This window comes from Eulemur rufifrons, chromosome 21 (assembly GCF_041146395.1).
Source record: "Eulemur rufifrons isolate Redbay chromosome 21, OSU_ERuf_1, whole genome shotgun sequence".
Lineage (NCBI taxonomy): Eukaryota > Metazoa > Chordata > Mammalia > Primates > Lemuridae > Eulemur > Eulemur rufifrons.
The window spans coordinates 3,753,133-3,824,114 of NC_091003.1; the positions used below are offsets into that span (position 1 = coordinate 3,753,133).

The 70,982-nt window shown below is 52.1% G+C and overlaps 1 protein-coding gene and 1 long non-coding RNA gene across 6 annotated transcripts; one reads left to right on the forward strand and one right to left on the reverse strand.

Moving 5' to 3' along the window:
* Positions 1-9,861: 9,861 nt before the first annotated feature.
* Positions 9,862-57,396, reverse strand: AACS (acetoacetyl-CoA synthetase). Of its 5 annotated transcripts, XM_069497509.1 has the most exons (18): positions 57,200-57,396; positions 53,518-53,621; positions 52,419-52,539; positions 48,282-48,395; positions 44,965-45,062; positions 38,975-39,089; positions 38,680-38,761; positions 35,548-35,695; positions 29,839-29,919; positions 27,409-27,533; positions 24,820-24,884; positions 24,592-24,714; positions 21,333-21,446; positions 20,146-20,271; positions 16,217-16,286; positions 15,487-15,545; positions 14,405-14,607; positions 9,862-10,963 (listed from the first exon to the last, which is right to left on the reverse strand). In XM_069497509.1, exons 1-18 carry the CDS (start codon positions 57,330-57,332, stop codon positions 10,826-10,828), a joined length of 2,019 nt encoding a protein of 672 aa, XP_069353610.1. In that variant the 5' UTR covers positions 57,333-57,396; the 3' UTR covers positions 9,862-10,825. The 5 variants fall into 5 exon arrangements, with proteins under 5 accessions (XP_069353610.1, XP_069353611.1, XP_069353614.1 ...); XM_069497510.1 differs by lacking the exon at positions 24,592-24,714; XM_069497511.1 differs by lacking the exon at positions 14,405-14,607 and having other exon boundaries at positions 10,896-10,963.
* A 2,213-nt stretch (positions 57,397-59,609) lies between these two features.
* On the forward strand, positions 59,610-64,509 carry LOC138401771 (uncharacterized). The gene is made up of 3 exons (XR_011236549.1): positions 59,610-60,000; positions 60,435-60,561; positions 64,286-64,509. It is a non-coding gene; the product is annotated as an uncharacterized lncRNA (long non-coding RNA).
* Positions 64,510-70,982: the final 6,473 nt, after the last annotated feature.

The following is a 70,982-nucleotide window of genomic DNA, read 5'->3' on the forward strand; positions in this document are numbered from 1 at the left end:
TCATCTGTCGAGGAACACTGGGTTGCTTCCACATTTTTTACTATTGTGAACAGTGCTGCTGCGAACATTGTTCATGGATAAACACGTGTTTGTGTCCCTGTCCCTGCTTTCAGTTCTTTTGGGTATACACCAAGGAGCGTAACTGCCGGGTCTTGGGGTAATTCGACATTTAACGTTTTAAGGAACCGCCACACCATTTCCCCCAGCGGCCGCACACCTTACGTTCCCACCAGCAATGCACGAGGGTTCCAATCTCTCCACAGCCCAATTTTGGGGTACACATACATAAATTCAAGTAACCCCCACACGGATAAAGATATCTACCATTTCCTGCACCCTGAGGGTTCCCTCATGGGAACCGGCATTATTGAAAAGCTCCCCAGCAGCCAGGGTTAAGAACCACGTCCTAACCTTTTTGTGGTTCTTTCTCGGGCAAGGCTGGCCAACTCCCAACCTAAAAATAAACCTCGAGTCTGAAGATGGAATGTTAAAAATGACATTGTCACCTTGACAGAGTGGTTAATAACGCCACAGCGGGCAGGAGCCCATCGATCACAGGCCGCTGCCTCCTGTTTGGAGGGCTGAGGGGGACGCCAAGATGGAAGGGAGGAACGCAGCACGGGGCAAGCCAGGGTGACTGCCGAGCACGGAAATCCCAGCACAGGCCTCCCCAGGCCTCTCCCCAAACTGGGAACATGAAATCTGCCAGCCAGGCAGAAGGGCTGACCTCCCTGAATTCAATTTGCAAGGTCAGCCCTGCAAGAACCCAGGCCTAATAGAATTGTCGCATCTGTATCACGGCCATTTACAACGCACTCTTACTGGGTCTGAACACGAAAGCAATTACGCAGTGCATCCTGTGGCAAGAACCTGGGGTTCCTGTCAAGGGGGAGGGAGACACTGCAGAGTCATGTGGTTTCAAAAAAGAAAAAACAGAAAGAAAGAAAGAAAAGAAAGCAAGCCACAAAGACACATTCATTATGAAAATTTGAAAATTTCCACTTCCCTAGAAATCACATACGAAGACTTGAGAGTCGGAATCCTTTTGAAAGCTCCATTGTCTTAAGAGTATAAATAGCACCCCTTTAAAAAGCCACAATTTCAATCAAGCAGGAATAATGGGAAGTACCATTCACGGAACGTCGTCTTTTAAAATTTCATGACACATGAATTGATTCTCACTCCAAATCTAATTAGAGGCTCAAGCATATGAGAGAGTTTGTGACAACGTCAAAGTGACTTGGAAGCCGTACATGCAATTGATCTTTTTCAGTGGGGTATGGTTTTTCTTGTTTTAATCCATCTAGACATTCAGGAACTCCCTAAAGAAAGGAATACAGAAAGGGGCTTAACAGAGGGAGTCTCTCCATTCTTCTTGGGAGCTCTTTCCAATAGGCTCAACAAGAACATCAGGACCAGCATCTGGCACTAGCCCGTGTGACCTTGGGAAGTTCCTTGAACTTGGTGCCTTAGTCCCCATATTCAAAATGAGGATAATAATGACACCTGCCCCCTGGGGTTATGGTCTGGATCATGTCCCCAGAACAGTGCCTGGCACACGGTAAATGCTATAGCAACGTTACCTATTAGTGGTACTATTTGGCTAAGCCCCGAAGGGGCAACAGAACCCAGCCCAAGGCCCACACAACTGTGGCTCCAGCCCCCAGAGCCAGTGGTCCCAAGCCCTGTTTGTTGCAGAAGGACAGCCCAACAGACCCTCCAGTGGGAGCCAAAGCCCTCAGCCACCAGGACAGCCCAGACTGACCAAAACAACACACTTGTTGCCCTCAGCAATGGGCACCTGGTTCCGCCGTCAGTGCACAGAGGGGACCTGGCATTACTGAAACTGCAGGGACCACAGTCTGCTGGATGCAAGGTGGTGCTGGTCAGTTCCCTCCATCCCAGTCTGGCTGAGGCACGAGCCCTGACCTGCCTCCCTCCCCAAATGCCTTTCCTCAGTTGCCAGTCCCCACCAGTGGTCCTTAGGCCGCAGACTCCTATCCCAGGCCACTCAGGGTTTCCGTCCCACCTGGGGCCTCTGGTGGACCACAGAGGGGCACGTCTGGGTGAGCCAACCTCTCTGCACTCGGCTCCCATCCTGTAAAAACAGGGGTCATAAAAGCATCTTCTCTGTGGGACGGCCGTGAGGGCTAAATGAGTGGATGCTTTACGTGCTTGGAGCAGCCTAAATCCTCAACACGGCTTTGCTCAAGGAGCAGCTTCCACTATGCGCTCAGCCCACACTCGAGTTTGCAGAAACATGACTTTACTTTTCAATAACCAAAATTAACTTCTTTTATGAACTCCCACTCTCCTAGGGACGTGGAATGATTCTGACTTGGGTGGGGCTTCCTTCTCTCCCCAGGGCTGTGCCCAAATCTGGACAGGGATATGTCTTGCCAGGGCAGGGGGTGGAGGGAACATGTTCTCATCGTTACCTCCCCACTGAGGTGGCCTCATTGCTCTCTGGATCTAATCATTGATCCAGAAAGGCCCTTCTGACACAGCCTCAAAGGGCCGTCTTAGGTCGAATGAATCAATGCACGTGAAGCCTTAGAACAACGCCTGGCCCACGCTAGGTAGTCATTCCATGTTAGCCACTGTGACCTGGCGATCGGGGACCCACGGAATATGGCCAGCCCTGCCTGATCTTCCCTTTTTTCCCCAAAGAGAAGCGTGAAATCTCCCAGTTTCTAAATTGGCACTAGAACCAAATAATAAAACAGCACTTGTAGGAGCCAAGCAAGATCCATCTGTGATCTAGATTTGAACCCTTGGCCGTTGCTTTGAGACGTCTGTTCCTTCTTGCCAAGTTTGCAGTTCATGGTTAGTCCCATTTTATAGATGTGGGAGGTGAGGCCCTGACTGGTTATGAAACTTGCACAGTGTCACCCAGAGCCAGGACTTGAACCCAGACAGTCGGCTCCAGGGCCAGTCCTGTTACACCCGTGCCTCCCACCAATGGCCACCACTTTTAGAGCAGCCTCCTGCTGTCCCCAGCTTCCCCATGGCTCTGCCAACCTTCTTTGTTGACATCACCAGCTTGGTCCTATTTCAGAGGAGCCCTGTTCCAACTGCTACTGCTGCACGCCTGCCCCAAACTCAGTGCATGGACCGAAGGTAATGTTATTACACTACACAGATTCCATGGGTCAGGAATTCAGGCAGGGCTCCACTGGGTGATTGTTCTGTTCCATGTGGTGTCAACTGAGGTTCCTCAAGGATGCTCAGCTGGCAGACAGCCAAGCTGGAGGGTCAGAAGCGGCTCACTGACATGCCTGGAGTGCCTTGGCAAGGACGGCTGAAGCCTAGGCTCTGCTGGGACCACAGCACCTCCATGTGGTTTTTCCAGCACGGTGACCTAGAGGTAGTCAGACTTCTGAAATGGTGGGGGGGCTCCCCCACAGTGAGCTCCATGGTTTCCCAGCCCAGCCTGTAAGTCACCTCTGTCAGACTCTCTAGAACAAACCGGTCACCAGCCCACCCAGTTTAGAGGAGAAGGGGATATAGACATGGCCAAGAGAAGTGTCAAGAATGTTCCCACCATTTTTCTTTAACTGCCACAACCCCTAAGGTGACTCTCTGTGTAGAGGAAATGCTAGCTCCAAGGGTACTACAATTTTATAAGACGAATTTATCCCAGATGAAGTTGTTTCTCCCCAAAGGATGGTTTGCCTCCATTTCCATCCGACTGGCCCTCAAAACCCACTTCTTATGTTTGTGCAAATAAGTCTGATTTGTCTTCATTACCCGTGAACATTCAGACCCAGAAAAACAAATTTTTTCTTTGAAATTCTATTCGGAAACTCTGCCAGGCAAGATCCAGGCAATTCGTTAATTTCCCATCTCGCCTCAAACAGGCCTTCTCTTCCAGACTCTCATCCCTCCGCCTTCCTGCGGGGACCAGTGGCCAGAGGCCGCGAGAGCCACGCTGGGAAGGCAGCAGTGACCCAAGCTCAACATGCAGCGGCAGCCCGTCCTCCTGACCTGGAATTCCGCCACTTCACAAACACCCCCGCAGCTGTGCCGTGTGGGGCGTGTGCCCGTCTGGAACCCGTCCCCAACGCCTCCAGCATCAGCACCGCAATCTTCCCCAGAGGACCGACCACCCCCCCCCACCCACTTCCAGCCCACCTGGTTTAGGTTGAGCAGCTGCAGGGTGGGCCCATGATCCAGGTGTGACCAATCAGAACCTTCCTGTCTCCTGGTCTCCGTGATTGGTTCAGAGACGGGCACATGACATCGGCCAGGCCAAGGACACACCTCCCCAGGCCTTTTGTTGGAATTTAGGTAAAAAAGTCAAAGACGAAACCCTACATAGGAGAAAGAAGGGACAAGAGATTATAAAAGAATGGCAGATAATGTCTACTGAGCACCTGCTATGTGCCTGGCACTATTTATAGGCGACGTGGTTATTTCACGCTCGTCACACCCCTGGGAGATGCATAGTACTCTTAATTCGTACACCTACAGACCAGAAAAGGGGGCTCAGAGAGGTTAAGTGCCTTGTCCATGGTCACACAGCCAGAGGCAGAGCCATCACTCAGGCCCAGGCACTTGGCTCTAGAATCGGGTTGCCAGATTTAATACAACTACAGAACATCGAGTTAGGTGTGAATTTCGGATAAACAATGAGTACTTTTTGGGATAATTACATCCCACGCGGTATTTGGGACGTTCGTATACTGAAGAGCTAGTCATTGTTTTTCTAAAACCCAAATTGAACTGGGTGCGCTGTATTCTCTCTGGCGACCGGATTCCAGAGCCTGCGGTCTTAACCCACGCAGCCTCCTGCCCATACAGACGCCCTGAGAAGCCAAACCCCGGTCGCGGTGGCCCCCGGCCCGGACGCCGCTAGGCCAAAGGCCGGGGGGGAGGGAGGCCTGTCTCTCCCCGGCACTCGAAGCTCCAACAAGCGCTTCGCTGAAACTCTCCTCTGCAGTTGGGACCAAGGGCTGGGGCCACACAGAAGACACGGAAGAGGCAGATCCCCCCGTCAGGGACTCTCCCCTCTGGGGGTGCTGAGGAGAGCGCGGCCACCCGCGCTGGGGCCCGGGCCCGGGCAGGTGTTAGTTCTCTCTTGCTGCGTAATTACCACAGCTGAGAGCAACCTGAGAAGAAACAGAGGGCCTGAGCGCTGCCTCCCGCTTCTTAAAGGAAACCTCCGGCCCCTCCGGAGCCCACCTGTCCACCCTCAGTCCTGTTCCTCGCCCGGCGCGTTCGGTACTGGAAGGCGTCATATGACCCAGGCCTGGCCAATCAGCAGAGTCCTTCCTCTTGGCCTGTGATTGGCTCAGGTGTGGTCACATGACCCAAACAGTCCAATAAGCGCCAACGTGGGGACTCATGTTGGAACTATGGCGAGGGTGTGAGGGGCATCTTTCTCTGCCTGTTAGCACTGTGAGGACCTAAGCCTGGAGCTGCGAGTAGCCACCTTGCCATCAGGAGAAGAGAATCCTGAGCGCAGAGGAAGGCAGAGCTGGGATGGAAAGAGACAACACTGATGACGTCACGGAGCCCCTGGATCCAGCCACACCTGGAGCTAGCCTAGCACTGGCGTTTGCAAAACGGTGAGCTAATCATACCCTTTTTTGCTTGAGCCAGTTGGTGTTGGGGTTTTCTGTTACTTATAGCCAACAAAATACAGAGTCAGGACTGAAAGGAGGAGTGGATCCCAAAAGCATTTAGACCACGCCGCGCAGGTGAGCGGTGAGCAGGACTGGTGAGACACATGACTCCAGAGCCTGCAAAATGAAAACTGGGTCCACGCCAGGTGGGTCCATGTGACAACCACTCCCTTTCACCCTCCCCAAAACCCAACTTGCCTGTGATCTCTGTTTGAGCCAAGGAAAGAGAGGAGGAGGAGGAGGAGGAAACACAGGCAGGGAGCCCTGAGATGAAAAAGTTTGGAAATTGTTCCAGCACATAATGAATTGACTAACAACTGCTTCTCCCCTGGAAGTCATCTAATGAAATTATTAGACCGTCCACTTACCGCTGTGACGGCCAACGTGCTCTCCAGCACGATAAACCGTGACAACAGAGCCAGCGTCTCACTCATATTTTAAACATCTTCTTAACAGGCCTTTCCTTATTTGTTTACGACAGTCTTGAAAGTTTGGGGACAAAATGGCAGGAGGCTTCTAGAAATAGTTTGCATGAACATAAAAGGCAGGCGTGGCTTGGAGAGAAAGAATCGCAGCTCATCAAAGCCAGCTTAGGCTTCCTGGGTGTGATCAGGCAGCCTCCCGAGTGTCTTTGCTGAATGTTCAACACCTACTCGCTTGAATGACCAGAATCGTTCTCACGTTTTGTGCATGAAGGTGTTCAGGGTGCAGTGAGCGAAGAAGAGTGAGGAGGGAAAAAGGAAGTTGGAGAGCTGAGGTCAAGTCTCCCACCACCCAGCGCCCAATCCAGACCTGTCCCTGTCGCCCCAGCCGAGGCCAGTAGAAGGAACTGCCCTTGGCGTGACCCTGTAAATGGTCATCTGACCATGTCACTGAGGGACTCGAAATCCTCTCTGGCTTCCGAGATCCCTTTGAATACGGTCCACGCCTGGCACTGCGGCCCTGCCTGCCTCTCCACTCTCTGGCCCCTGTGTTCTTAAAATAGCCTTTTTGTTCCCCTAGGTCAGTTCCTTCCCTTCCTGGGACCTCTGCCTGCCTGGCTGTCCTGCAGTCTTCACATGGTGGTGTCACACCTCTCAGGCTGTGGCTTCAGGGTCACCGGCGCCCCCCCCCCACCACCTTGGCTAAAGAGCCTCGAGTCCCATCAGATATTATTGTTTCCTGTCGATTGTCTGTCTCCCTCCACGAGACATACCCCCTATGGCACAGGCAGCAGCCGGGTGCCCTCATCCCTGCAGGAGGAACCGCGACAGGCTCCAGATCGCCCACCCCTCCTCGTCAGAGCCAGCTCTGCCCACCGCCAGGGCTCCAGGAGGACACCCGCCTCCCGCCACGCGGCACTTCTCCCAGCCTCCTACACAGCTGAGTGCAGACGTGTGACAACATTGTGGCCAGTGGGACATGGGTTAGGGTTAGGCCACCCCCTCCGTGCCCCTTTCCCCGAGGGAACCAGGTGAGCCGGCATCACCCTGTGGACCTTCACCCCAGGGGATGGTGCAGCAACCAGATGGAAGCAGCCAGGCCCTTGGGTGACCTCGAGAAACGAAGCCACCCACACCCCGGTGTACCCACTTACCCTGGGGCTGTTACAGGAGAGAAAACATTCCTGAGTGAGCCAGATTTGGGGGTACCTGTCCCAGCAACCTAGCCTGCACCCCCATAAATCTGTGTGCAACTTTCCCTCTGAAGGCTTGAGGGTGGGATGTGGCTGGGGCCTCAAAGGGAATTGTGTTCCCCTGGAGACCCCCGCTCAGGCATTAGAAGACCCGAGCAGAGGGGACTCCTCCGTTCACCTACAGCCACAGTGACGAGGTCAGGAAGACGCCTTTCCCAAGGCTCGGTGGGCTTCAGGCCATCTGCTTGGGAAACAGGGGAGTGGGCCAACCTGGGCCCTGTCCTCGAGGGCTCAGATGGCAGCAGAGGGACAGGCGGGCAGGTACCTGCAGCTGGAGTTGATCGATTCAGCCCCAGGATCCCTGAGGAGGGTCCACCCAGGCAGGAGGGTGGGCCAGTCACCATGAAACGTGAAGGAGCCCTCCGGCCCCGGGAAGGTTCCTGGGGGTGGGAAGGAAGGCCCGGGTGAGGACGGCTGTGCAGAGGGCTGGCGGCTGTGGAGACAGAGAATCCCGCAGCCCCAGCCATGCCGCGTGGCAGATCCCGACACCTTCAGGAGCTGCTGACGGGACAGGCCTTGGGGGAGCTGGAGGCCAGCGAGAGGCGCGGTGCAGCCTGGGGCCACCTCAGGGAGGAAAAGGCAGCTGGCCAGCAGGTGGTGGGGTTTTGACAGTGACGCTCGGGCCAGAGAACGTCAAAGGCAGGCTGGGCACCGCATGCACCGAGCGCCTGTTGTTCCCGACCATCTGTCTCTCATTAGTGAAGTTGTCCGGCACGGCTTATTAATAAGGACGCGTGGGCTTAGTCAGCCTGGGCCGTCTTGCTGGAACTAAAGGGCACGCTGATTAAGCCATAATGACTCCTCGCGCACCGTCAACATGGGAGTCTCCAAGCACCGGCGGCAGGAAAGAGCCTTGCAGGTCCCAGGCCCGACGTGAACCCTGGCGGGGAGGCCCGCGGGCCGGCCACACGGGAGGACGAGCCCAGCCCAAGGGTCGTCCACAACCAGGTGCCCTCCTGCTCGGTTCTTCCGGCTCAGGGCTCACCCCTCCCCAGCAATCACTGTTCCCCTTCTTGCTCGGCGACAGGACCCTGACGGTGTTTGCAAGGTGAAGTCTGCAGAATCCCCGCCCCCAGAGATGCCACATCCTCATCCCAGAACCCTCGAGTATCAGGTTACACGGTACTGTGGTTCGGCTGTGGTTTCTCCCTGCCAAAACTCAGGGTGAGAGTTGGTCCCCAATGTGGTGTTGGGAGGCAGGGCCCAGTGGGAGGTGTCTGGGTCGTGGGGGCAGATCCCTCATGAATAGATTAACAGGCGCCCCCGCCCCGCCCCCGGGCTGGGAATGGATTCTTCCTGAGAGCGGCTGTTGAAGACTCTGGCGTCCTCTCTCGCAGCGTGACCGCCGCACATGCCAGCTCTCCCTCCACTTTCTGCCCTGAGTGGGAGCAGCCTGAGGCCCTCACGGGACGGAGCTGCCCAATTGTGAACTTTTCCGATGGGTGTCATGAGCCAGATAAACCTCTTTTCTTTATAAATTCCCCAGCCTTGAGCATTATTACAGCCAACAAAACCGACTCGGGCACACAGAAAGGGGGAGTTAAGGCCGATAAGTAGAAATCTTATAACAGGGAGGCCACGCCGGGTGACTCTAGTGGCAAAGACAGACTCGGATCCTCCCCTGGAGGGTCCAGAGGGAGCACAGCCCAGTGAGACCCACGCCAGGCTTCCGACTGCAGAACCATTATAAATGTGGGCTGTTTTAAGCCACTGTTTGTAATAATTTGTTACAGCACCCATAGGAAACAAATACAAAAAACCAATAAGTCCTTTCCAAAACACTCAGATCCCCAGACGCCCCTGCAGCAAGGGTGGCCGTGTGTCCCACGCAGGCCAGTGAGGCACAGATGTGAGCTGGTAGGTTTCCAGAAAAGTCACCGTCTTGCTGATAAAAAGGAACAGATCCTGGAGGTGCAGGCTTCTGCCTTTTACTCAGCCCTCTCCTCACCACCTCCTCCTTCCTGCCTGGAGGTGAGGTAGCTACCTACCAAGGACGGCAGGACGCAGGAGACGGGACCTGGGACAGCTGCATTGTGGAGTCACTGCCCGGCCCCAAAGAACAGCCTCCAACTTCCAGTGAGGTGAGGACCATAAGCCCTGGTGGGCCAAGCCTGCATTGTGTGTCCTGCGGCCAGACACAACCCCAGCGACACACGGCTCCTACCAAGAACGGAGCTGACGTCCAGAAACCCAGTGGGCTCTGGGCCCCAGGGGAGCCAAGGGTGCTGGTGTCACACGGAGCAGTGCACCCTGGCCAGTCAGTCACAAGGGACATGGCCAATGCCAGGGGCCCGGGAAATGCCCCCACGAATTTGGGCCACACAACTCCAAGACAGAGGCGTGGCTGGCACATCTGTACAGCCAGCCTCACGCACGCAGAGGCAGTCACCCTCCTCAGAGAACACACAAGCGCACTGCGTGTGCATCGATGGGTACAGAGAACACGCAAGCACACTGCGTGTGCATCGATGGGTACAGAGAACACGCAAGCACACTGCGTGTGCATCGATGGGTACAGAGAACACGCAAGCACACTGCGTGTGCATTGATGGGTGCACACATACACACGTTTATTTATTGCATAAAATTCCTCATAGCACTTCCCCCTGTATTTTTACAATCCAGAAGAAAAAGGATTCCAAAAGGTATTTCACTGTGCTCAGTTTAAAAAAATACAAAAATGAACATCAGGATTACTGATCCATGCTCAAGGTACGTACACGCTGCCACTCCTCCCGTGGTGAGTGCACGGCCCGGACACGCAGCCTGGGGCACAGGTGGACGCCCGCTGTGTCACGTGCCCACACACACCAGACACTTAACATTAAAAACATTTAAAAGCATTCGAAGTCCGTGCGATAAAGAGATCCTACTACAGAGTGAAAGCCACTCGCTCCTGCGAGGGAACCTTGCGCGGCTGGGAGGCATCTTTGGTTGGAGGAGTGTGACGGTTCGGTCCTCCCAGGAACCACATTCCGTCGGTGACACAGACAACGCGTGAGTGGTGGCCCGAGGGCCTAGCAGCCAGCTGGGAAAAGATGTGTCACGTCGTGCGGGGGTCCCTTGTAACAGCCAAAGCCCGGCAGTGGCCGGACGGCCCTGAGGGAGGCAGGTGAGCGGAGATCATCGCAGAGGGAAGAACAGATTCGCGCCTGACCAGGGTGAAATGGGACAACGGGAGCGCCAGGTGGAAGGCAAGGTCGCCGCTCAGGAGTGTCCATCACCAGAGCACCAGCCACCCTGTGCCCCTCCTGTGAGTGCAAAGACACACACACTCTCACTGCGGCACCACACGTGTGACCCAGCCACCTCCTCGTGGTCTCTGAAAGCCAGAATCCTGCTCCAGCGTGCGGAAGACCCAGGCATCCCCAGATTCAACCACAAAACAGAGAAACAATTCTTCCCCAAGCCTGCAGAGCTCGTGGTGCAAACGTCCCTACAAAACAGCTGTAGGTGCCTAAGTAATTTCTGGAACATAAAGAAATTACCGCGCACATGCATGTGCCACACGGCACGCTGGCCATCAGAAGTCCCGCAGCTCGGGGATGTCCAGGTACAGGTCCAGGGCCTCAGGGTTGGAGAAAGCCCCCCGGTGCTCCACGGCTCTCCCGGCAATGATCTGCTTCACAGCCACTTCCACCTTCTTGCCGTTAAGCGTGTACTGCGAGGGACGGGCAGAGAAAACAAACAGAAAAGAGCATTTAAACCTAGTGGGGAAACAGCCCTCGGCTCTGGGCACATCCAGCCCCAAAGGCCCGACCCAGCCCGGAGAGCTGAAGGCCACCCAGTCTCCACCCCAGGGTCCCCCCACCGAGCCGGCCTGAAAACATGCACCCAAGTTCCCAGACAGGCAGCTGTCCCCTCCGTGTTTGGGGGGAAAAGTCTGTTCTTCCGAAAGGCAATTTCAAGGCCCAGTACTTAAACCCAACTCTCATACTCTAGAACCTTCCCTTGCTGCCCCAGTGTGGTCTAGACAGTGGGGCTACTGCAGAGATGCCGTGACATCCACATGAGCAAATTAATTGTTCTAACGTTGGACATTTGATCAGGCCCCGCGAGAGCCCAGCTGTACACGTCATACCCAGGGTGGCCCTGGAGAACGCAGACACCCCACTGTCCCCGGCCCTGCATGCTCTGGATGGGAAAACAAGAGCCTCTTTCTCAGAATTTGGGATTCTGTCACCAGGACTCTGGACTCTGAAAACCCACAGCTCATTCCTAGATCCCAACAGGCGCCCCAAGAAAGGGAGTTTTCAGCAAAGACGTGACCTCCGCCACCACGTCTGGGGACTCTGGGGGAATTCCTTAACCTGAGTTTGTCTCCTCGAACGTCAGACGGGGGTGACAGCCCCTATCCTGGGGGCTGTGGGGACGAGAGTGAATGAGTTTAACACACACACGGCTTCAGGAACGCCTGCTATTAAATGCTATTATGGTTTTACTGTTATTTATGTTTATAATTTGATTGTATATATTTATTTTACATTGCTTTATTATAAAGACTGTCACCACTACTCCAGCAGACAGCTGGCCCCGAGGCCTACGTCCGACTTTTCTCCCCGGCCTCGCCTGCGGCAGGGTGCGCTACTATTCCTGGTCGTCAGACTCTGGCCGAGCATTCAAAGCTCCCTCTGAAATTCGTGGCACATGTGTTTCATCTTTAATCCTAAGGGGCCTTCAGCGGTGCTGGCGTGTTTATGGGCCAGGAAACTTCTAGAGCAGCGGAGCCCAGTAAGGCTGCAGCACCCGGAGCTCTCAAAGCGCTGGTGCTATTTTTCTTTTTTTAACCTGAGATGTAATTAAAATTCATTCACTTGAAAAATTCAGTCGACGTGTGAACTAATTAAGGATCTAAGTGCTGCGCGGCTTCTTCGGAGGGACTGCCTGTCACTTCAGTGTGGTGTCATCGGCCCTCTCTGTGAAATGCAAACGTCTCGCATGGTTTCTGTGCTGCTGAGCTTTACACAGGAGCTCGAGGGCAGCTCGTGGGAGCTAAGACCTACTTCCATCACCTGACAAAACACAAGGGGCATCTTTCAGTTGTTTTGGGGTTTTTTGCTTTTGTTTTTGTTTTTTGAGACAGGGTCTTGCTCTGTCACCCAGGCTACAGTGTAGTAGCATCATTGTAGCTCACTACAACCTCAAACTCCTGGGCGCAAGTGATCCTCCTGCCTCAGCCTCCTGAGTAGCTGGGACTACAGGCACGCACCATCGTGCCTGGCCAATTTTTCTATTTTTAGCTCTTGTTCAGGTTGGTCTCCAACTCCTGAGCCCAGGCTGCTCCCGGGGTGGTCAGGGGTGGCCCACTCCCCACAAATACCGCGTGGCTCATCAGAGCTGCAAAGGGCCCTCCTGCCTCAGCGAGGCCCTGGAACTTTGCCGATGGGACCTCAGTCATGCTGACCCTGAGGTGGGTCCACTTCCCAGCGAGGCAGGCTGGGCCTCTCGGTGTCACCCTCCCTGCGGAGGCCAGGCCAGACCCAACCCAGCTCTGCAACACCCGGGGTGACTCCTCCCCTAAGCGCTCCCCGGGGGTCTGAAGATACAAGGGCACTTGAGAATCCCAAGTAACCCTCAAAATGACCTCGCAGAGCAATCAGACTCGGGGGAAGGCAGAACTGGGGAGAGAAGAGCCCAGAACCCGGCTGGGCGCCCCGACAGTGAGCCAATGAGAGCAGGACGAGGACAGAAAGAAACATCGTCTGTTTCCTCTCTTTCCAATAAGCTTCTCCACTACCCTCGTGATCAGAACAGGTTGGGAATAACCATGTTGGCAGCAAAGGACACAGATTCTTTTTCAACAAAACAAAGCCAAGGGGACAAAGTCAAACTTAAATGTTCCAGATGCCGACAGTACTGATCCGCGGAAGGAAAACCTTGCACCCTCACGAGGAAACGACGTTAATGATCACCAATTCAAGAAGTGACCTTCTCACCCAGAGAGAGCCAAGGTCTGCACAGACAGTCGCCAGCCAAAGGGGGAGAGAGAGACGTGGCTGGGAAGCCCGCAAGCTGGGAGGCTCTTCCCGTGTGTGACCGACTTGAAGACAAGTGTATGAACATGAAGGAACAGGGACCAATACTGCAAACGTGGACAGGTGGCTGGAGGAGGGGGCAAGCAGGTGGCCCAAAGGGTGGGAAGAGGAAGGAAAGGCCAGAGGCGGCCGAGAGAGGACAGCTGTCCAGGGACAGGCAGGCTTTGCACACAGTGCCGCGCCATGACGGCTCTCCCCAGCCCCCACCCCTGGACAGGTTGTTTTGAAGATCCTGAAAGAACTTTTGGAAGCAAAGGGAGTGATCTAAGTATGCTCTGGCAGTTGCAAAGTCAACGGCATCACGTCTTTCCCCATTTTCCAAAAAGCGGCACTCCCTGGTAAATCCGGTCTCTGACTGCGCCCGAGCCCAGTTAGCATTTCTCCTGCCTTCTCCTTAACAGCCCTGCTGTAGGCTTCGAATACAGACAGCCGCGCGGCTGTATGTCCAGATTGTTGTGTGTGGACACGAGCACACAAACACACGCACGCGCGCGCGTGCGCAAGCACACACATGTGAGCACACACACAAACACGGCAGCTTCTCCCCTCGGCTCGCAGGAGCGCCGTTTTGTAAGCGATGCAAGTCAAGGCTGTGATCTGATCTGGGCGAGCCTCCCCCTCCACCTGGAAGCTAAACGGAGGACGACGGGGTCGGCTTCTGAAGACTGGCCTCTAAATAGATTCCAGTCTTGTCTCCACGGGCAGAACTGAAATTTAAAAGGCGAGAGCAAGAGCACCCAGCAGCTCTTTGAAAAGCTAAAATTAATTTTCTCATTAATGATTTTGAGAAGACGCTAAACCCGCACTGGGGAAAAGCCATGGACCTGCGGGGCTGGGCCTGCTGACCCCCCGCACGTCGGCGTTTAGCAGAAGTTGCTGCAAACGCAATCTCGGGAAGGGCAGGAAAAGACGGCAGGGGAAGGATGGCGTTGCTAGGCGACACGGACACGCGCTATATAAAGCGCCAGCAAGCTGCTCGGTGCCCTGGGCTCCCGGACGTGTGGGCTCTCGGGAGATGGCAGCGGTCTCATAGCCACCAGCCCAGAGTGGCAGGAGACAGGCCGTACCGGGATGTCCTTGGTCTCCAGGATGAGGCTGGGCACGTGCCGCGCAGACAGGCCCACGCGGATGGCGTCACAGATCCTCCTCACCAAGTCCGGCCGGAACGCCTGCCCCGGGGCCATCTTCAGGAAGAGGACCACCCTCTCCTCCCTGTCCTTGTTCTGCTGGGGGACACACAGGCTGTCCACCACCTCCTCGAAGGCTTCCACTGCGGAGACAGGAGAGGGTGACGTGGACTCAGACTGCCCCTCGGGGCGGGGTCCAGCCATCAGCCAGGGAGGACAGGAGACAGCGGTGCCTGTGTCCTTCCCAGCCCCCCAGGAAGAGCACCTTGGGGGGACGGTGGCCAAGGGAGCCGCTTCACAAGCGGAAGAAAGCCCTTCACGGCAGAGGCAGAGCTCTGGCTTTACCCAGACGGGTGAGGTCTTACAAGGGGGCCATGTGCGGGCCCTGCCTACTAATGAGAAATTAATTCAAAATGCAAAGCAAGCGAGTGCCCGAGGCAGGGACTCCCTGGAGGAGGAGCAGAGGCTGGAATCAGGCGGATCAGGATTTCTCCACCCTGGCTGCACTGATTACCCCGACACAGCTTTAGGGCTCAGACCCAAGCACTAACGTATGAGGCCACCTGACCTCGTGGCTGGGGCTGGGCCTGGGTCCCCGGTCCTGCAGTTTTGAAGGCCCACGGGTGACCCTACTGTGCAGTCATGAGACCTGTGGGCTATGATACCCATACTTGGTGTCCTCCACAGCGCTGTGTGACCTTCAGCAATCCTACACCCTCTCTGTGCTTCTGTTTCTTCACCCATAAAAAGTAGATACAATTTACCAACCTGACCGAGCTCACCGTGAGGATGAAATGCAATGGGGAAGGGGATGGGCCAAGTGACCTTAAAAATCCCACTCAGGTTCTACAAGCTGCAGCCAAGCGGCAGGTGTGCTCTAGAGAGGAAGGTTCATCCTCACACCGCAGGCAGAGTCATGCCAGAGGTGGGGTCTTTGGAACCCAGGCTGCTGGGCTGTGCGAGGACACACCCTCCCTCCCAGGTAACCGAGAGTGACTCGGGGAGAGAGGAGAAACGCTCACCGATGTTGTAGATTTCCGAGCTGCCGAACCGCACTCCGTTGGGGTTGAGCGTGCCGTCGCTGGAAAGAGAGATGAGGTCAGGAACATAGCAGCTCTCGGGTGAGGCAGGTGACAGGGGGTCCCCAGCGGAGAGCAGTCACCCCCTTTTGCACATGGCAGCCCCTGGGCCCAATCACTGAAGGCCACCCCGCTTTTCCTCCAAGTTTCAAGCTACACGTGGAGGGAGGCCACTCTGTGCAGAGACATCTCCCCTCACTGCCCTCCCCACCCGCACACGCGTCCCCCCTCCTGGGTACAGATACTGCTGCGCCTTTGCTGTGGCCCCTGAGACCCACCACTGTGGGCTCAGAGATGAGGATCAGGCCCGGCCCCAGCCCTCGGGAGGCCGGCACAGGGATACCCACTCCAAGAATGACACAAGAAGGGCCCAAGAAGGGGACAGCCCACGCCACAGACTGAGCGGATGACACTCCCTCAGAGGGGGTCTTCAGTTGGGGGACGTTGTGAGCAAAGGCCACAGGTGGGAGAGCACGGAGCCCCCAGGGGAGTGGGGAGGAGAAGGGAGGGCCCAGATGCCAGCAGAGGCTGCATGGTGGGGACACCCGATGCCGGGGGGGCAGGGCGCCCAGGAGCGGGCGTCAATTCTCACAGGCAGCGCCTCCTCTCCCCTCCCCAGATGCCCCCCGACGGGGGCTCCAGGCAAGAGAAGCCAACTCCACAGACCCCTCACCTGCGGCCAAGCATGGTGATGCCCCCCGTCTTGGGGTTGACCCTGCAGTAGTCGCCATGTGCCCAGACACCTGCAAGGAAGGCAGAGGTGCAGGTCACCCCAGGAGAAGGGGTCATGACAGGAGTCCTGGAAAGACGCCCAGGGCAGGTGTGACAGCAACAGGTTGGTCCACAGCCGTCGCCCAGGCCCAGAAACAGGTATGTGTGGGGCTGGGGGCAGAAGGGAACCAGGCAGTTCTGCCCCAAGGAGCACACCCTCCAGCGGGGACTGTGCCTGCCCAGCTCTGACACCCGCCGGCGTGGAGAAACACCCTCCTGTAGGTACCAGCAAGGGCCATGGGAACTCGAGGAGGCGAGACCAACCTCAGCCACGACACTGGAGGTCACCGGGAGCATCTGGAGGAGGCCACTCTGAGGGGACAGTGGAAAGAATGAGCTGGGAAAGCAAGCGTGGCGGGGCAGCAGGGGTGCTGGGTCTGCAGGGGCTGGCGCCAGACCTTGGAGTGGAACAAGGAGCACGGCCAGCAGGAGGCTACTGCACCGGTCCCAGTAACGCCGGCCACATGCACAGCCAACCCGCCTTCAGGTGAAACCAGGGACGTGGCAGGTGGGGGAAAAGGAAAGAACCAGAGTGAGGGTGACTCTGCCCCACCCTGAGCACTCCCTGCGTGGTCATCAGGCCACAAGAGCAGCCATGTGTACAGCTGGGACCTGGGCTGGCCACATGTAGAGGGAGATCTGCGTCCTGGGGTGTAGCAAAGCTAATCGGCCAAGGGGATCAGCCCCCAGCTTTGGACGTAATATCCACAGGGAGGTTCCTCTGCCACACCCCCAGCTCAGGCCTCAAACAGGAAGGAGAGGCCACGCCGTCTGAGGGCACCACCAAGGAGGCGTCCGCCTGCCAGCAGGTAAGCCAACCCCTAATCCCCCCAAAAACGGAGGGGACTGGCGCATGTCCTCAAAAGCACATCGTCACCGGCTCTGCCACGCCGTGGAAGTCATTTGTCTCAGCAGCAAAGAGTTCCTGCCACCCGGAAGGGAAGACACTGCACAAACCAGCTTCCATGTCTTCACTGCCGGGCGGCTTCCTCGAGAAGGCATCTCTTTCCTCCCAAGTCTCAAGACATTTCTCCTCCAGCACGTTCGACTTCGAGTGAGGCGCTAACCCAAACAGCCCATGACGCGCCGTGAGCCGCCACCCCTCTGGCAACGACCACGTGCTCCATCTAGTCACTCGTTCCTGCGACGCCACGAAGGAGACGCTGCTCCAAGCCCCGGCTGAGCCTTCTGCAGGGAGGGGAGGCCCCTGGGAGGCAGTGGAGGGGCGCGAAATCAGTCAAGCCACACACACTGGTCGAAAGAGACCTGTGGGCCGCCACGTCTTCCCTCCCTCCTCTCCAAGCTAAAGCATGAGACTGATTCTTTCTCATTGGACTTTGAAAAGAGTCACAGACACAAACAAGGGAAAAAAATCCATTCCTGGGCTTGCATACAACACACCAAGTCTCTGCAGAAGCACATCTGGGAGGCTACCATGGCAGTCCCGCCTGGCCTGGAATCCGGTCTCATTTTGGAACTTCAGTGCCAGGATCAACATACAGTCTGGTTTGTGTGGAGTCAGGTCTCCCCTAAACTTGGTGGAAATTTCTGGTTTCTCTGGGCCATCTGTCATACCGTGCCCTATTACCAAGGCCCTAGAAGTGCAGAGGAAAAGGAAGGTGCACATCTACCCTAAAGGAACTTTCTTTTGTGAAAACTTTTCCCGTGAAACCGTTCGATCCTTTGCAAAGCCAGGCCACACAGAGGAACCCACAAGTGGCTGCCAGCTTTGGTGCCAGATGACGTGTTGACAAAACAAAGCCACAAAAGCCACATCTTCCACTCTGCAACAGACCTAACAAGTTTAGATCATCACCCTGGTTCTTCACAGCAGTGGCTTCAGCTCCGAGCTCCCTGGAAGCTGAGGCAAAAGTAGAAATACAATAGGTGCAGGTGACCACGGATGACGACGGACCAGGTGTGGCTGGGATTTGTCGTCACAATGATCTAAATCTTCCTTAAGCCTGCTTTTAATTTTTTTTTTAAATATTTATAGGTTTTTAAAACTAATAAAAAGCCAGAAAGAAAACCAAAATGGCTCATAACTCTGCCACTCGTGTGACCCCTTATCCACACTCCTCGTTCATCGTTTATTCACAAAATCACACGTTTCTTTTAGAATTTTCACAAAAGGGGTACTGTGCCCCCCGATCTGAACTCTCATTTTTCACTTAATAATTTCCTGGCTATCCCTCCGTACCAGCACATGGCCTACTTACACTTTCACCTGGCATCGTTTTTTAAGCCAACGATGTCCTTGAATCCACTCCCTGTCGTGGGAAGGGGGGCTTTGCTTTTGCTGCTTGGTTTCATCGTGAATCCATTTCCTGTGCAGTCCAAGAATCCCTCGGTGCTGGCGCTTGAAGAAACAGTCTAAGGTCAACCTACGTTCACCTTGTCCCTGACCCATAGCTTCGGATCCATTATCCTATCTGCCTTTGCCATTCCATATTTGTTCATATCTCCTACCTACTCCCAGAAAACACTTGAGGAAGCCACCTGTAAAACCAACTTCATGACAGGATTATTTAAAGAGAATCCAAACTCTGCCTAGGGAGGTAAGAGGACTACTACAACAAAGCAATGATTTTAGCTCTGAGCTTCCTGACAGCCAAGACAAAAATGGAAATGCAAATGGTCACAAAGAATTTGTTTTCTCCAAGAAGGAATGTCAGAGTTTCAAGAAGAGAAAGATTTATTCTCAAATTACTCCTGAGAGAAATTTATCACATGAACCCTTATGCACGTGACAATAACGTTTTCAAAGAACAATGCTGCGGAAGATGAAGGACTGTCATTTCTTAGATGGATCCTGAAGTTGAGGTTCTAATCCTTTTGGTCTCCCTTCCGAAGACAGGATCCCCTGCCTTCTTCAGGGTCAGCTGCAGAGTATTTATTTCTCTACGTACACTCTCGCTTTTCTGCGTGAGTCTGTCTGGACAGCTGTGTGCTGGCGGGTGCCAAGGCGGGGCTTAAGTGCAGCAGGAATGCCAGGGAGGCTGAGCCGCACTGGGGAGGCGCTAGGCCAGGCAAAAAGGCTTTGACACTCGCCACACAAACAGGCAAGGCCGAGCAGAGAAACGGGAAGGATGGGTGGCAAATTCTACAGCCGACGGTCACTTGCCGCTCTCTGATTCTCCGCGCGTGGTTTATACAAAATTAAATTACCTTTCCAGAGACTGCAGAAAGCAAGTACTTAGTATAAATAACTCTGCAACAGAAGGCTTGCTAAATTATGAATTATATAGCAGCAACAACTCGAGGTTGCTTATGAAATAAGATAAGAGGAAGGCAGGAATCAGAGCTTTAAATAAAAGACTTCCCTGCTTTGGGGAGAGGCGCCCCTCAAAAGATGACAGGCGAGGGTGTCAGTCTGTGTGAGAATGACGTGTCTGGTTGTAAACTGTTCCACCGCAAGAATGCTCTTCCTCCGACATCTCCATAAGCACCAGGGAGACCCGAGCCAGACACCCCTTCCACACCCTTTCTCTGTGCACAGGCAGGGAGGGCCCTGAGTCAGCAAGTGGGGCCCCCGCCCACGGCACACGGTGGCTCCCGCCAGCTCCCGGCAGCAGGGGTCGGGCTGAGGGGCTCTGGGCACAGAGCAGGGCTGAGATTCAACTAAACGCAGATGAGGGTTTCATAGCACGGCTTCAAGCTGAAGATATTGATCAAAAATCGGTTATCATCCCACTGGCGCGATGAGCTATGAGCAGCTTCCCCAGGCTTTGCCGGGGTGAGATGGGGGTGCGGGGGGGACAGACAGAATTAGACACGAAGGCCCAGCCAAGGCAGAGGCCAGGCAGCTCTGCCTGCATCCCGCCAGCCCACCTGGGAATTTGGAGAAATACGCCTTCCTGTACTTGCTCCCGTTCTCGTCGTTCCAGAAGTGCGTGGGCTGACAGGGAATCGGCTTCGTACACACCAGCTCGCCGCTCTCCCCCCAGACTGCCTTTCCTGGTGGGAGAATAAAGTAAGCCCAGGACGCACCCCGGCCACACTCCCTGGCACTGCACACTCTCCCCGAAGCGATCGCTCCTTATGCGATGTTCCAGACACACACAAAGGGACACCCCCCACACAGCCTAAGATATATAGCATGCCCCCCAAATGGATTCTCCTCCCTATGTGCTCCCCAAAACCTCTCAGATGTAGCGATCCGTTATTCCCACTCGAGCATTAATGCTCTCGCTGCATCTGCACGCATCCCTGGCGCGGTCCACATCCTCACTCTGCGTGTCGCTAAACCCCACAAACGGTGCCACGTGGCAGGGTTCAGCATCTTGCTCGGTGCATCTGGCGTAACACCCGGGTGACGCGTTCAGGCCACCACGCGTCACTGTGGCCATTCATTTTCACTGCTTGGTCCCCCTCCATGGGTGATCACAGAGCTCACTCCCCCTGGGGACGGGCACTTGTATTGTCCCGATTCCGCTTTGGTTTACAAATCAAGGGGCTACGACATTCATGCCTATGACACCTTGTTCATAATATTCGTGAGTATTTCTCCCAGGAGTGGAACGCCTGGACCACAGGCACGCACGTGTCTTGGACTTGGCTCACTCTGCCCAACTGCTTCCTAACGAGGCTGTGCCGAGTCCTGCCTGCCCCTACGCTGGGGCAGCCCGATGTCTAGCCGCCAGGCACAGGTGACAGAGGGCAGGAGGGCATCCCTTCCAACCACCGGGCTCTCGGAAGCAGTGAGCCACCCGTGCACATCTGTCCAGCACCAAAGTTCGGGTTGAGGACAACCGCCACCCGCCCACCCGCCGCTCCTGAACACACAGCTCCACACCGAGCTCCTGCCCAACCCCGTCTTCTCGGTGGCTGAGGACAGGCAGCCCCGGGGGGTGAAAGCAAGCTGAGGGGGACAACACCTCACGCTACAAGTGACAGGAGCCACCCCCTCAGGCAGGGCTGTTTTAAAGAACTATCCCCCAGCAAAGTCACACATCCAAGCACTTCCAAGCCACGACTCGCACCCAGTCACAGAGAGGAAGAGTCAGCGAAGCCATCACCTTCCTCGCTCCATGCTTCCACCGCCATGCCCAGGTTCCGCGCCTGGATCTCCCCTTTGTACACGGGGACGGAAGAGTTCTGGCCCATGAAGCAGGACACGATGTCGGTGCCACCTGCAAGGGCAGAAGGAGAGTTAAAATTCAGACGACCAGGACAAGTGGCTTTTTCTTTTTTTATTAGTGAGCAACAAAGGAGAAAGCCCAAAGGACAAATACCTGCTACTCCCCCCAGACAAGCACAGACAAAACCCCAGACAGCAGGAGCTGTTTCCAGGCAGAAACGGAGGAGGTGATTTAGAAACTGGAACGAACCCCCCATGTGTGATGATTTATGCTTTGACCGCGTCCTCCTGCCAGAGGATGCTCTGAATAAATGACCTCCCATGGTCACACTGAAATTCAAGACTCGGGGCCACAGAACATGGAAGCGTCACCCTGTCATATCCGCCCTGCAGGCGCTGCCTGGGCGGAGGGTCACGTGGGAGGGCTGGTTCGCTGTGGGTTAGATTCGCTTAACGGTTGGAGAAGCAGAAGTCCTCCGGCTGCGAGGACCGTGGAGAGCGATGTCTCATGCCAGGGGCCGCGCTACATGGAAAACACCGCGGCTTCTGGAAGGGGCTCAAAATGGGGTCAGACTCCAAGGCCATCGATCGGGAGCAGCGTGAGGCCCTGACCCTGGACCCACCGCTGCGGACGGCCGGGCGCACCTGCAGGGAGGGCAGACTCTTGCCACACAGACATGTGCGTGGCAGGGCTGGGTGGGGCACAGGGCGCTGGGACGCTCCACCCGCAGGGCCAGTGGTCCCAGTGCAGGGAAGCAAGGAGGGTGCCCAGGAGGCAGCGGGGACACCCTCCCCTAACCTCAGTGCCCAGGGTCTGTGCTGGTCTTTACACCTGCTGTATACCAGGAAAACACACATTCGTAACTACAACGAGTTTCTTCCCTAATCAGCTCCGTGTATATGAACTGGGGGGAGGGGTGTTCAAGATGCCCCTAAAATGACTCAGCAGCGCCAAAGACCAGAAAATTTTTTCCGGCCTCCACTCTACAATGATGTTATTTCTTCCCTCAGGCAGAGAATCAAAACGTGATGTCTTTCCTGTCTTCTCTGGCACCTCATGTCACTGACTGATGTGTCCCATGAAAATGAATGAGTCAAGTTCATTTCTGCCACCATCAAGGTCTGACGGGCCTCCCTGGGCCGCGGAGGAGGCACGAGCGCTCCACTCCCGCCAAGACTTCAGGGATGCCAGGCGGGCAGGGCACTGCTTGTGCTGCTCCAGGGGCGGGACTGGGACAAACAGGACAGTGGCAGGAGACAGGCCCAGATCCTAACAGATGAGTCCTCCCCACCAGCCACAGCACCCTGGGAAGGTTCCAGAGGCCACGCTGTCCCCACCACAGCCCAGCCCAGGCAAGCAGGTGCTCTGCGGCACCAGAAGGATGCAAGGAGGGGCCGCAGGAAGCCTGGGTCCCATCTGGAAGTCTCGTGCTTCCAGGGGGACGTGCTAAGCCTCCAGCCAGCCCCAGGAGGGCGCCCAACCTGCAGACAGGAATGAGAGAGCAGAGGAGGGTCACCCTGCAGAAGCTTGCTGGGGTGGGGGTGGGCGGGTTCCTGAGAGCGCTCTAAAGACAGGAGCCCAGACACTGCCGTCCACACGAGGGCGGGACAAAGGCCGTGTTAGCCTGGAAAGGCCCCTAGAAACCACCAGGCATATCCATGCCTCATACTGGGGGGGAAACTGAGGCCTGGAAGGGAAAGGGTCGTGCCTGAGGCCACCCTTGGATGCTGCCGTGACCCCCACCAGAGGCCTGGGTTCCTGATGTCCTTCCTGGTGGCAGAGGAATTAGCGGCAGGGAGAAGGCTGGCAGGGCAGTCTCGGGCTTCAAGCAAATAGCACCTGAGAGATGTTTTAAGAGTTTTTTTAATCACAAGGAGAAAAATCAGAACTACAGATGTGAAAAACCCTACAGATGGGCTGCAATGGAATCAACGCTAAGTCTCAATGTTAGGGGAAGTGAGGTGTGTACCCTACGTCACATCTGCATGGAAACGGGGTGCTCTTGCCCCTCACATACACACACGCGAGAGGGCGGGTGGGGACTCAGCGCCCCACGTCCTTTGCAGACTCTGAATGCTTCTACCGTATGTGCAAATTATTTGCCAAAGCACAACTTTACATCAAGGAAAAAAAGATGATCACTTGTAATCTGTATACACCTGCATATACACATCTATCTATTCTTTTTTTCAATCTACAAAAATGACATCTTATGATTCTGTAATGTGATTTTTTTCACTCGTCATGATCATCTTTCAACATCAATAAATATATTTCCATCTAAACAAATACTTTTATCCTATCTCGTCTGATGGCTGCATAAATTAAAGATACACTATGAATTATTCAATTAATTCCCTGTTACTGGACACGCAGGTAATTTCTGTTTTTCACTCACATAAACAATGTTGCCATAATTGTCCTTATATCCGGGAATTCTCATTACATGCAGATTCTGCCTTTGCAAACTCACCCACTTGCTAAAATGTGTCTGTAACCTCAGAATCTACAGGGGGACTTTCAAGGTCATTGTCCTACGTGTGTAGAAGGTGAAAAGCCTGAGTCACTCCCGCGCTGAGGTCACACGGGCGACCCTCCGCCTCCCTTCTGTCCTCTCAGACACAGACGAGCAGGCAGCGCAGCAGCTCCACGCCGGGGCTTCGAATCACAGCGCCTGTCACAGCGCCCGTGAGCGGAGCAGCCCCAGGCAAGCCGCTCAACACTTGCAAACTTCGTTTTTCCTCTTGTGTGAGATAAAGAAAATTGAATCTACCAGGATGATAGTTTGGGGGATTTAAGGTCATAATCGACTGAGGTAGGCGTAGCTGGGTGTGTGTGTCTGTGTGTGTGTGTGTGTGTGTGTGTGTGTCTGTGTATCTGTGTGTCTGTGTGTGTGTGTCTGTGTGTCTGTGTGTCTGTGTGTGTGTGTCTGTGTGTGTGTGTGTGTCTGTGTGTGTGCGCACTTCCCCTGGGAGCAATGGTTCAGTTTTGCTAACTCCGTGCTCGCTGCGACTGTACAGAACATCACTACCTCGCATAACGAGAGTTGCCTGTGCGCACGGGCGCGCCCCGCTGACTGTGCCCGTGGGACAAAGGCAAGCACGCTGACTCGCTAGGTCAGCGGTGTGCACGCTCACGGGGCCAGCATGGCTCCGGGAGGCGGGACGGCTGGGAGGACGCGGAGCAGGAGCCATACCTGAGATGGAGCCCAGGAGGACGCTGCCCTTTATGCAGCTGTAGACGTACTCGTAGCTCTGGGCTTTCAGCGGGGAGCCCGTGGACAGGATGGTGCGGAGCGTCTGCAGACTGTGGGTCTCCACTGGGGGGCAGAATTGCCAGAAGAGTAAGTGTCACTTGCATGCAAGGAACAGTCATACGATGGATTTAATTTACAGGGAACAGGTGTTTTAAGAGGCGCACTCACCTGGCTTTATGTCTCTCTCTTCGAGCACGGACAGCCACTTGGCCCCCGTCCCGAGGATGGTGATGCTAAGGGTGGGGGTGGGAAAGAAAACACCAGAAAACTTCAATGCTCTCGCATATTCCACACACCAAAGCTTTCTGAAATTAGTGATGCATTTCTGACGAGTGTGCAAAAACCAAGACACGGCATTTTTCTGGATTGAACGAATACTTAATATTTGCCTGACAGTGAGTCCCAGCACCTGTGTGTGCTGCAAAGCACAACCTGCAGAGCGCCCCGGCCCCTTTAACACTTGGCTTTATTAATGAAACCATCGTCTGCCCGTGAACCCGCTCTCTTCCAGCTGCAGAGTATTTTACCTTGGGGGCTCAAAGGAGGCCACAAAATCAAGACCCCCTTAAATTCTAACCTCACACATCCATCTTCCAATGGAGGAAAGGACTACGGAATTCTTTGTCTGTTAAAAACTGGTGCCACACTTCAAATTCGCTACCGATCCCCTTTTCTTAAATGAGTTCACGTTTTTATGAAACTTAGAAAACCGCAGCTCTTCTCTTCTCGAACACTGGAACCCACAGTCCTCCGTGCCTGCGTTGGCACTCAGAGAGCGACACGTCGCGAGGAGGATAATCATCGTGTTTTCAAGGGGAGCTTATAGAAAGCGCTTTCTCCTCCCTGGGGCTGCTTCCCGCCAGGCAGCCTTCGCTCAGAAACTCCATCATCCAGACTAAAGAAGTTTCTCTCGGGGCCCACGGGAGGCTCTAAAATCAAGATTCTCCTGTGTCACTCTGGGCAGTAAAACTCATTCCCCGCCTGCTCCGGTGGAGAGACTCATTGCGGGAGGTAAGGCTGCCGTGCCGTGCGCCGTCTGACGCCACGAGGCAACGGCACACACGACATTCGGGGCAGGTGGGTTTCCCTCGGAGCTCTGGGGTGGGCGACTGTGGTCCTTCTACCTCCTGTGCCTTCATTCTCACTTCACCAGAAGCACCTGCGGCCACTGAAACCACCACCAATCCGTGGGCACCTCCGGGGCCACTGTCCCCTAGAGACGGCTGGTTCTACTGCAGGAGGGGCAGGGGGAACAGGCCCCTTCCCCCAGTCCCCCCACGATTATTTTACAGACTCAGAGTCTGATCGGCCACTTCAATGTCATCTCCGAGGATTAAAATATCGCCCCAACCAGAGACCTCGTGGCCCCCATGGTGACCGCCCACCCCAGACAGCAGTGACAGCCCCCAGGTACAGGTACAGAGCTCTCCGACCACCAACACCCCCAAACAACCCACAGGTTTTACCCGCCCCCAAAACGCTCGAAGGCTCTCTGTGGTTCCCAAGAGCGACTGAGCACAGGTGAGACTGTGAGCCCGGAGCTTGGCCGTGGTGTTCCCCGGGCCGGTGAGTCACAGCCCCGCCTGTCTGAAGAGACAAGTCCCCCATCCATCTCCGGCGCTTGCATAAGATGGTTTAAAAATGCAACATCACTCAGCTCACATAGCCATGGGAGCCCACATGCGGGCGTTCGTGCCGTGTCTTATTTTTAGCAAGTACTGTGGGGAGTCACAGCCCTAAACTGTGGGGACCCGGCGTCCCGGCCAGTGCCTGGAGCTCGGAGCGGAGCCAGATGTGGACCGGCCCCACCCACGGCGCCGCCAGGGGCACCCACGCGCCTGCCTGAGGCTTCCCCTGCTTCTGCCCTCGCCCCACGATTCACTCTCCACACGGGCACGACACTGACCTTTCAAGCCGGAACCAGAGCACGTCTCTCCCCAGATTCAAACTGTCGGGACGGCGATCTGTGTCACTCGGGGGAAACTCCACCCTCCAAGGTCCTGCCCCAGCCCCACATCCACCCTGCACACTCGGAGCACAGGGGCCCCTCCGGCGTTCCCAACACACCGATCCCAGTGCCACCTCCAGGCCTTGGCACCCGCCACTCTCTGGCTGGAACACATGTCCCCAGTCCTGACAACGCAGCCCCTGAACATTCAAGCCTCGGCTCAAATGCCAGGACCTCCTTGAGGACTCCCTGCACCCAGGTCTACAGAGCACTCGCCACGTCCCGAGGCCGTCCTCTCTGTCCCTCACCCTCCCCGTCCCAGGGCAGCTCGGCCCTCCAGGTGCTCTTATCACAAAAAATAACAATAATAAAGGTGTGAGGACAAGGACATGTTAATTTTCTTGACCACAGTAGTCACTTTGCTGTGTATATGTATAGCAAAACATCATGTCGAACACCTTAAATATATACAATTATTACTAACAAATAATTTTTTAAATTAAATTTTTTTAATAAAAATAAATTTTTAAAAGTAATGAGATCTTATCTCTTCTTCTGATGCCCCTATGATCTTTTGGAGCTCACTCCTGGGTCCAGGGGTGGCCCCGTCACCCCACAAGGAAGAATCCTGGTCCCTCCACAACAACTTCACCTCCGGCTTCTGGCACCTCCCTGCCCCCCCTCGCGGGTATGTCCCGAAGGGCGAAGCCTTCCCAAGGTGGCACCCGACATGGTGACAGCATGACAGTGTGATCCTGATGCCAGCTTGGCCCTGTCCCTTGTCCTGAGCGTGGCACCGAGGTACCTACCCTATCCTGTCGACCAGGTCCCAGAGCACGTTGGGCGTCGGGACCAGCGGGGAGCCGTCGTACAAGACCAGGGACGCGCCCGTGGCGAGAGCAGACACCATCCAGTTCCACATCATCCAGCCGACCTGCGGCAGACGGAAGGAGAGTGTAAGCAGTGCCGGGCCAGCTCCCCTGACTCCGCCCCTCGGCCTCTCGTGCCCCGGCAAGACCACCTAGAACCAAGCCAAAGTTTGGCACCAACTGCCCAGGTCAAGGGCCCCACCCTCTGGCCCAGCAACGATCGTGCAGACACATTCACACAGGTGCACGCAGACGAGTCAGAGAACATGCGCTGCAGCCTTGCCGGTGACGACGGGAGACTGAAACACCTGCTGACGCCGGAATGGTCACAGGCGGTGCACACACACGACTGAACACTACACACTAATTAGCTAACCCACATAAAACATCGTGTGTGTTAACACACGTGGCACCAGCTACACTCAGAAGTCAGCCACTAAAAACAAAGAGGTCTGGATGTCTCCAAGACGTACTGTTAGTGCAAGACAAGGACGGCAGAGCGTGTGCAGTGTGGCCCCATTAGTGTAAAGGAAAGGACACAGATGCACACACACACTAAGACCTAGAAAGGCACTGGTGTGTGCCACAGGCAGACGTATACGACGATGACTCGTGTGGCTGCCTCTGGGCCCTGGAAGACACCGACCGGTCACCACGTGTCCTGTGGCTGTTGCTGGCAATTTTTACCATATGCAAGTAGATTTAAATTTTTTTTAATGTGACTTGAAAATGTTGGTTTGATATGAATGTTTTTAAAAGCAAAGAAGGTGCAGACATGTTCCAGCAAGATTCTTGACCCTGGAGGACAAAAAGAGCACCCAACCCCACCACGCAAGCAAGCAGGACCCGGGGTGCACCCCCACCTGAGAAGACTGGAGCAGATGTCACTGGGGCATCCTGGACCCCCCACACCCCTGAGGTCAGAATCTCAGGAGGTGGGACGGGGTGGCCGTGTGAGGAAGCACTCCAAGTGGTCCCCATACGGCCCTGGGTAGGAGCCCCCAGACTAGAGCTCACAGGACAGACAGTAAAATCTAACGGGCAGGCAGAACACAGTGCCAAGTGAGCAGGTCACCTGTGGCATGAGTGCCAGAGTTTGGCCTGCGGAGGGAACCCACGCCTCCCCCTTGCCAAGCTCAGCCGAGGGCTGTCCCCGACCTGAATGGGCTCCAGGGATCCAAACCCGATACCCCTCGGAGACCCACCCGCACCTCCCTCCCCATGAGCACCACGCACAAAGGCAGGGGGCACAGGGAGTGCAGGAAAAGGTCACAGTTTAGTTGAGCTGCTTTCTGAACGGGCGGTGATGTCCCTGCTGAATTTCTTTTATTAAGGAATTATTCCTCAGAGAAGAAGCCCCAAGCAGCACAGCATTCCTGGCCGCCTCACTGTCCACCGAAGCTGTCAGGTCAGTAAAGGACACAGCACAGGCCTGGCCCAGGCTGGGGGACACTTGAGACAACTGCCACCACTTGCTCCGTGGACAGATCTACCCACCCAGTCCTTTGTGGGCAGGATGCTTCCGTAAAAGTGAAATAAATGCCTTTGAGAAAATTGCTCCAAATTTTTGAGTTCTTCCCATTGTGTATTTCTTCTCACTACAAAACCCTGTCACTTTAAACTGCCGCGTCGCAGGGAGGATGCTGAGTCCTGCACCACTGGAGCTGCGGGGGCTTGCTGCAGTTCAGTCAGGACACTGCACTCCTGGGCTCCGTGCCCCGAGGTGTCTGGGAAAGGACACAGCCTGCAGGGACCCCCGGGTGGTGGACCGGCAGGCGTTGTTGGTGGGGGGTGGGGGTGGGGGACAGCAGTGAGAGCAAATCCCTCTAGCCGAAAGAAACTCAAATCATTTGGCTCAAGCCCCTTAATCCACAGCTGGGCACAGAGTGTGGAGTTGCCTGCCCACAGTCACACACCAAGAGCCACCCAGGGTCCCCCTCCTGTGTCTGTGTGCAGTAACGGGGGGCCTGTCGCACGGGGCACTGCCGGGGCCCCAGCCATCAACCTCACAGGTCGGAAACATGCCCCCAGCACTCTGCTTCCTTTAAAACTTGGCACGAAAGCGTCATCTAGGAAGTGTAGTTAGATTGTTCCAGAACCTCTTGATATTTGCAGTCTGAGAAAAAGCCAATTTTGAGTTCTCCTTTGGGGTAAAACACACTTCCTTTAACTTGTCGTAAACGTTCATCTCTCAGCGTTCAACAAGGATGGGAGTCCCCCCAGCCCTTGAACTCAAGTTCTGGTTTAACAACGCGTGACAGGGAGGTGCGGTGGGGCAGGGAGCACGTCCTGTCCTGCCCCATGGTCCCGGCAATGCCTGACAGTGGGAGGGACCCGTCCCGACACCTGCACCTGCAGGACACCCCTTACCGTGGTGTAGTACAGGAGCACGTCGCTGCTGGACATGTCGCCGTGAAGCAGGTGCTCCTTCAGGTGCTGGATGAGGGTGCCCTGGGGGAGGAGAGACACGGGTGAAGCGGCGACTCTCGTGAGACGCGCTCGTACGAAGGCACAGACGCCCCTCAGACTCTCTGCCGGGAGGAAGCCTGAGCACACCTCCTTTTTCTTTCCCAGAGGCAGCGGAATGTGGAGCCCCCGCCTTGGTGAGTGACCCTCCCGAGCCGCTCTGCCGCCTGACGCCTGAGTACGGCTCACGGCGTGGAGAGAGAGACCCTGGAGTGCTCCCACGGGCCTCGAGCTCTCGATGCCCAAGCCAGTGAGGGCACCACAGAGACCCACCAACTTCACGCAGAAGAGGGGGAACCTTTGCTGACAGGAGAGTCAAAATTAAAGAGCAAAGGAAGGGGACTCAGCACAAACAGCAGAGTGAGACTGTCGCCGGGCCTCACGCCCACCTGCAAGGCTCGATCGGAGCTCAGCGACGCCTCCACTCGGGGGTAGCACGAGTGTCCCTGCCAGCTAAGACGCCTAATCAGACCCCTCCCTCCATCCCACCCCTACACTGTTACTTTCCAATTTTAGTGTTTACTGGGCGATACATTTGCACGGTCCAAATCTCCAAAGCTGCAGAACCCAACCCTGGGCCGTGGCCCGGTACCCGTCCCAAGCCTGTTAGGAACCGGGCCAAGCATCGCTGCCTGAGCTCTGCCCCCCAACAGCCCCCGAGTCCATGGAAAAATTGTCTTCCATGAAGCTTAGGAACCAGCCACACAGTGTTTATAACGCTCCCCATCGCTCGCATCACCGCCTGAGCTCCACTCCCTGGGTCCGTGGAAAAATCAGCTTCCATGAAACTGGTCCCTGGTGCCAAAGCAGTTGGGGACACTGCTCTGAGCATACACTGTGAAAGCCTTCCTCTCTTCCCACCCTGCAGCCAGCTCTCCCCAGAGGCAGCCAAGTGTCAGAAGTGTCCTGTGTGTATTTCCAGGTATAACCCTTGTCTATACCAGCATAAATGTATTTACGTCTTTTTTTTTTTTTGACACACGGTCCTGCACTTTGCCTTTTCCACCTAATACACCTTAGAGCCTTTATCGGTGCACAGAGAACTCCCTTGTGGGGTTTTGTTTTGTTTTGTTTACAGCACTATAGTCTTCCACTGCCCTGAACCCACTGGTTCCAAGCAACTCTGTGTTTGCCCAGCGGCTGGAGGACAGACATTGCTCATCGCTGAGCACAGTCCAGAGAGCAGAGCCAGTGGCCCCCGCACCGGCCACTTCACACTCTCAGCCTCAGTGTTCTCATCTTTAGAATGGATCTCACACAAGACCCTTAGGACAGGCAGGGACACTGCCCCTCCAGTGCATGGAAGGGGAAAGCTAGCCTGTGGCCCCATCACTGCCCTCAGCCTGGGCCACAGGTGTGAACCCCTGGCTGTTGAGAACCCCCGGGGCTGGAGCAAGGACCATGTATTAAAAATGAGGCTTGGCTGGATGCGGTGGCTCAGGGCTGTGACCCCAGCACCTTGGGAGGCCCAGGTGGGAGCTCGGGAGTTCCAGGCTGCAGCGAGCTACGATCGGGCCCCTGCACTCCAGCCTGGGTGACAGAGTGACACTCTGTCTCTAAAAACAAAAGCTACCAGCCTTTACAACCCTCCACGCACCCAAAGGAAAAGCCTGGGAGGGACAGGACATTCCTGTGGGTCCCCATTGTGAGGGTGACAGCCTCGTCCAGCCCGGGCACTCACAGGCTTCCACGGAAAGTTCCGTAACACACTGTTCTCACGCAGAGCAGGTGGGCAATAGCTTGGGGATGACCAACTTTTCAGGAACTCTTTCTACGAACAAAATCTATACACAACGAATCCGTTTAAAGGACAAGGAACTCTTGATGTGAACCTGTGGCAAACCCCTCTCCCTTTTTTATTTTCCCACTTAAAATCAGTATTTAATCTAAATCTGCACCTTCGCCCATATGGTCCGCCGTACGCACGGCAGATCTGTGAGCCCACGTCGTGCATTTGTTCCTTATCCTCATTTTCTCAGATGGCACCGAACAAGCCAGGCTTTGCTTCTCTCTCAAGAATTTCTCCGCAGGAATCTGAACAATGCAGGAATCTGAACAATTCGCATGGACAGTTTTCCCCTTATTTCTTACATATTCATGGCCAAGTCTGAACGCCTCCCCTGAGGGTTAGGAAGCTTAAACAGCATGGTTTCCTGGGTCTCAAGCAAGAGAGTAATTTAATTGAAAAGAAGGGACAGGGAAGCTGTTTCCTGAGACCCTTCATAGACTTAAAAAACACAAACCAACAAACCAGTGACACAACCACCCCCTCCCCCACCGCCCTAGTAAACCTAAGTAGCCCGACCGCTGTGGCCTGACTCACCTTGCTGTTTTTAAGTTTTATTGTCAAGATAACTCTTGAGAACAAGCAAGATGCTTAGTCACTTCTCTGGAGATGCAAGAGCCCAGTTGAGATAGAATAAATATAATTTTTCCTGATTTTTCCACACTCTAAATATACCAGGCACGATCATTTTATGAGCAAACTATATTATATCTAATACATTTTTATGTTCCTCTCCTTAAAAAATGACATTCGCTATGCAGAAAGCACTAAAAATAAAAGTACAGTTATACATTTCAATTTCTCCTAAAATGTCTTGTTTGGCCACATACACCCCCCTCCCTGTCTGCAAGGCTCCTAAAAACGCTCAGCTCTGTGGCCCGTTAACAGACCTGCAGCCAGGTGACCAGGGCCATCGCTCCACAGGGAAAACCGGATCCCAATACCACCTTGGACGTTGAACACACCCCAGGCTTGATTTAATAAAATGGGATGACATCTGAACAGCGAGGACAAAACACTGCCTACTAAAAGACACCTTAGAAAGAAAGCCTTTGGCCCCCACCCCCACCCCGTTCTCCCTCCCTCCCTCCCTGTGGATTCTGGAGAACCACCCAGGGTGCCCCAGCAGGCGCCTGGGCCCACAGCTCTATCTCACGCCTGACCTTCAGTGACTCCAAACCCCGGTAATAACGGAGCCGCGCTAACGCCTTCCCATGTTCTGATGGAAGTCCTCTGTGAAAAGCAGTCTAAAGCTTTAAAATGATTCCAATGTAAATGTTTCCTTTTTTGTAGAAGGGATTCAAACGGCTTCTAGGTACAGAGAACATCTGTAAAAGCTAAATGAGCTAGAATAAGAGAAATTGTATATTTCCTCTCCAAATACCACCACCTTATCGGGCAAAAGCTAGCAAGCTGTTTGAGAACACGAGGTTCCTCCCCTGGGATAATTCTCTTCTCCCCAGCTGGGGGAGAAAAGGCAGCAATTACAAGGTTGGACGAAGATACTGCAGATTTTTCTCCTCCTTCTAGGCCAAGCCAACTGAGGGAAAAACTGGACAATTAGGTACGGAGAGGGCTGGAGAGCTGGCCGGGCAGGAAGCCCAGAGGCATGTGAGGAGAGCCACAGCCAGGAGGAAGGATTCTCTCCCACCCTGAAGGGGTCTGACTCCAAGGTAAGGATTTAACCTGAGTCAGAAAGATGCCCTCTCATCAAGTTCAGGAGCAGAGGAGGATTAGAAGAAATAAGATGTGACCTAGTGGAACCACAAAAATGAAATCGACTGACACGGGGCACCCTCCGATACGATGTGCTGAGAAGGACACAGTATCACTTCTGTGGGGTTCCCACCTACACTGCATAATCTGGATCTAATTAGGAGGAAACACCGGACAAACCCAACAAAAGCCATTCTGCAAAACCAGGAACCTGGACGCTTCAAAAACATCAGTATCTTGAAAGACAAAGAAAGGCCGAACTGCTCTGGATGGAAAGAGGTTAAAGAAGCCGGGTGCGGGGGCTCATGCCTGTAATCCTAACACTTCAGGAGGCCAAGGCGGAAGGATTGCCTGAGGCTGGGAGTTCCAGACCAGCCTGAGCAAGAGCAAGACCTCATCTCCACAAAAAATAGAAAAATTAGCTGGGCGTGTGGCGCATGCCTGTAGTCCCAGCTACTCGGGAGGCTGAGGCAGGAGGATGGCTTGAGCCCAGGAGTTGGAGGTTGCAGTGAGCTGTGATAGCCCAGGTGACAGATTGAGACCTTGTCTCAAAAAAAAAGAGAGGGAGAAATTAAAGAGACGTAACAACTGATGCGATACAGCGTGAACTGCTAGGACGTTGTTGGAAAACTGGAAACGTTTGCATATTAGATGACAGTATTGCAACAACATCCACTTCCCTGAATTTGATGAGTGTGCTACACTTCTGTAAGAGAATGTTCTTCTTCCTGGGAGATACATCGTGAAATATTAAGGGGTAGAAGATCATTATGGCTGCAATTTACTCTCAACTGGTTTAGCAAAAAGCAAAACAATAATGTGTCTGTATACACAGAGAGAAATAAAGCAAAAGAGGCCTTTAGGAAATGTTAAAAATGGACGTTGAAGATGTTAAAAACAGAATGTTGACAACAGATGAATATAGCTGAAAGATACAATGGAGTTTATCGTACTATTCTTGCAACTTTTCTATAGGTTCTGTAGGTAGTTTATTCTTTCAAAAATAAAAGGTTAAAAGTCACTGCTCTATATTATAAAATCTGCTTAGTAGTAATATATTATTTCAGGTGCTTTAACAAAGTCAGACCTTGGATGAAATAAGAAAAATAAAAAGCAAGTGTTATGGGCTCAATTGTGTCCCCCCAAAATTCATGTGTTGAAACCCTAATCCCCATTATCTCGGAATGTGACTATATTTGAATGCAGGACCTGTAAAAGGGTGAATAAGCCAAAATGAGGCCATGAGGAAGGGCCCCATCCGGTCAGACTGGCGTCCTTCTAAGAGAAGGAAGCTCGGACATATACAGACACCAGCGCTGTCCCAGGAAAGACCGTGGGAGGACACAGCAAGCAGGCGGCTGTCCACAAGCCTAGGAGAGAGGCCTCAGGATAAACCAACTCTGCCAATATCTTGACCTTGACCTTCAGCCTGCAGAACTGAAAAAATAAACGACTGCTGTTTAAGCCATGCAGTCTGTGGTATTGCTATGGCCGCAGCCCTGACAGACTAACAGCGCAGGGAGCTCTTCCTCATGCGGTCGGACGTAAGTTTTGCGACGCCCCCAGCACGTGCGCACGTCTGCACTCACCATGTAACGACAGGTCCGGGAAACAACACTCACACCTCTTACGACTGACGCACTGATACCTCTATTCGCAGCTATTCTCACTCATCCTTTTTATTTTTCTTCCTTTACTTTGTTTTCGGTTTCATTTTGTTGTCATTTCTATGATTCATTCTTTTTAAAACGCAGGCAGGCCATCCACTGAGTTCAGAATCCCCTAAGGGTAATGACCTGCAGGGTGGAAGCTGCTGGCTCAGCCGGTGCGTCCCTGCCCTGGTGACACGGTGTGCTACGCAGGTGGCCTCCACACCTGTCATGGGGGTGGCAGGTACCACCACAGTCCCCACAACAGCAGCTCTCCACCAACCCGGACCCAGTTCTAGATGTCCACACGGCACCCCATTTGGGGAGAGAGGCTGCATGCTGGCATCTCCAGGCACGGAGTGTCGCTGGACGACTCGGACGCCCCATCACCAGCCGCAAGCCCCCTCAGAGCAAACAGACGACAGCGACGCGAGGCCCGGCGGAGCCTCCAGGGAGACCTACCCCAGCAGAATGCACCATGCACTTGGGCGCACCCGTGGTGCCCGACGAGAACATGATGAACAGGGGGTGGCTGAAGGGCAGCTGCTCGAACTCCAGCTGTGGGGTGTGGTCGCCAGAGCCGCCGGCAAGGAAGTCATCCAGGAACACGCTGCGGGCAGGAACACAAGGGGAACCAGCAGTGAACCTTCCAGAATGCTGGACTAGAGGTGGCCCGCACACTCCCCCCAAGTCCTACCAACAATGAAAGCCTGGATGTCCAGGGAACCCTGGCACGATCTGGAAGCTTTCTGGGAGGGAGGTAGGAAGTCAAATCTCAGGGATTCAAGCTAACTGATGGAAAACACATTGCATGAGTGAAGATTTCAAATTGCTTTATTTGGGCAAACGCTGGAAGAAGGCTTTGGAAATGGCGTTGGGTCTTCTGAGCCCACTCCCTTCATTCGCTGTTCATCACCTGATCAGCAAAGCCTTGTTTCCAACCATGGCCCAAAGGGGAGCGCTGGGCGAGGGGGTCTGAATTAGGATGCTCCCCTCCTGGATCAAGGAGCCCTTCCTACACATATGGGGCCACTGTCCCAAAGCCACGGCTCAATCACAGAGAACTGCTAGGCAAATATCTGTGTTACCACTAATTCACTATATCCTGAGGTTTACAATAGCAAGACACAAATATTTGCCCAAGAACAAATAAAATCAATCCCAGTTATTGGCTGTCACCTAAGAAATCTGCCCCGCCTCGCCCCAAAGCTGACATAAAGCACCAACAACCTGCCCCGGGGCAACGCAAACAGGAGGTTTGTTCTGAGCTAGAAACAGCAGCAGAAGCTGCAAAGCCGTCTTGCTGTTTTGAGATCAGCAGAAACACCAATCCTCAAACACTGGCCCCACACCGTTTTCTGACAAATGCAACTTTCTCTTTTTCAAGGAAGGAGGTGGGATCAGTTAAACTGAGCCTGCAGCGATCTGCTGAGAGTAATTACCCTGAAACAGACATGCACACACTGAAAGGAAGAATTTTGAAGGCCTCCTGAAAAGTGAGGAACTCTCCTGGGGGAGAGACAGGGGTTTAAAAACACATCCAGAAGAATCCAACCCTGGGCGGTAAACAAAGAGCGTCATATTCACCGTGGGTTCCACGGCCACCGAAAGCCCCGCCCCCACCGCCACTGCGCATCCCGCTTGCATAAAGTGCCAGAGAAAAATCTTTCCTTTCAAATGATCTGTCAGTCACAGTAAATCACGATTACTTTTGTTGCTCTTTGAAAAACGAAAAGCCCAAAGGGTGGCTCCCGCCCCACCCCCCCAGGTCCTCTGCGACGCCACATCTGCATTTTCGGTTTATCTGTGGCCTCCAGCAATGGAAAGATGAACTGTGGCGGGATCTGGTTGCAGTGGCTTAACGAGGGGCACTTCTGCATGGCACGAAGCTAAATGAAGTGGCTGATGCTATTCCACGGGATGCCCCCGTTTCGTGTCACTTACTGATGAACACAGAGAAGCAAAAGCCGGCCACCACGGGGGTGGCAGAACCCAACTGGTTTCCCTCCTGGCCTCTGTCAATAAAAGCCGGGCCGCTAAATCCAAGGTTGCACGACACAGACCAGCGCTCTGTCACCTGGTGGCAGCAGGATTCCCACAGATCACAGGGACGAGCACCTGGGCCTGCCCGCGAAGGCTCCGCACGTCCCGCCTCGGACACTCCAGGGGACAGAGCCCACCGCAGCCTCACCAGCACAGACACTACTGCTGGGAGCTGCCTGCGTGCCCTCTGCTCAACACCAGCTCCTGTAACCCTCACAGCCAGCTGTGCGGAAGGTACCATGCCCCCCTTGATAGGTGGAGAAGCCACGGCACAGAGAGGCTAACCACTTGCACAGGGTCACACAGCTGAGATCTGAGCCCAAGAAGTCTGGCTTCCGAGACTGAGGCCCTGGCCAAACCAACACTTTGCTTGCGGTACCCTTTGTCCCCTGGAATCCTAGCACACGCAGCTGTCCCCAGACCCTGATCATTCCTCAAGGCCACCTTAGAGGCCACCTCCTCAGGCCCAACAGAGAGGCCACCAGGTCCTGTCCTCAACTGCTGGGCACTTCCCTTCCCTCCCACTCAGTGGTAACGGCTCACCCTCCCTGCAGGCGGGTCTCACCTCTCCAACCACCCTGCATGCCCTGGAGGCCAGGACCTATGCCTGGTGCCTCTCGGTGCCCCCAGAGAGCACCCTGATGCGTGGTGGTTAGAATAAGCCACACGTCAGCTACCGTGGGCCTGAATAAAAAGGCCTCTCCAATCTCCTCCCGTCCTCTGCCTCTGCTGTCCACGTGGGCCCGAGGATGCCCTCCGTGTCCCTACAGCCCCTTCTCACCAGCCTCCATGGGCCACTCATGAGGCTCTTCTCAGCGGCCCAGACCCGACACTCAAGGGAAAGCGTTCCTGCCAGGGTAAACACCCGATCCCGAATCCTCTCCCCACAACTGTTTCAGGAAAGATTAACGGAGAATAACGCCAAGAACTTTGGGGACAGATTCAACTTTGACCAAACCATAAGCCATTTCCTTAATTTCTATTCAAAATTGAGATGTTCACAATTCTATTTGGTACTCAAGCCATGTGCCTTATCAGTTTACAGATGTCGGAAAAGCAAAGGAAGGTGTCTTTCGCAAGGGGGAACACACACAGGTTCTAAAAGGGGAAAATACATATGTGTGTACCTGCATGCACATATAAATATATACACATGCACATACATGTGTATTGTGTGTGCACATGTGTATGCACTTGCACCCATGTATGCGCATGCACATACACACGAGTGTCAATGCTGAACTGTGTGGCCAGTGCAGAGAGGACTGGCCCCATCCAAGCTCTCCATGTCAAAGGGACACGAGACAAAAGGAGTGAGGACTCCTGGGACCCCTTCTGTTCCCCCTCCTTGTTCCCTGTGTGGCCTTGGGACATTCTCTCTGGGGCCTCAGGTGCTCCACCTGCAAAACGATCATTGTAACTAAAACCAACTCCACTCCTAAAATGCTACGACCGACTCCAAGTGGAAAGACCCACAGAGGCCCACTTCCCGGCGGGATTTCGGGTGGCTTCCCCACAGACCTGCGCATTCGAGTGTGGCTGGCTCCTTACCTGTTTGGAATCTTGGAAATGTCAATCTTCTCTCTGCAGGTGACATAAGGAATCACCACCACCTTTCTCAAGTCTGGCAATCCTGGAAGGGAGGTAGGGCAGGAGAAAGCCCAAGGTCGCAGGGCAAAGATACTTACTGGCTGATTTTTTTTTTTTTTTTTTTTTTTTACCAAAACATAACAGGATCTAGGATGGGGACTGCACTGGGTTTTTGTAGCTTGCAGCAGCCAAGGGCACAAGCACACAGACACACACACACACACACACACAGCCCAAAGCTGTAAGGGCCACACACCTTTAACCACCTGCTGCAGCTTCTCCATGTGGCTGTGCTCTTTGCCATTATAGATGACGGCCTCCACCGAGAAGATAAGCTTTGGCTGAATTTGAGAAAACCGGTCCAGGACACCCTGAAAGTGGAAGGAAAATGTCATCATTGATCATCCAAAAAGCAAAAGCCTTCAGCAGCCAATGGGACCACCACGTACGAGCCACAGTCCTGTGTCCCCAGCACCTGTGGCCAATAAAGAAAGTCAATCAAAGCATGACCTGCATCTGATAAATCACCACCACGCCAAGGAGGGTGTCACTACTGAGAAACACCAAAAGGATTTACAGACATACAGTGAAATGGGAAGATGACAGGGTGCGTACTTGCAATACCAAAACGATTCCCCACTTTAGAGAAAGAGCGTTTTAACATGGCTGCTCTAACATGTACAACACAAGATTCACATTTCAAAAATGCAACTAGAGCACTACAAAGTGGTCCCATTATTTTGTTGTTTTTTGGTTTTTTGGTTGTTGTTTGTTTGTTTGTTTGTTTGAGATAGTCTCAGAATGCTGTGGCGTCAGCCTAGCTCACAGCAACCTCAAACTCCCAGGCTCAAGCGATCCTCCTGCCTCAGCCTCCCGAGTAGCTGGGACTATGGGTACTCACCACCATGCCCAGCTAATTTTTCTATTTTTAGTAGAGATGGGGTCTCAATCTTGCTCAGGCAGGTCTTGAACTCCTGACCTCAAGTGATCCGCCTCAGCCTCCCAGAGTGCCGGGATTACAGGCGTGAGCCACCTCACCCAACCCCATTATTTTGGTTCTTTGAATCATCAATTAAAGTGGAACCTGAATCCTCCAACTGGTACATCTTTGCCAGCCAAAGGCATAGCCCTACACACGTGTACACTAGGTAACAAGCCCATTTTCAATGCCAGGCTCACCACACTCACGTACCTGCCTATAACGCACACGGCATCTGCCGTCCCACCAAGGGCACCTCTTTGCTAAAAGAAGAGATTCCTCCCATGTAGGTCACGCGGCTCATCTCTAGAACCGATGTGAGCCACAAGTGTGGCCTCGTGACACACTTTGAAGCCCCGAGTGCTAGTCCCAGCAGTAACAGACTGAAGCCCTCTGAGACAGGGTCTCTGTTCAGTTCCCCTCCCAGCCATCCTCAAGCTCAGACCACATGAAGGGACTTTTATCTGCAAACGCGCTGTTCCCTTGTACGCCAGCTGGATGGGAGAGGCTCAGGATGAACCCCGGGGCTGCTCCGAGGGCGCACACGGTGATCCCGGAACCTCCATGTAAGGACCTGACAGAGCAGGGGTTCTCCACCCTGGCTGGTATTACAGCCACCCGAGGTGGGACTATTAAGTTAATTAAGCTCATTAGAGTAACTAATTAGCTGGTCTAGAGTGGGCCAGGTGGTTGTTTTAAGCGCTCCCGGGTGACTCCTGGCTGGGGAGGAGGAGCCCCCCCCAACCTCTGCTCAGCAGGAGTCTAAGCAGCACCTCCGAGTGCACCAGGCCGCAGCGTCAGCATCACCTGGGCCCCGCCAGGCCTAATGAACCGGAAACTCTGCAGGGGGCACAGGGGCAGCAATCTGTTTGCAACAGCCCTCCAGATGATCCTGACGTATGATAAAACTGCAGCATCTCTGGGCTAAAAAGCTCGAGGATTGAGCGTTTACTTTCAACGCTGCCCAATTTTCCAATCGAGAAGCTGCATTAGCAGAAGCACAGGGGGTACAGAACATTTTTTATCCCACCTACTAGGTGCCAGGCACTGCGCCAGAGAAGCACACAGACAGGGCTCCTGCTCCCCGAAACACGCCATCTACCAGAAACATGGCAGGAAAGCAATTAAAGCGTTACTGTTTTCCACTCCCAATTGTTTTCAGTGAACTACACTCACAACTTAGGGAAAAGAAAAGGAAGGAAGGAAAGAAGGAAGGCCATAAGGAAAAACTAATGATGGATTTGATCGGCAAAACCAAAATCTTTTTACCCAATAAAATGAGCTTCTTGACAAATATGATCAAGAAAAAAGATAACACTGGCCAGGCGCGGTGGCTACACCTGTATCCCAGCACACTGGGAGGCCGAGGCAGGGAGTTCCAGTCAAGCCCGGGCAACACAGCAAGACCTCGTCTTTACGAAAAAGCCAAAAATTAAAAAAAATTAAAAAAAAAAAAAAAGCCGAGCATAGTGACATGTGCCTGTAGTTCCAGCTACTGGGGAGGCTGAGGCAGGAGGATCACTTAAACCCAGGAGTTTGACACTGCTGTGAGCTATAATGATGCCACTGCACTCCAGCCTGGGCAACAGAGCAAGACTCTGTCTTAAAAAAAAAAAAAAAGAAGATTCAAGAAGTTGGGAAGTGGTAGACCATCGGCCCACCTCCTAACTCAGGCACCACGGTGAGCAGCACTGCAGGGCAGGCCACCAACTCTCCTGAACTAGAACATCCCTTCTACATAAACCACTACAGAAGGCAGAAAAGGACAGAAAATCCACAGACTAAAAAGATTACAGAGCGATGTTTCTACACTAACACACTAAAGGGAGGGGGAAAAAATCACATGATCATCTCGAGGCTTTAAACAAAACGCAACACCCTTTCTGCCCAAAACGCACAGGCTGTTTTCTGCTGCCCCTTCCAGCCCACATTGCTGCAGAGGTGGCTGCAGAAAGCCACGAGGGGGACCCTCCAGGAGCCGGCAACACCTGGGCAAGCCTGCAGCAGTGGCACCCCCGCCCTGCCAGCACTGACACCGCAGCCCGGGGTGGCCCTCCAGCCCAAAACCGACAGAAGGCAAGTGAGGACACCAGAGATGGACTTTCCTGGCACCAAACCCTTCTGAGCTTCTGCGAGTCCCACCTCCCCCTCCTTTCCAGACTTCTAGGAGCAGGAGAGACCAGGACGGACGCACCCAGGAGAGGGGCTTCCGCCTTCCAGACCAGCACCCCGACAGCTCACGCCAGCCTGGGAAACCTCCTCGCCCCGTTCTCAGCACCCAGATGTGCCCTCAGGAAGCCAGAGCAGCTCTTCCCTGAAGGACGCCCATCCCACTTCCCTAAGCACATGCACAACGGCTGCCCGGAATTACTTATGTCCCAGGAGAGCCAGTCCTACTTGGGACAGGTAAACTTGTCAGTCCATTTATTTCTGAGACTGTCTCTATGCAAATATCAAGGTAACATTCAATCTTACCCCTTCCGGCACCTGGCTCCTTCCAGCCCGTCACCCTTTGCAAAGCGGGTCCCAACACTCCAGGACGCCTAAGCTGCCTCACCCACCCGTAAAGGGGCCTTTCCAGACCTTTGCTGTAGTGAACACACAAACCACAAATGGCATGTCTATACGGGTGCCCTCTCTGTGCCCAGGGTCCTAAGATGGACTGAGAGTCCTTGGTGTCGCTGGGAAAAAAATCATTGCCAGTAAAAATACCCACCATTCACCGAGTGCTTACTATGTGCCAGGCGCCACTGTAAGCTCATTAGAGGCACTCACTCGTCTGACCTTCGCGGGCCTAAGAGAGGCAAATATTATTAACTCCATATCCCTGATGAGACAGGAACCAGGTAGATAATTTGCCCAAAGCCTGGAAACCAGCCAGTGGCACAACTGGGACGGCAGCCCGGCCAGCCTGGCTTGGGCGCTGGCTCCACCGAGACCAGCGCTGTGCGTGGGAGAGGACACCAGGACGACGGCAGAGTAGAATCAGGCGCTGAGACACCCGGACAGACCGAATAAAGCATCTCGGAGCACAAGCCCAGCACAAGAGGTGGCAGCAAACTCAGGGTGAAAGGACCCAGCCTGCCAGCGATCTGGGGCTCCAGTGGCACAGAGGTGACCCCAGTCACACTGACAGTGACCAGACTGCAGAGACAAGTGTTTCAGAATCAGAGGTCTGGGCCCTGATACCGTGAAAAGGCTCAGAGGTCCCAGGACAAGGCTGAAGTCTTCCTGGTGCAGAAGCCACGGGGTAAGACCTCTGAGCATCCGAAACTGGCCGTCAGCCCGGCCCTGCCCCAGAGCTGCTCGAGAACTGCTTTCATGTCGCAGTGAAACAAACACACCTATGATCGTGCCCCTGACCTGAATACGGTGCTTAGCAACCAATCAAGCGTTGAAACCCACAGCCAGTGTTGAATCATGCAGACAGCCGCCCACTGCGAGAAGAGCTGCTGTCCTATTTACAAACACACACACACACACACACACACACACACGCACACACACACAGCCACCTGAAAATGCTTTAGGAGGACAGGGGCTGCGGGCTGGATGTCAGAGGGTGGCCTCCCCTAACATCTTTGAAAATGCCAAAGGCTCAAAGGTAAACAGTGAAACAAAGAAAAATCTAACAAGCTTGAAAAACCTGACCTGGAGACCCTCGATGAGGCTGGGAGGCTGGGAACCCCAAGGACAGAGCACTTCCCCTGCCTGGTGATGCCCTCGGAGCCCAGATGAGTCGATAAGACAAGCTGAGACTCCCGGGCAACCAACAGGGGTGGGGGGCAGGGACAGGGCAGGGGTAAAGCACAGGGTGGTGACGGAAGCCAGACACTCGTCCCCCAGCATCGCCAAGGAGACGGATGCCCCAGCCCTCCCTGCACAGCCCACCCGTGTGTGGCAGAACAACAGAGAGGGTCCCTTGGGCACCCAGCCTGGCCAGGCGAGGAGAGGTAGCTACGCTGTCTGTGGACAAGGGCACCCACCTGTCAGGAGGCCCCGCCCCCGTACCTGTAAAACACCTGCTTAGTAACCCTACGGGCAAGAGGCACGGGCTCCAGCACTAACTTCAGAGCCCACAGCAACTGGCCCCGTCGTAAAGAGATCTGTCCCATGTCCCTATTCAGCTCACAGGCACCAGGTGTCCACATGAGCGGGCGCTGTGCCACGTGTCAGCCACACGGCCTCCCACGCGGGGTGAGCAGCAGAACTGCGGGTGACGCCCGCCATGAAGCCACCAAGCGCTGATGCACTCCCTTCAAACGCGTAAAGCCGGATCACACGTACACGTCTCCGGCAGGACAGAGAGAGGACACCACACCTCGGTCACCAGCCTACTAGGACCGAATCATCTTAGCAGGAAGGCGTTTGGCCTTGTCGCTTTCTGACCCTGAGACACAGCCCACAGTGCCTGGGAAGATTCTCTTCCCGGAAGCAGCCGAAGCCGGCGGGTGACAGAGCCATGCTGCCATCTAGTGCACAAGTCAGTGGCTAGCACCTTGTGCTCCGGAGCAGCTCCCAAGACCCCTGGCCCCACCCCAAGCCAGAGCAGGAACGTCCTAAGGACAGTGCCTGTGCCTGCCGCAGAGCCACTGGGTCCTCCCAAGACGGGCAGAACCTGCTGGACTGCAGCCGGCCCAGAGTGGCATTTGCACAGGACGATGGCCCAGCCAGCCTGGGTGCAGCCGTGAGAACAGGCTACAGGCTGGCAGCTGCTGCCGATGGGAGGTGTCCCCTTCCCACTCCCCCGGCTTCAGCTGCCACCAAAGGCCAGTGCCAGGAGCCTGCTGTCCCCTAGGAGGCCGTGACCACCCTCCCAGAGCACACACCCACGGAGCACGGTCCGAAGGAGGGAAGGAAACAGCAAAAATCGGTGCGAGGAGGTCCCTGGGGAACTTCTGTGAGCAACAGTGTCAGCGCAAATCTGGAAAGCCGTCCTCAGAGGATGAACATTTAGGAAACCCCACGTGGTCACTAAGTCACAGGTGAGGAAGACAAGGCCTAACGACACTGACCCCTGCACACACCACCCACCAAGGTCACCCATAACCACAGCCGGGACGTTAGGACCACTTGAAAGGAAGGAAGAACCAGTTTGCCTTTAAATTTAAAATCAAGATGCAGCTCCTTCTGGTCTTTCTCTCCGTTACTCCCGTCCCCGGCCAGGGCGACGGGAGGTCGTTGTGACGCTGCCGCACAGCTCCCCAGGAACTCCACCCACGGCTGCCTGGGCACAGTCCTCCCCTCCGCTGGGGACCCACACTCACGTTCACACCGAAGTCGGGGGATGTGGAGCTCCAGATGGCGCCAATGCTCGCCGCGGCCAGCATGGCTTCCACCGCGTGCTCGCTGTTGGGCAGATAACCTGCAGGAAGGACACAGGGAGAAAGGCTCGGGCTGGGGGTGTGTGGGGGCAGCGACTTCCAGGGGTTCCTCTGAGAACCTGGGCCAGAGTCAGAGAGGGGTGGGGAGGCTGGCTTGACCTGCCCAAGGATCATGGCCACCCCACCCACTCACCCAAATCGCCTGCCACCAGCCTGTCCACTCGCCACTGCCCCCACCCTGGTCCATTCTCTATGTTTAATCCAGCCCCGTCCTCCCAGCCTTGCTCCCCTCCCTCTATAGGACCTGGTCACAACAGCCTCCTCTCAGTTCTGCAGTTGCTCCAGCTCCTCCTGCCGCAGGGCCTTTGCACATGCTGTCTGCCCCCCCCCCCACCCTCTTCCACACACACCAGCCTTCTCCACTCCACACACGCTCAGCTTCTAACTTGAACTGAACTTCCACAGGGAGGCCTTCTCCACAGCCATCTCGCTCCTCCCCCTGCCCTTTCTCCATGAGTTCATGTCCCCCACTAGTCACTTGCAAAACATACCGTATTTCTCCCTTGCCAAACTCACCATAACTGCAAATGAATAATCACCTGGGTAACTAGGGGTTTAATATCTGGTTCTCACATGGGGAGTTGAGATTTTGCCTGTCTTATTCTTTTACTTCGTTTGTGTCCCATCAGGGCCCTCAGATATTTGCTGGCTGGTGGACAGATGGACGGAGGATGGATGGAGGGATGGAAGGAAGGATGGCTGGGTGGATGGAGAGGAGGAAGAGGGAACGAAGAACACAGCAGTGCAGTTGAGAGCCACAGACCAGCTGGGAAGGGCAGAGGAGGGGCCCAGGCCCTCCGTCCACTGGCTTTCATGACAACAGAGGCAGAGAACACTTACGGCAGAGAGATGATGCTCAATTAAGCAGATCACTGTAAACGCCCCAAAGGAAAAGACCTGGGCACAAGGCATTAGAGAGCAGAAGGGCAGTGGCCAAAGCCTCACCTGAGCAAGGTGCAGCTCCCAGGTGATCGCCAGGGCTCCCTGGACAGCCCTCTCCCTCTCCCCCACTGCAGCTTGTACTTCCGTTTCTTTGGATTCAAACGCATTTCCCCTGCTAGGCCACAAGCACCCCGAGCACAGGGCTGGAGAATCCCACCGTCCACTCAGCCCCAGGGCTCTGCCTGCATCTGGCAAATGCTGGTCCGGAGGACGTGTGCTGAGTGTGCCGTGGAGACTAAACGTGGCTGCACGTGTCCACGTGTACACCAGAGCGTCTCAGCAGTGTCATCCCCAAGGGCAGGGCGGGACTCACTGCCCGGCAGGCTGCGAGATCCAGCTGACTCCGTGGTGACTGACGAGCAGTGAGGGCCAGCCCTTCGCCCCAGGCACATTCCCTAGTGTCCTCTCCTGGGAACCAGTCCCGGCCCTCGTGATGACGGTCAAGGCAGACTGCGACCCCAGCCGGGATCCTCGAAAAGCCCCTCAAAGCAAGGAGAGCCCAAAGCCACCTCCCCAGCATCCCCTGCTCTGTTTCTCCTTGTCTCAAAAACATTTGCTCCAAAAAGAGATTTTAAAAAATGAAAATTGGAGAGTAGAGCCTTTTGCATTTCTTTTCTGGCCCTTAAAAGAGAACAGATTAAATTGGACCAAGAAGGACCCAAGAAAAGTGAGGTTTCAACCTCAAAAATGCCTGTTCCAATCACCGGCCCAGTCTTCATACTCATTCATTTGATAAATATTTACTAGGTGCCAACCGCGTGCCAGGCACTCCTCACACACGCAGAAGCAGACGGCAGAAGACAGAGCCCCAGCCTTCAGCAGTAGAGGACATGCGCGACACGAACGCACACAGGGCCCCGTGGCGCTAGGTGGGCCGTGGGGACTGCAAGGAAAAGTAAAGCAGGTGCAGGGGGAGGTGACGGCTTTCCCGAAGCTAACCAGGGCTGGCCTGAGGCAGCAACGTTTGGGCAGAGACCTCGACAAAGCGGGGTGAATCCTCAGCCTTCCATCGAGGGCTGAGACAGGAGGTCACCTGGCATGTCCCTTTCTATGTGACCCCTTCCTAGCCAGCCAAAATGTGGATATGTTGAGCACTAACGCCGGGACAGTTCTGTTATCTGAGGAGATGCGGGCCTGCTGCCCACAGGATTCGAGGTGTAGCCATTCACTGCGTGTCACATGATAAGGCCACCCAGCTCCTCCTCCCTCTCTGCAAACGAGCTGCAATTTGCAGTAAGTTCCCTTGGGAGAGGCACACCCCTGCCAAACACCGAGGTTCCAACGCCCCAGCCCCTGGCCGGCAGCTTCTCCTGACACCCCGGCCTGTGGCCCTTGCCCCATTCTGGGGGCAGGGGGAGGGTGTCAAGCGCCCTGAGTACCCGGGCTGCTTGGGGAAGTCACCCGCCCTGTCTGCACCTTCCCCTCCCTGCGGTGCACCCACCCCCACTGGAATGAACTCGAGTTCCTTGGGGCAAAGAACAGGGGCATTTACAAGACTTCAGATTTTTACCAGAAGTCAACGGGAAAGGAAAACTATAAGGAAAACACCTAATGTGTTTTGGGGAGGAAATCCTTACTCGCTACCTGAGGGGGAAAAAAGGAGGCCAAGGGAAGGAGAGTGATCCGGACCTCAGGCCTCACAGTCACCGTCACCCGACTCCAGCCCTGGCTCCTTCTGAAACAACAGTCCCCAAACAGGGCCACAGCCCAAGTGTCTGGCGGGTCCTGCTCTCCACTTCCTACCTCCTTTGGGTCCTATACACCTTCCTTCCCTTGCTTTGGGGTTTGAGGGGGAAGGGTAGTCAGAACAGACAAAGCCTCGGGAAGCTCTGGGCAGAGCAGGTGACAGGGGACAAGGCCCTGGGACCAGTCTGGGGCGCCAGCCCCACCTCCAGCCCACAGAGCTCCTATCACCCCTGCAGACACCTCCCTCTCACTAGCCCCCGGGGCCTTTGCACAGCTGTCTCTGCTGCCTGGACTGCCCTTTCCTCTCCCAACTAGTCTTGACTGCACACCCTTGATGTTCTTGGAATTATTTTAGGCTCTAGGACAAAGCAGGGAACAAATCAAAGAAAATTCCTGCCTTTGCAGAATAGGGTACTCTTTCGACAGTTTTTCTTGGACCAGTCGAAGTCCTGCAAGGTTTTACATAATATAACACGGCTCCGCCTTATCCAAAAGTCATCTCCACCTTCGGAGCCATTCATTCTGCCTTGGTCTCCCTGCCCCAAACCATCGCAAGCACCAGAAACACTCACCGACGACCCGATCCCCTTTGTTCACACCCATCTTCCTCATTGCTGCAGCAAACAAGGCCACCTGCTGCCTCAACTCTTCAAAAGTCACCTTCACAATCTCCTCTTTGCCTTCCCCTGGGAAGAAAGAAAAATGACAAGTTGTACACGGACCATCCCAAGATGACAGGTTCCAAATCACAGACACCAAATGAAAAATCTCAGCGGTTTTCAGCGCAGGTTACTAACCTGTGCCTGGGGAAAACATCACACAGATGCAGGGACGCAAGACAAGATACAGGTCAACTCAACTTTATGGAAAAGAAAGGCTGCATGAAAATCAGCCTTTGAAAGGCACTAACAACATCTCCCATTTAAAAATTTCCTACTGGGGCTGGATGCAGTGGCTCGCGCCTGTAATCCCAGCACTCTGGGAGGCAGAGGCAGGAGGACCCTTTGCGCCCAGGAGTTCGAGGCTGCAGTGAGCTGTGATCACACCTCTGGGCAACAGTGGGAGACCCTATCTCTTAAAAAAAAAAAAAAAAAAAAAAAAAAAGATTTTCTTTTTTTTTTTTTTTTTTTTTTTTTTTTTTTTTGAGACAGAGTCTCACTCTGTTGCCCAGGCTAGAGTGAGTGCCGTGGCGTCAGCCTAGCTCACAGCAACCTCAAACTCCTGGGCTCAAGCGATCCTTCCTGTCTCAGCCTCCCGAGTAGCTGGGACTACAGGCATGCGCCACTATGCCCGGCTAATTTTTTTTTTTCTATATATATTTTTAGCTGTCCATATAATTTCTTTCTATTTTTTAGTAGAGGTGGGGTCTCGCTCTTGCTCAAGCTGGTCTCGAACTCCTGAGCTCAAACGATCCGCCCACCTCGGCCTCCCAGAGTGCTAGGATTACAGGCGTGAGCCACCGCGCCCGGCCAAAAAAGATTTTCTATTGGGAATGTTTTTATTAAGTGAAGAGACCTTTGAATTAGGTTGTATTTTTTTTTTATTTTGAAATAATTATAGATTCACAGGACATTGCAAAGACAGCACAGAAGTTCCAGGTTCCCTCCACCCGGCTTCCACAGCAGTTACAACAGCGAAGCCAGGAAACGCCAGGGAAACGGGTGTCTCCTACCCAGGTGTGCCCGAGGCCAGCGTCTGAAGGTTCACCTGGACGTGCTGAGGGCACACCTCATTTGACACAACTGGCACACTCCTGACTGTAAACCGAGTCCTGTTCTGAAACACAGGGAGGGAACTCCCTCTACTTGAAGAATTTGAAGAAGTCCTGGAGGGAATGTCCTCATTCATCCACTTTTATGAAGCTGGGACTTAACACCATGGTTTTGCTAAAGGCACGGCACCACTTGAGGACAGCTCCACGAGCCCCAAAATCTTACACACAAGCGTCCCTGCCACAGGTCAGAGGGGTGACCCTGAGGGATCCAGAGGCGGAGCCTGGGCAGCCTCCTGCGTCAGACTCTGCTTTCCCACCATGCTATCCCTGGGCTCCCCAGCCCTGCCGGCCTCCCCGACTGTCCTCACACCCCCGATTGCGCTCCCTCCCCGCACCTCTGCATGACTCACTTGCTCTTATTCAAGCTCCTGCTGGAATCTCACCTCCTCCAAACAGGCTTCCCCAGCGGCCCCACCTAAAACAGCCCCACGCCCCACCCCTCAGCTCTTTCCCATTACAGTGCTTTATCTGTTCTTCCGAGTGCTAAGAGCCATCTGGAGTATTATTGTGGATGTTTTCTTACTTACTGTTGCCCCCCACCCCCCGGAACGTCAGCCTCCCGAGAGCAGGGAGCTGTCTGTCCCATTCGACGCTGTGTCCCCAGCACCTTGCGTGGGGGAGGCAGCTAATGCAGATGGGAGGAACAAGTGAATGGACAGAAGGATGTGTGGCAATGCACATGTCCCCTCACCAAGAGACAGAGCACTAGCGTAACATCCAAGCCACTCGTCCACTCGGCCTTAACTATATCAAAGCTGAGAACCAGGGAAAAGAGTAAAATGATCCTAAACAGCCCAACTACTACATAAAGACGATGATCCATGGTTCTTAACCAGGGAGGAGCATCAGAAGCATCTGTGAGCTTTAAAAATTCATGCGAGCCTGGGTCCCATGCCTGGGGGACATGTTCCAGCAAATCGCAGTGGGAACTGGGCAGCCACGATTTTAAAAGCTGCACACGGGCTCTTGGTCCTTCCTGAGATAGCAGGGAAGCCCTTGGCTCTGGAGCTGGGTAGACCGGGCAGGGCCACTCGAGGCCTGCCTCGGTGGTTTGGCTCCTCGTGCTGATCTAGTGAGACAGTGAAGTGCCTTGGAAATCTACAAAAGTGGAAATTCATGTTTTGATGAGTATTTTGCACCACAGTGAATTAGACTTTCTCTAGGCTTCTAATCGACATTGCCAACTCTGAGACTCATGTGGGCACTTAATTACGTGACTACTTCAGGTTGTCACCTGTTTCAACGTATGTTGGCCTAATTTCCATGACTACATTTTAATATCCTGGAGGCAGAACATGACTTCAGCTTATTTTTCAGCCTTATCCTGCAAGATGTCCTACACAAAATAAGTGTTTGATTAACTCTTGCTTTTAGTACAATGAAACTTTTAATACGATTTTAAAAATATCAAAATAAAAACAAATAAAAGCTGCAGGGGATTTTAGATGTGTAACACAGAGGGAGAATTATGCAAATTTCCTCTGTGCCAAGGACTGTGCTGAGCTACCTGTTAATAGATGCAGACGCACTCCCTTAATCCCTGCAATAACCCTGAAGTAGGTATCATCATCCTTCCCATTTTACAGACGCAGAAACAGACCCAGAGAGGCTGAGTGACCTACCCAAGGTCACACAGCTACTGAGTGTGTGGAACTGGGACTTGAACCCTCGAATCCTCACGTAGGCCCATTTCCTCCTATCTGAGGCACCACTGTACTTGTATGAGCACAATGACCTAACTTCCCACACCACTGCTGATTAAATACAGTGATTTGTAGCGAAGACGGGAGTTGCTAGAGGCAAGGACGCTAGCACCTGCAAGGAGTAGCAGCAGGCAGCAAGGTCAGGACAGAAACACCACAAAAACCTGGACGTGACAGCAGAGCACATAGCCCTCTGGGGGCCACTGTCAAAATATAAGGGCAAATCAGCCCTCACACTTCCATAGCTCGAGAGCATTAGATTTTGTCACCGTCCAAAAAATAGGAGGCTTTTTTTTTTTTTGAGACGGAGTCTTGCTCTGTTGCCCGGGCTAGAGTGCCGTGACATCAGCCTAGCTCACAACAACCTTAAACTCCTGGGCTCAAGCCATCCTCCTGCCTCAGCCTCCCAAATAGCTGAGACTACAGGTGTACACCACTGTGCCTGGCTAATTTTTCTATTTTTAGTAGAGACGGGGTCTCCTTCTTGCTCAGGCTGGTCTCAAACCCCTGAGCTCAGCGCTCTTCCCACCTCGGCCTCCCAGAGTGCTAGGGTGATAGGCATGAGCCACCATGTCCAGCCTAGAAGTCTTGAGTCATGAAAACAAAAGGCTCCATGATGTTCCATCTCCTCTAGCTAAACATATTTCCCCACAATTTTATAAAACACATTGTGTCTAAAATGGATAAAGTGTTACTACTCTAAAGGGGAAAATGCACTTATGTGAAATACCTCAAATTCTAACAACACTAGATATATCCAATGTTACCTTTCGCAAATACTCAATTGTATCAAAAGACTAATTTAATGAGGTGGCTAACCACAATATTGCCTTATTAAGAAAACTCCTTGTTTATTTAGAATATGTCATTCATTACAATTCTTCCAGAGACTGGTTAGTACATAAATTGGAATATTCTTTAAATTTTATTTTAAAAGGAGAAGCCAATAGGAAGAGATTCTAGCCATAGTTCCATTACTAGCTCTCCAAGTGACTCAAGCTAGTTATGTAATGTTGGGTGTCTCCACTTCTCTAGTAAAACACGACCACAAAACCGTCCTTATTCCTCCCCGGGAAAAATACAGTCAAGGTAAGTCTTAATTATGTCAGAAAGGTGCCAAGATATTGTTTGCAAATCCTAGACTGTGTTTTCTGCATGCCCTGGAGCCTCCCCAAATAGGTGGCCCTGCATGTGTGCACCATCTAGAACATCAGTGTGTCATCAGGACTCACGTGCAACATAAAGGGCAACTTTGTCATTCTCCTTGTGCCGCAGGAGGTTTTCTGCGTAGTTGAGACGACTGCCTTTGAACCACTCGGGGACGTCTGCGATTCCTTTCGACGTATCCACGACCTATAAGGAACAACAGCAAACGAAGATACACACGTACCTGAGATCTTCATCACAACTAAATAACAGTGAGTCTGCCACCCAGGCAGCCAGCTAACTCACTGGCCCAAACCATTATTAATCATTTTACAGACTGAACTTTGAACTAGCTAGCCTAAAGGCTTGAAACTGAAAATGGAAATATTAATACCTGCCAAGGGAAAACGACCGGCTCCTGCAATTTCCTCTTTCAACAAATATTTACTAAGCACTACTTCGTGAGAGATACCGAGGACAAAGGAGACATTTGCTCAACATGCCAGGCTCTGACCAGACATGCGAAACCAGGAGATCGAGTGCCAGACACCACCTGCCCCTCCTCCAGATTTTCTGGAAGTTTGACCCCGCTCACTTCCTCAGGGTGCTGGAACCTTGATTTTTATTCTCAAAGTGCCCACAGATCAATCTTTCAGAATGGTTTTCCCCAAGATGACAATAAATTATACTTTGAATAACAGGACTCCCTTTCCCCAGATATTTATTGATTTACAGTGTAAGGAGTTGAAAATGTTCTCTAAAATGCAGGTTAAAAAAAATAACAAAACTACTGATAGTTTAAAAAACAACAATGCAATTGTACTTAATACCACTGAACTGTACACTTCAAAAGGATTAAGATGGTAAATTTTATGTTATGTGTATTTTACCATAATTAAACATTTTTTTTAAAAAATCTACTACTAAGGGTCCTACTACTTAGTGCTGAGGATCACTCGAGTTCCCAGGACAGGGCCTGGGGTCTACACGCAACAGAGGACCCACAGACTGCAGGGTCTCGATGGGGTCCATGGTAAGTTAGTGCCCAATTCTCCAGGACAATGACTTTTTCCTGTCAACATGAGGTTGCAAAAGGAGATATGATTCAGTATTCCCCAAAATTAACATTTCACTTTGAAACACAGCCACAGAAAAAGATAACACACAAGGAAAACCTCTCCTTACCTCATCATACATTCGCGAGAAGACAATTCCGCTGAATTTCCAGAACTCTGCCCAGAAGTCTGAATATGACTCAACTGACCAATGGTACAAGTCATCGTAATTCTCTAAAAATAAAATAAAATGGCACACAGCTCAGACAGACGTCAGAAGGGAAGTCTTAGCAGTTCAATCGTATTATGGACACACCTTAGGAGTGGCAGGGACGTCTGAGAAGTTCAAAAACATGGATGAGGAATGGTCTGGTGGGGAGGAGAGCTTGATTTTTGTTGATGCAAACCCACCACCACTGGGCCTCAAAAGGCACAAAAGCATCGAGGCAGTGATTTCACGTCTTAACCACTAAGAACATGGACTCTGGGGCTGGGCACAGTGGCTCATGCCACTGTGGGAGGCCGAGGTGGGAGGATTGCTTGAGATCAAGAGTTTGAGGTTGCTGCGAGCTAGGCTGACGCCACGGCACTCACTCTAGCCCAGGCAACAAAGCGAGACTCTGTATGTATGTCTGTATGCATGTATGTATAAATAAATAAATAAGCAGACTAACTTGTGGCGCCATCTCTGCATGGGGAGCCTTCTCCCCCAATTCCACTGAGCCATCAGAGAACACGGACTGAGCCTTCTATTTGTTGGCAAACTCTATCCCAGCTACGTGCACACAGAGTAGACTTGCAGCTTGTGGTAGACACTTGGCACAGTCCTCCAGTAGAGCATGTTCTCTGAAGCTGGTGCCACCTCCCTGCTCCCTAATTACAGAGGGCTGGTACATTCAGCGTGTCCCCTGAAGCCTTGCAAAAGAGACCTGGAATCCCACGTTTATGTGCCGGGCTGGAGCCGCAGGCTGGACCTGAGGAGGGCTGCACCAGACCTCCTCTGAGCCCTGCGTGGGTGTGCAGGGAAGCCTCAGGTGAGTTCGGCTGGGAGCAGTGACAGGAACAAACCGACCTATGGCTCTGGTAGTGGAAAAGAGTACATGCAACTCCACAGGGCCCTGCACCTCCTGAAATGCAGGCATAGAAAACTCCCATCAACCTTTGGGAAGATGGGTTCCCAGAGGGGTGGGCAGGGTGGGGAACACCGCTCCCCCCTCCCTCCCTGCACCCTCCAGGGCTGGAGCAAGGCTGATGGGGCATGTGAGGATGTGCGTCTTCCTCCCTGTGCATATCCAGTGAATACTGTATACCGGCTATAAGCAAGCCACTGTCGGGACACACAGGGTACAAGTCCACGGGTGCTGTCTTCAAGCAGTAAGAATGCTCACAAATACACAAAGACAAGGCAGGAAAGCCCAAATTACATGCACTTGGCGAGCAGAGGAAAAGGGAAAATATTCAAAGAGAATAATCAAGCAGAAGGCAGCATTGGAGTTGGATCTTAAAGCAAAGCCCAAAACCCCCAAGGCCAGGCACGTGAAAGGGGGAAGCAGGTGGAAGTTCACCATTAGGAGTGGTAAGAGGGGGAAAAAACAACAAATGAGCTCTAAACACCACCCCAAACTCCCGCCGATTGCTGCCACATGGGAACACAGAGCCAGCTGCAGGCCTTGGGGTTTTCAGAAGTTGGAAAGTTTCCTTTTCATGTGCGGCCTCCCGACTCGTAAACACAGGCAACTCAACCGTGTGCCTGGAGATCAAACCTGGCCTGGGGGGCCCCCAGTCTGAGAGCCTTGAAGGAGGGAGAGGAGTTCAGCAGGTGCAGGTGCAGAGCTGAGCACTGGGCCTGACCAGCTGTCACCCTCGCACCCACCCAACAACACAGGTCCTCTTGTTATGCACATTGTACAGAAGAAGAAACTGAGGCACGGGGAGATTGGATGACCTCCCGATCACACAGCTAGCAAGCGGTGGAGCCGGTGCAACATCCAGGCAGTTGGATGACAGATCCCTTCTCTTCACCACCTCCCATGGAGGAAGGAGGTTTCACCCACCGCACAGGGCTGCCCTTGTGGGAAATTATTGGGGGACGTCAGGGAGAGACAAGCACCAGGAGATCAGTATTACATTATTGCTGGCAGAGGAAACAGATGGCATCAAGGCAAAGTGACACAGAAGAAGAATGTAACCCCACAACCCAGCCCCTGTTCTTCCTGGGGTCAAGGCTCTTCTTCCCACGTCCAGCATGATTTATCAACTAGCCTGGAAGCCCTGAGAGTAACAAGACACACCCCAAGTGAGAGGAGTGGGGGAGACTTGGCACAAGCTCCACCGTGCGGTGGCGGCCTCGAAGCTGCCGGGTGGCAGTTTGCAACTCCGTGGTCAACAAGGAACCATTGAAAACATCTGAGCCAAGGAGTGACAAAGACAGACCTGTGCTCCAACATTACTCTGGCAAGGCAAGCAGGGTGTACTGGAGGTGGCAGGGCAGGAAAGCAGGAAGGTGAAAAACCAACCACTGTTGGGAGAGGAGGGAAGAAGGCCCCAGAACCCTGGCATGGGGCTGGAAAGGGCGGATGCAGGAAAGCCGCGTCCCCGAGGCAGGTTCCCGGTGTGGCCAGATGACTCGGGTCTCCATTTGTGTGGGGATGACCAAGGACAGTGATGCCACCAATAGAAACAGGGGGGTCGGCCAGGCGCGGTGGCTCACGCCTGTAATCCTAGCACTCTGGGAGGCCGAGGTGGGTGGATCGCTCGAGGTCAGGAGTTCGAGACCAGCCTGAGCAAGAGCGAGACCCCGTCTCTACTAAAAAATAGAAAGAAATTATCTGGCCAACTAAAATATATATAGAAAAAATTAGCTGGGCATGGTGGCGCATGCCTGTAGTCCCAGCTGCTCAGGAGGCTGAGGCAGAAGGATCGCTTGAGCCCAGGAGTTTGAGGTTGCTGTGCGCTAGGCTGACAGCCACGGCACTCTAACCTGGGCAACAGAGTGAGACTCTGTCTCAAAAAAAAAAAAAAAGAAAAGAAAAGAAAGAAACAGCGGGGTCCCTGCAGCAGGCTGAGAGGTAAGAAGGGGAGAAGGCAGCTGTGATGAGTTGAAACCTCTGAGGAACTGAAAGGAAGGTGGGGTGGGGTGGGGCAGGTGGAGCAGGTAGCTGCACAAGCCGGCTGGGGCTCAGGGAAGAGCACGTGGAATGTTCCTCACCCAGAGAGGTGGTTTCTGAGGGCCAACGCGGTGGCTGGAAGGAGGGTCCTTGGCCAGGTTCTGCTCAGGGGCTGGCCGTGTAAACACGATGGGACGGCTCCCACCTGACCACCCTTCCAGGCGCTGGCCTCTCGCAGAAGCAGCGTGGGGGCAGCGCACGGTACTGTGAGCTGGCAAGGGACCCCCACAAGTCAGCAAAGCCCTATGTCCTGGAGGAAGCCCCCACTGGCTGGAGGCCAAGACGGCAGGGAGCCCCTTGCAAGTAGGAAAGCTCAGCACGGGACCTCAAAGCCAACAGCAGGGCTGCCACCTCCAGAGGGGTGACCCTCCCAGGGAGAGGGCGACCCCCACACGCAACGGAGATGCTGCAGTCAGGAGATGCTGCACAGGGGTGACACCTCCCACAGATAGGGGGGCAAAATCCCAGTGAGAAGGTCCCCCATATCAAGTGTCTGCCCCAACCCAGCAGCAGAAACGGGACATGATGAGACCACCCCAAAACTAGGAGGGTCCTGACAGCGACGCCCGGGAGGAGGGACCCTCCCGTCCCCAGGAAGGTCACCCCGCCCCGACAGGTGGCCCCGGCCGCGCGCCCCGCGCTCACCCAGCGCCCGGCCGCAGGCGGTGCCCACGGCCGCCCGGAAGCGGTCCATCTGCGTGCGCTTCTTGCTGTCCGGCCGCCACATCACCTGGCACTCCATGATCTCCTCCTGCATGGCCCGCGTCTCCTTGGACATGGCTACGGCGAGGTCGGGGACGCAGGCTGCAGCACCACAGCGCTGAGCGCGCGACTGAGCGGGAGCCCGCGCCGCCGCCGCCCGCGCCGCCGCCTCCCGCGGGACACCAGGCCGGCCCCGCCCCTCGCAGGCCCCGCCCCCTCCGCCTGTAACCCTCCGCCGCGCCGGCCTCGCAAAGGAGTGCTTGCCGCGCCGGGACTCGAACCAGCGGTCGGAGGCGGGACGGGCTGCGCAGGCGCGGTGGGCTCCGGCTCCCCGACCTCACCTGGGGCGGAAGGGGGTTAAAGCAGCACCGGAAGCCGGGCGTCGGGGGCTGCTGGCTCCTTCATGTATATGCTCTTTCATTCGTTATTGGTTTGCTCTTCCTGCAGATATTTATTGAGCGCCTACGGTGTGCCGGGCACTTTGAGGATACAGCAGTGAACAAAGCAAAATTCTTGCCCTTCTGTTAACAGATGGGGGGGGAAACAGGTGTGTGGGGGGCAGACAACAAACTAACAAATCCATCGTGTATATACAGATATTAATAATAATGCCATACATGTACTAGTGAGTATCAAAATATACATTGTAGAGGAATACATTTAGCATATAAAATTGGCGTAATATTTTCCAGGTACCTAAGCCAAAATAAAAAGAAATAAAATATTGGTATAATAAAAGGTATTCAGCCTGGGCAACATAGCAAGACCCATTTCAAAAAAACAAAAAAAAAAAATTTTATTAGCCATGTGTGGTGATGTGCACCTGTAGTCCCAGATACTCAGGAGGCTGAGACGGGAGGATCTTTTGAGCCTAAGAGAACTGTGATCATGCCACTGCACCCCAGCCTAGGCAGGAAAAAAAAAATCTAGAAAGTTGCCAGGCCAAATGCACTTACCCTTGTAACAGATGGCTGACTTCTGACTCATTTCTGTGGATTTACCCTGCTTCTCCCTCCAAGTGTGAGCCCACCTATATTTCTTTTGATTTTTCCCACCCTGGCACGTGTTCAGTTAGGCTTTCCCTGTTGCAGAGTTCTCAATATGATACAGTAGACCATTAACCAACACAGTAAATTCATGCAAACATACTGAGTTCTCTGGAATACGTTGAAAGTTTCATGTAAAAGGCATGAGTATTTGGAACTAGCAAGGAGTTTTCCCAAAAAGGCCCAAACTGATAGTCTGGAAGAAGAATGGCACCCACAGCTGAGGTAGGAACCAGATATAGCTGAGGATAGTCCACATGCTTTGGACAATGGGAATCTCCTTTTTCTCCTCTCTTCTCAAAGCGGGATATTTCTTTGTACACATAGAAACAAATGCCACAATGCTAAGATGAAGCTGGAAAAAGCCAAACTATTTGTCTATGGAAACAGCTGGAAAAGAAAACCAGCATGGTGCACACTGATGGCTGCCTCTTGCTAACAGAACCCCAACTTTGAAGTCTCTCCTGGAAGGACTGTGCCCAACCTCAGAATCTGTATCCTGACATATATTTTCATCATAGGCTTAAATGGACATTAAAAACTGAAGTATTTTATAACAAGATGAGGATTGGGTGTAATTGGAATAAATATGCCATGATGAAGTGAATAAATTTCTGTCTACCATATTGAGCAATGCACACCAAAACAGAAGTTACAGTTTAAAAGGTCCTTGTAGATGTTCTTCAGCTTATCGTGAAAATTTAGAAGTATTGGAAAATACTCCAGTTACACCTAAAAGGATCACGTCAATACATTTCACTGCTCTGGTTGTTCTAAAATCACAGCATTTCAACCCAAGCCATACTTCACCCTGAGGAGAAATGTGTAAGCCAGAAAAAGACAAGACAGTGGCCCGTTGCTCATAAAAAGAGGGTTTCGTGCCAGTTGCTGTTCACACCTGCGGGCCGGTACCACAGTACAAATCGGGATGAGTTATGAGTAAGCTTCTTTTATAGTTAAGTCAGCAAAGAGCAATTGAGAAGACAGATTCTTTCTCTGGCATTTGTAAAGACCAAGTTCATAAGAGGTTGAGGGTCTGTAAATTAATTGCACTAAAAGAATCTGTGTTTCCACATCCCTTGGTAAGTCTTTGTCTACTCCAAGGGCAAAAGTGCCCCAATTTAAAGACCCACAGGTCTAAGCCAATCACAACGCTCCTCTTTCTCCTTGGGTGATGATTGGCCTGGAGTGGGCATGTGACCAGGTTCAGACCAATGAGACGCAAGAAGACTTTTATAGGTGCCTCAGCAAAACAGTTCCCTCCCGCTACCTCGCGAGGGAGGGTCTTTTGCGTGGAGCTGCGACAGGTATTTTGTGGCCGTAAGGGACGAAGTCAAAGAAAGAAACAGGATGGTGGAACAGAAGGGGGGAAAACAGATATTTTGTCGCCCTAAGAAACAAGCTCAAAAAAAGAAACAGGATGGTGGAACAGAGGGGGGGAAATCCTGAATCCTCCCACTGAGTTGCCAAAGCAAACCGCTGCTGGCCTAGCCCTGGACTTCTGGTTGGTTAAACAATAAATATGCTCCTGGCTTAAGCCACTGGGAGTCGAGTGTCACAGTGTGCTGCCAAAAGCATTCTAACTGAAGCAGTCATCAAAGGTCATTTCTCCTATGCTTTCCTGTGGGAGAAACTTGGAGACATTCATCACCCACGTGCGATGGCCCAGGCCAGCTGGACTGAAATATGAAACCAACGGTAAGAACTAAGAGGGGTCAGAGCCCCCTGCCAGGATCTGTCCATCACAGCTCCCATGTCTCAGGGTTCCCCAGGACAGAGGATGGAACAGGCGCCATGATTTTAAAATTAAATGGCTTCCATTAAAGGTCGCAGACAGCAAGTGGCTCCACAAGGTGGATTCTGCCTCAAGTGTGTTTTGTATGCTCCCAGTGTTTTAAAGATTGTTTTGACTGTCTTATTGACTTAATGGTTAAATTTAGGAGTTGTCACATTAAAATCTAGATTTTTGGCTTTGTTTGGGAACTCAGACATTCTGGCAACATCAGACAACTGTGGCAACAATTGACTGGAGCTGGGCAATGGCTTCCACTCCTTAGAGATGAGTCTGTACTCCTTACTGTGCCCCACCAGGCCCACGTGTCCCGTCTACATCTTCTGACTTTCCATTTCAGTCTCTTTTCATCCGAATTATCCAGTTTGGGAGCCTGAACGTGTGTGAGCCAGACGATCACAGCCTGGGATTTACCAAACACCTGACTGACAAGAGGTGAGGACTTGTTGGCCAGTCCTGCAGCCCAGGTGGGAACCTTTCCTTGTTCTTTACCCATTACCCAACATTTTCTTAAAGGTGTGGAAACTAAGCAGTGACAATTAACAGTGAGAGAAGGTAAAAAGGAAGTTCTTTGCCATGTTTTCCCAAGAATCCTAACTTCTTGAATTGGCTTCAAACCAAAAGAATATAAATTCATTCATTTATTTAACATGTGTTTATTTATTGAGCAGCTACTATGTACCAGGCACTCTTCTAGTACTGGAGATATAAGAGCAATGAACAGGCTGGGCCCAGTGGCTCATGCCTGTAATCCTAGCACTCTGGGAGGCAAAGGCAGGAGGATCCCTTGAGGTCAGGAGTTTGAGACCAGCCTGAAAAAGAGTGAGATACCATCTCTACTAAAAAAAAAAAAAAAATAGAAAAAATTAGCTAGAGGTGGTGATGCAATACCTATAGTCCCAGCTACTCAGGAGGCTGAGGCAGGAGGATGGCTTGAGCCCCAGTGTTTGAGGTTGCTGTAAACTAGGCTGACGCCATGGCACTCTAGCCTAGGCGACAGAGCAAGACTCTGTCTCAAAAAAAAAAAAAAAAAAGATGCAATGAACAAAACAGACAAATTCCTTGCACATGAGAAGCTGACATTAGAGTGGGTGAGGGAGACTATGTATATATAGTTTTATAAAAGGAGAGTAAGAGGAAAGAGTGTGCCAAGGGGATGGGGGAGGGTGTTTTAGAAACGTGGTCAGGGAGGGGCCTTTCTAATGAAGTAACATGAGCCGAGACCTAAATGAAGTGACACATCCAGCCCAGTGCGGATCTTTGGCAAGAGCCTTCAGGGGGCATAGCAAGTGCAAAGGCCACATATCCCCCTACTACCTTCGAGGAATTTCTAAAGGCCTTGGGAGGCCAGGTGGTAAGGACTTTAGGTTTCAATCAAAGTGTGGTGAGATGCCATGTGGAAGGTTTTGAGTAGGGAAGTGATGTGACTTACATTTTGAAAGGAATATTCTGGCTGCTGTGTGGTCATTGAGTGCAGTTAGATTTGGGGGTGATGGAGCACAAGTGGGGAGACCTGCTAAGAGATATTTCGAAAGTTCACATGAGATATCACAGCAAGTGGGCAATAGTTATCTACAGCTCTATATACCTACATATAAATATATCAATTTATTTTTATATAAATATAAATCTGTGAATAGCTATTAATACATATACATAGACCTACCTATGTTGGAAGGTAGAAACAGCAGGATGTGCTGCTGGATTGGATGAGGACTACATGGAGGCCACACTAGATGAGAACGAGTTCTAGCCTCAACTTGCTTTTACCTGAGTTTAACCAAAGCAGTGATGAAGAGGGAGCAGGAGGGAGGCACAGAGGGGCATGAAGACACTGCACCACCATTGACAGCAGCTGCTGACACAGCCACCCCATAATAACTATTTCACTTCACCAAGCCCAGGGTAAAACATTGGAAACATACTGAAGTCCTTCAGTGGGGGAATGGCCAATAAAGTATATTATAATGCATGCTGTGCAATACCGTGTACATCAGCTAAAAATAAGAAGACTGTTCTCAAAGAGGTTGTTGAGGGAGAGAAAGCAATTTGCGGAAGGCTATGACTAGGCTGATCCGGGGCACTGACTTCTCCATTGAGGGCTCACAGTCAGTTACAGATCAAACTCCTCGTTCTGCGCTTCCCTTTCTCACTGCTTAAAAAAAGAAAAAATAAAATTAAAAAAGAGAATATGTACAGTTGCAGAAAGATACATACAAGACACCATTGGTGTTTAAAAATGTCTTCGTTGCGGCCGGGCGCGGTGGCTCACGCCTGTAATCCTAGCACTCTGGGAGGCCGAGGTGGGCGGATCGTTTGAGCTCAGGAGTTCGAGACCAGCCTGAGCAAGAGCGAGACCCCATCTCTACTAAAAATAGAAAGAAATTATATGGACAGCTAAAAATATATATAGAAAAAATTAGCCGGGCATGGTGGTGCATGCCTGTAGTCCCAGCTACTCGGGAGGCTGAGGCAGGAGGATCGCTTGAGCTCAGGAGTTTGAGGTTGCTGTGAGCTAGGCTGACGCCACGGCACTCACTCTAGCCTGGGCAACAGAGTGAGACTCTGTCTCAAAAAAAAAAAAAAAAAAAATGTCTTCGTTGGCATATATAATATATATTTTCTATACAATAACATACATATGAAGAGAAAGAACTGGAAGGATATCGTAGTGGGTTGAGTGGTGGCCTCCTCCCAAAAGATACATCCACCTGCAACCTGTGACTTTGACCTTATTTGGACAAAGAGCATTACAGGTGTAACTCAGGCTCTTGACATGGATTGCCTGGGCCAGCCCTACTCTGATGGCACGTGTCCTTATAGGAGACACAGAGGAGAATGCCATGTGACACAGAGGCAGAGACTAGAGTGATGCAGCCACAAGCCAAGGAATGCCAAGAGCCAGCAGAAGCCAGAGAAGCAAGGAAGGATCCCACAACACCCTCACCCCCAGAGGCCTGCTGACACCATGATTTCCATCTTCTGCTCTCCAGAACTGAGAAGATACAATTTCTGTTGTTTTCACCCACCCAGTTTGTGGTCATTTGTTACAGCAGCCCTAGGAAACTAGTACAGATATCCATTAAACTGCCCACAGTGACGGCCTTTGGGGAGGGAGGGTGGACCCAGGACTGGAGAGGTGCCAAGAGACGCTGTCATCTTGTCTGCCTTGTTCCCATTTTTTATAAAGAGAATGGACTCGGTTATTCCTTGCAGTGTTGAAATTTACTGTCTATGTTTACCTGTTCGTGATCTGAGTCCCTCCTAAAATGTCAGCTTCACAAGAGCAGGGATCTTGGTCGGTTTTGTTCAGCTCGTGCCAAGCACAGCCCGGCACAAAGCGGATGCTCTGTAAGAAGCGTATGAGTGATGCGCAGGGTTCTCTGGCTGGGTGTTCCTGAACATACTGAACAGAAATCTAGTCGTAAACTATATTTTCTTATATTCAAGAAAAAGTTGGAAGACCATGTTCTTATTCATCAAATCTAAATCAAGAAAACTAAGCCATAAAACACCATTTTTAGTAAATTGGACAATTCTGCCAATTCAGTGAATTGATTATTTGGCAAATTGGCTTTCAACAAATTGATTTTCGATGAATTGGCCCACTTCTCTTGGGATCACCTGACACAGACATTTGTCATTAGTTCAAATGTCACCCCCACAAAGGCCTGCCTTGGCAAGCCAACAACTGTTAAACACCCCCCCGGCACTGTATTCTCGATCCTGTTTTCCTTCCTTCACAGTGCAAAGCTAAATCATCCTGATGATTAATTGGTTTACTTTTGTAATCTTCTGTCTCCCCCATTACAATGAAATTCCATGAAAATGGGGACCTTTCTCCTTGTGTCCACACGTGGCAGACACACAGTAACTATTTGTTACATGAATGCCTTGTACTCTACAGCTCACAGATAATCTGCCACGGTAGACTCAAGACAAACACATAGAGGGCAAAAGCTACATTTCTGCTACTCTCTGTGTGACACCCTGTAATTCAACATCACCAACAACTAGGTAATATACCATAAAAGGGTTTGAGGCGGTGCTAATCCTTATTAGCTAAGTGCTAATAGGGGAACAGAGGTATTCCCACAAGCACAGGCCTCATTTAATCCTAAAGAGACTTAACACCAGCCAGGAAGCCATCTGAAGCTTGCTGTGGTTTTTTCTCTCGCTTGTTTCTAACAGGGCAGGAAAAAGTGACCAGATGAGTTGACTCTCCACCCTCTGGCTTGACTTGGCTTCTTTCTCCTCTTAGGTAAGTTTTAAGTTCCCTCTTCAGAAGCCAGGCTTCCAGGGAAACGGGTCATGAAAAATATTATACAAAGTCTCTAGCATATTAAGCAAGCACATATGGTGAAGGAAATTGGATGGATGGTGTAACAAGATGCAAAGAGGTACTTACACACACACACACATTTTTCCCTTTCCTTTTCTATGCTGTCTCCTGTGCAGGAAGTAAAAGGCCACAGGAACGCTGCTCCTTGTTTGGAAAGCTCCACCACCACATTTTACAGTTTATGGCTACATCATCTATACTGGGCATTTTTTTTTAATTTCGAAGTATTACAGGAGTACAAATGTTTTTTGCTAGAAGGCTCTCTTTTGTAATGCTTGAGTCAGGGTTGTAAGTGTGTCCATCACCCAGAGTGTTCATTGTGCCTGTTAGGTAGGTTTTCAGCCATGAAGAAGGGTGACTTAATGCCTTTTGCAACAATCTGGATGTAAATGGAAACCATTATCCTAAGGGAAGTATCTAAAGAATGGAGAAACAAACACCACATGTACTCACTATTAAATTGGAACTAACTGATGAGTGCACATGTGCATAGAGGGAAGTATTATATATTGGGCATTTCTTTTGGACATTTTGGGCAATTTAAGTGTTTGTTTTTATTAGCCGTCCTCTATTTCTTTGTTTTCATGATTTGTTTGGTAAGTGCTCTTTTAAAATTTCTATTTATGTTATTTTATTTTATCTATTTTTGAGGCAGGGTCTGGCTCTGTCGCCCAGGCTGGAGTGCAGTGGTGTCATCATAGCTCATTGCAACCTCCAAGTCCTGGGCTCAAGCAATCCTCCTGCCTCAGCCTCCCAAAGTGCTGGGATTGCAGGCGCGCGCCACCACAGCCGGCCTATTTTATTTCTTCTTTAGGACGTCCTGGAGAGTCTGAATTTGTGGGAGGGTTCCTTAGTAGTAGGGGAAGCCTCCTCTGGGCAAAGCTACTCGGCTGTTCGGTTCTCCTCTATTTGCCACAACCAGCGTCCTCTCCGCCTTCCCGAGGACAACCCCGCCGGCCCAGTCCCGCCCCGTCGGGTCCCCTACCGTCACCTCCCTTTCCCTCCCGGGATGCCGGTGGCGGAGGGATCCGGGCTACACGCACGCGCCACACGCAGCTCGCGCGCTGATTGGCCGGCTGAGGGCTGGCCCTACATCAGCCCGGGCCGCCGTGCCAGGGAAAGCTGACCCGAGCGCCAGCCAATCGTAAGGCGCACTGGCGCTCGGGCCGCGCCTCTCAGCCAATCCTAAGGGGGATTCAGAAAAAGGTGTGCCCAATCGGAGCTGGGCAACGGGGCGCAGTCGCCCTTGGTCTTTGACGACCTAGCGCTGTCACCTTGACAACCTGACCGTTCAGGCGTGTCGGTACGGCCCTTCCGGCCTGTCTCCCCGAACCCCCAAACTGCCGTGACTCCCTTGAGTCGCGACCTCGAACCTGACTCCTCCTACGGGGCCACGGGAGGGGTCTGCGCCTGAAGTGTCTGGAAAGTGTTTATTCTTCCTTTCGTATATTAAAATATGCACACTGAGCTCCTAGTATGAGCCGACTCAATTTGCTGGGGCGTCAGAGGGAACCCTACAAAGTCCAGGGGAAGAAAATGAACAAATCCGTAAGATAAGTTAGTGGCAAGTGCCCGGAGATAATAAACCGGGCGGCAGAGTCGCGGCGGGGGCGGAGGTGAAGACAGGGCTGCTTTGATAGGATGATCCAAGTGAACGTTTGGGATCTTTTGAATAATGAATCGTGACAGGGGCCAGGAGGCATTTTCCAGCGTCCCCGCTACCTGGCTACGGGCCAAGCAGAGGCAGGGGACCTCGGGCTGGACTCCCACAAACGCAGGGGCCTAGAAGGGAGGTATTTTGATGGAGCAAGGACTACATGCTGTCTTCCTCCCTCCTTCTATCCCGATGGGTCCAAACAGAGTTCTTACTACCCTTCCGAAACACAGTCGCCTCTCGAGGGGAGGGCAGGAGGATGTCCGTTGTGCTTTGCTCATTGCTTAGGTTGTGCAACCCTGGGGTGAAGTCTGACGAGCTGGGGGACCTCAGGAACACACACGGTGACTGGTCGGAGTACATGGCACGAGCGCGAGCCGTGCAGGCAGCATTGCACCTCGTTGGCGAGTTCAGATGTTCACGGCCCTGCAGCGTGCCCCAAGTCCCCCACGACAAAACCACAGAAAAACAGCTCCTTTTCCGTGTAGGAATTCAGCCTTTCAACGTTTCCAGAGCATTTCTTCTCTAAATAGTAATACACTACCCACCCAAACTCAGAGGTTGAAAGAGAGGGTCAGGCCACTTAAATTTTTTTGAGTATTAAAAAAAAAGGTAAAGAAATGCTGAAATTGCGTTATGCTATAAATGCCTGTTTTAAATGTTTGCATTTAATAAAGTAATGCTTTTAATTAAAGCTAGTTATTTAAATATGTGCCATGTTAGAATATATATACATATACACAGTGCAATGTTTTGTACTATTCGGAGAATTTCAGGATTTATTAAAGATTTTAATTCATTGCATGTTTATGACAGAGAGTGTGTTTAAAGTTTAAAGTTGTTTGATGAATATCATGTGCTTTCAAGACTATCAGTGATCTCCAGGAAAGTCTTGGTCCCAGAAAAACAAAAAAAATCAGTCAATCTGTGACTACAGGAATAATCAACTTTTAGAGATAAATTCTAAAGTCTAACTTGAGACCTTCATGAGATCCGTAGCCAAATTAAAATCAAAGTGTAAAAATATACACATATGACTGAAAAATCTCAGAAGAGATAATTTAGCCTGAGCTCAGCTTCTAGCTCTGATAGGCTGCATACTGATCCACTGCCTTTTCTGTTTTCTCCTGTTCTTTTAAATGTTTTCTAAACACGCAGATATGTGTGGAATATTTGTATCACTTACATATAGAGTCTCAGCTTTCTAAAATCAGCTTTTTTAATGTTAGTATTATGTTCTGACCAACCCTTAAACAGACCTGCAATCATTGAACTAAAACCCTTCAAGAAGAATTTTGATACCAAAAAATAAATGTAAGAAAGGTGAAAATTTATTGTCATGAAGTAAGGCAAATTGTAGGCACTCAATATTTATTTATTCACAGATGCATTTTTACCCATAAATCTGACAGGACACAAATTGGAGTGAGGGAGAGAAAGGATCATGTTAGCATTGACTGTGGCCCCTCTGACTTTTACCTAGGCTTAGGCAAGTTTGATCCTTTCATCCTTCTCACATGCTCCATTTCTTACTCAAATTGGTTGACATTTAGATGCCAATTTTACATTCTTATGAGACAATCTTTTTGCAGCAGTTTATCTTTTGCTAATTCTGTTAATTTTAAATTTCATGGGCTGTAAGTTTAAGCTTATTTTTATGATTTAATCAGTATCCAATGCAAAGCAGACATCCAATATTGAAGTCAGGTACATTGAGAAAAAATTTTAATTCAGCAGCAATTAGAAGTAACTGGTATTATGTCTTTAGTGACTATGAATGTTTACAGGGTCTCGCTATATAACCCAGGCTGGTCTCGAACTCCTGGCCTTACGCAATCCTCCCACCTCAGCCTCCTGAGTAGCCAGAATTATAGGCTCGAGCCACCATGACCAGCTAGAGTGAGTGTTTCGCATATTAAATATGAGTAGTTGAGACTTTTAAATTTTAAGATCTATAATCCCAACATCATCAATTTGTGTTCAGGACTTGCAAACTTGTCTGTTGTGAGAAAGATTTTTAAAAAGTGTTTAGAGCCCCTCCCTTGTGGCAGAAACTGTCCAGTGGTTCTGTAGGACAAGAAAACAGAGCCCTGAATTCTTAAAATACACCTTGAGATTCTGGAGTAGACACTGAGCTATAGACAGTCAACCAGCACCAACACCTGGGCCCACACACTTTGTCTCAGAACACACAAACTCTTCCTGCCATCCACGTGGTTGAAAAGAACCCCAAATCCCTGGGCCTGAAAGAATTTAGGCCCACCTGAAGAGCTACAGGATTAAATACCATGCTACTATTCACTCTTATTTCACTGTGGCTAATAATGCTTCCCTGTGTCAGAGCTAAAATAGGGAAAGTGAAGTGTTTAAAAAAAATCAAGCTTATCCATTAGATTAATGATGTAAATGCACATCTTCACTCAATCGCCATACAATTGGTTTCAGATTTTCTGCATTAATAGAAAAATGGATAAGATGAAATCAACAGCCGAGTTCCTAGAAGACTAGCGGCAAAACTGAACATTTAATGTTTCACAGTTTTCACTAAGCCCAACAACTTGCATAATAGTCATTCGTCCATCGACAAGGGGATGATTAAATAAATTATGGTACATCCATAAAATGGGATGCTGTGTAGCCATTCAAAGAATGGGCCAGCTGGCTGAGATACATGTAAAAGAAAATAAACCAGGGTCCAGAAAAGTGTGTATAATATGCTATTTGTGTTAAAAAATGATATGTACATATTTGCTCATGTAGTCATTGCATATCCCTGACATGAGGCACAAGCAACTGGTAACAAGGGTTCCCTTAGGGCAGGAGAACGTGGTGTTTGAGGGACCAGGCAGGCGCAAGACTCAGTGTTCACTCAACACGTATTTGTAGCTTTGAATTGTGTGCTATGTGACGAATTGCCTTTGGCAAGGGGTCTCAAACACGTTGTTTTCAGGACATACTTTACACTCTTCAAACTTCCTGAGGACCCCAGAGTTTGTGTTCCTGTGGGTTTTATCTATTGATTAGAATTAACAATACAGTTAGAAATAATTACCAAATTAGAAATAAAACTGAGAAACCAAAAAATATACATGTATTAATTTACTTTAATAAGGATAAACCCATTCCATGTGACCATAAACAAGATATTTTTATGAAAAGTAATTATACTTTGCAAACCAAAAACCAATAGTAAGAAGAGTGGCATTGTGCTACGTTTTTGCAAATCTCTAATGTCTAGCTCAGCCGAAGTCAGCTGGAGCCCCGTCTCAGCTTTGGCCTCATTCCACTGCGACAGCCCACGTCTTGTGGCCTCTGGCAAACTCCATGTACATTCATGAGAGAATAAGAGTGGAAAATGTGGACAACTTGCTATTAATACCTATGCAAATGGATGAATGAATGAACATTTTTAATCCTTCAATTCTTCACTTTTTTCCTATAGTTAAAAAAAGAATCCTGTAGGAATAACATTCAAATGATTTTATGCAATTCACACAGGGTGTGCAGTATGTATGAAGAAAGGATCTGAAAGCTCAGGGGAGCAATTTTGCAGTCTGTCGAAACCTAAGTTGGTTTGTAGCCTTGTCTTATCTGATTCCCGAGTGAAGAGCAAGCACAATTTTGCCCTACCTGGCATAAGATCCCAAATCGTCGTCAAACAGCTTCTTGGCCAGCAGTTTGGAGGCTGAGGTGGGAGGATCCCTTGAGCTCAGCCCCAGAAACTCAAGACCAGCCTGGGCAACACAGTGAGACCCCACTATAAAAAATTTTTAAATTAGCCAGGAGTGGTGGCACCTGCCTGTAGTTCTAGCTACTCAGGAGGCTGAGGCAGGAGGAATGCTTGAGCCTAGGAGTTCGAGGCTACAGTGAGCTCTGATAGCGCCACTGCATTCCAGCCTGGGCAACATAGCAAGACCTTGTCTCTTAAAAATATAATAAATAAATAAATAAAAACATGGCCTCTTTGAATAGGGCAACTCGATCAAGACCCCTGAAGGTCAAAAAATGTCCAGAAAAGATCATTGCAAGCTAAGGTTCTCCTGGGTGTCTGATATATTGTAAATGTACATTAAGCTCTTGTTTTCCCAGCCCCATAGGAGAGGTTGGTTTAACTGACTGAGAATGACCGAATCCATGCATTTAAACGCATCAAACTGTTAAGAGAAAAGGTAACAGTGTGTAAATTTGGACAACAGCAAGAGAACCGCTGGACTTCGCACTCTCTGTGGAGTCAGAGCTGCTGGATCCCAGTCCCGACCCCCCACGTCTCCTTAGTAGCTGTGCCGTTCTGTGCAGGTCGTTAACCTCTCTGAGCCCCATACAAAACAGGAATGTGCAGTAGGCTTAAATGAAAAAAAACTTTTGGTAAACTGTAAAACAACAAATACCATTCATCATTACTCTATAGTGGCCACTCTGTGGCATAAAAAGAGTGTGGTTATTTGAGCTTTTTGATTGTCACGATCTATACCCATCGTTTCCTCAGGGCCACCAGTTAACACAAATTCAAAAAACTCTCAAAAGCCACAACTTCTTCAGAAGGGAGCTACTAAAGGGTGCAGTTTTGTTCTGCACTTAGGGAGGTGACGTGAAAAAGTGGGCTCAAGCCCAGGTTCCCTGGGGACCAGCCATTTGACCTTGGGCAGTGTTCCCCAACCTCTCTGAGCCTGGGTTTTTTCTTTTGTATTACAGAGATTATCCCTTCTTAGCAGAGCGATTGTGCAATTTCAGCAAGCCGGGGCAGGTACGGTAGAGTTAGACACACAGAGGTCCTTAGTTTATGAGAATTACTGCTGTCACTTATGGGGGCATGTCGTCACCATCTCTTTCCTGTTACCTTGTATGTGGTCCTGAAAATGCATCACTCTACAGAGCCTTCCCCCTTCACCTAC

Excerpts from the sequence above, each read along its gene's own strand:
- AACS (XM_069497509.1), bottom strand. The coding sequence starts at position 57,332 with ATGTCCAAGGAGACGCGGGCCATGCAGGAGGAGATCATGGAGTGCCAG. Across the intron at positions 20,272-21,332 it reads GGAAGCATGGAGCGAGGAAG|GAAAGGCAGTCTGGGGGGAG; the intron begins GTGATGGCTTCG and ends TTCTCCCACCAG. Across the intron at positions 16,287-20,145 it reads GTATTTCTCCAAATTCCCAG|GTGTCTGGGCACATGGCGAC; the intron begins GTGGGCTGGCGG and ends CCTTCCTTGCAG.